The sequence below is a fragment of the Passer domesticus genome, chromosome 9, assembly GCF_036417665.1.
Source record: "Passer domesticus isolate bPasDom1 chromosome 9, bPasDom1.hap1, whole genome shotgun sequence".
NCBI lineage: Eukaryota > Metazoa > Chordata > Aves > Passeriformes > Passeridae > Passer > Passer domesticus.
Window position 1 is genome coordinate 6,692,538 of NC_087482.1, and position 60,948 is coordinate 6,753,485.

At 46.5% G+C, this 60,948-nt stretch overlaps 1 protein-coding gene and 3 long non-coding RNA genes across 4 annotated transcripts; 2 read left to right on the forward strand and 2 right to left on the reverse strand.

The window, feature by feature from the left end:
* Window positions 1-30,145: 30,145 nt before the first annotated feature.
* Window positions 30,146-33,173, reverse strand: LOC135307086 (uncharacterized). Its single transcript, XR_010367819.1, has 4 exons — window positions 32,876-33,173; window positions 31,694-31,807; window positions 30,951-31,121; window positions 30,146-30,421 (listed from the first exon to the last, which is right to left on the reverse strand). It is a non-coding gene; the product is annotated as an uncharacterized LOC135307086 (long non-coding RNA).
* A 354-nt stretch (window positions 33,174-33,527) lies between these two features.
* On the forward strand, window positions 33,528-37,475 carry LOC135307087 (uncharacterized). The gene is made up of 3 exons (XR_010367820.1): window positions 33,528-33,930; window positions 36,505-36,670; window positions 37,203-37,475. It is a non-coding gene; the product is annotated as an uncharacterized LOC135307087 (long non-coding RNA).
* A 1,730-nt stretch (window positions 37,476-39,205) lies between these two features.
* On the reverse strand, window positions 39,206-53,583 carry LOC135308314 (complex I assembly factor ACAD9, mitochondrial-like). Its single transcript, XM_064433255.1, has 17 exons — window positions 53,432-53,583; window positions 53,172-53,181; window positions 51,875-51,968; window positions 50,437-50,538; window positions 50,162-50,268; window positions 49,349-49,449; window positions 48,610-48,688; window positions 47,529-47,703; window positions 46,857-46,930; window positions 45,560-45,635; window positions 44,800-44,870; window positions 44,350-44,469; window positions 43,596-43,724; window positions 42,763-42,842; window positions 41,366-42,273; window positions 39,937-40,879; window positions 39,206-39,488 (listed from the first exon to the last, which is right to left on the reverse strand). The coding sequence occupies exons 1-15, from the start codon at window positions 53,581-53,583 to the stop codon at window positions 42,054-42,056; spliced, it is 1,590 nt and encodes a 529-aa protein (XP_064289325.1). The 3' UTR covers window positions 39,206-39,488; window positions 39,937-40,879; window positions 41,366-42,053.
* A 648-nt stretch (window positions 53,584-54,231) lies between these two features.
* Window positions 54,232-56,199, forward strand: LOC135307088 (uncharacterized). The gene is made up of 2 exons (XR_010367821.1): window positions 54,232-55,160; window positions 55,929-56,199. It is a non-coding gene; the product is annotated as an uncharacterized LOC135307088 (long non-coding RNA).
* The last annotated feature ends 4,749 nt before the right edge of the window (window positions 56,200-60,948 follow it).

Below are 60,948 nucleotides of genomic sequence, written 5' to 3' on the forward strand. Positions count from 1 at the left end.
TGGTGGAGCGGGATAGCCTGGGAAAGTGGTGATAGTTATACCAAAAACAGTGCGTAGTTAGCTGATAGCTAGTTAGCCAATGGTGAGCTGGGATTTTGCACTATGCATGAGCTAATTAAAGGGTGTATAATAATCGGTGATTCGGGAATAAAGATGAGACTTGTCGATCATCATATGGTGAGCGAGTCTTCCTTCTCCATCACCAAGTCACCAGTCAGAGGTCCCAGGAACAATGAAAACGACAAAGAGGAGAGCTCCAGAACACTCCCAGCTGCTCCCTGCTCCTTTCTCATGAACACAACTTCATTGGAAATATCTTTTTCAGAAGACTACTTAACTCCTGATTAGAGACCACAGTAATGACATTAAAGCTATACAGAAACTTGTGCAATAACATGATAGTGTGTAGTTTGAAAATTAAATGCATAGCTAGGTATTAAAAAATACTTTCCAGAGATTGTTTTCTTGTCTCTGTATCTGGCAGAGGTCAAGTAGCTTTAGTTGCTGATCAACTCTATGTGATTAAAAAAAAAGAAAACTAAAAAAAAAACAAAAACAAAAACAAAGCACAGTCCAGCCACTTTCAGTCTTCAGTAAACCCCATCAATTTCTCCCTGCTTTGTGCTCCTGGTCATTACAGGTGGGACTGCGGAAGAGCCGTGCCAGCCATAGAGAAGAAGGATCCTGCTTCACAGGGAGGAAGAGAGCGTTAACACAGAAGCACTCCCAGTCCAAGTATCTCCAAAGTGTCCTGGAGGAGATGGAGCTCATCCGGAGCTCCGGGGATGGGGAGGTTGAAGAAGCCATCCTGTTCAGTCAGGAGCTGGAGAAGGAGCTGGAGAGCTCTCAGGAAGCTCTGGTCAGCCTGGAAGATTGCAACCGTCACCTGAAGAGGGAGCAGGCAGAGATGAGGAGGAAGGTGGAAGAGGCCAGACAGGCTGTCCTGAACAGTCTTGTCAAAGTGAAGGAGCTGGAAGTGAGAGCTAACGAGGTGCCACATCTGCAAATACACATCCAGCAGCTGGAATCACAACTGCAGCACTACAGGTAGGTTGGAGTCTGACAAAAAGTGCCTATAAAATCACTGGCTTGGGGCACAAGTGAGTTTGAGAATCTCTGGCTGGGGCTTATTAGATGTCTCCAAAACACCTTGTGAAATCTGGCCAGAGGGAAATGAGAAGCTGCTCATGCATTTTCTTGGTAGGGGTCTTTAGGAGATGTGGGAGCCTTCCAGGCGAAAGTCAGGGTGCAGATCTACAGAGAGCTGAAGTTACTCTTCAGACACACAATGACAGAACTCAGCATGGTAATGCTTCAAGAAAGCCTCAAAACAAATTGCTTACAGTCCTTCAGAAACCATTTCCAGCACACTTACTTTTTTTGCTGCCTTTCCTGGTCCTTAGGTCCCATCCCAAGCCAGCTGTGATCAGATGGCTGAGTCTCCATTTCATATAAAAGCTCTTCAGCTTGTCCTAGGAATTGGGGAAAAGCACACAAGGACAACTTCTGGCCAGTGGTTTGAAACTTGCTGTGACTTCATTGCTTCTTCACTGACAGAACAGGTGATAGAGGAGAGAAGCTGAAACGTTCCTAAACCCACAAGAAAATAGAGTGGGAATCTGAAACAAAAACCACTAGCCAACTAAACCCCACTTTTGCCACAGCATAAATAAATGCTTGCAGAAGTCAGAAAGTTGGTCACAAATGTAATAGTCCACTGCTCTTGTTGCTTTTGTTGAGGGGAAGAGATGGGTTGGCTGAGGCGGGGAGAGGGAGGGACAGCTGGGAACACACAGGGTTCTGTCACTTGGCAAGAGTGTCACTTGTCCTGTTGCTTAAGTCTGGCTGGGTTTCAGTTGCTGTTACCCGCCCTGTTGAAGTCTGGCTGCGTTTCAGTCACCACTCCAGTGAACAGTTTTCCCCCTTGCCAGGTGCCACACAGAGTTTGTGAGCAGGGTCTGGATTTGGCCAGAACTAATGCTGCAAGGTAGGGCTGGAGAGGAATGGGGGGGGATTTGGGTGTTCTGCAGGAAGCACTGCCAATTGGAGATATCTCTCCTGAGAATTCACCTTAACTGGCTTGGTGAGCCACAGGTTTCCTCCAGCTAAAGTCCACTTTCTTCCAGAGAGGATCATATTCAAGAAAGAGTCCAACCTGTAAGCTTTACACACTGCTCATGTTTATAGTTTCATATTTATCAAGGAAATGCTTTCTCCTTTTAGGCTCAGATTTTAAAAGCTCTTTTAGCATCTAAATCCCTCTTCTAGACCTTCATCTGAGACCTACTTGCTATCACTTAGATCTGAAATCCCAGCCATGACCTGAAGTTATAATCCCTAATGCAGGAAACAAGAGTTTGCATTTAGTCAAGTGTTTAAGTACCTGCAAGTGATTAAATGTTGTCCTGAATTGGAGTGTGTAATTATAATCACCTATTCCTGATTTCATATTCCAGACTCATATTCCTGCAATCTGTATGACTTAAACATGAACTTCTTCTGAGAGCACAAGTTCCTGTGCCAGGGTTTGAACTGCCCCTGTCATGTCACTGGGTTCCTAAACCAGCCTAGTTGACCAAATAGTTCATAGTTCTTTTCTTCAGGTGCCCATCCTGATCTTCCTACTCTGATGAGTGTGCCAGGTTTGTGTCTGGACTATCTTTCAGCTTTTACTTTTTAATCCCTGTCAAGTTAGTGAGTCAGCTCAACTTTAAAGGTACATTTCAATAAATTCCTTCCTGAAAAGCTTGAGTTCAATTCATTTCAGTGCAAAAGACATCACAAGAAATTGTATACTTACCATTGGTGTTGTATCAAGAGTGTGTAGTTGCCAGTGCCTGATGACAGGAGAGTTTAGGAAGTCAGGCAAGTCCCATTTTTATGCAGTGCCCAGGGATTTATTCTCACAGGACAAATCATTGGTCACTATTCCCTAAACTCCCTTTTTCCCCCCCTCTAAGTTCTGCTGCAGCACAAGGTGACATCTTCCATGTTCTAATGGAATCCTATGATTTTTAAGTGTTGTTTCTAAAAATACCACACATTAAAATATTACTACAGTACAAATGTCACATCTACTGCTTCTTTCACCCATTGAGCCATTTGCCCTGTCAGAAAAGGAAACTGGATTGGTTTGACATGAATTGTTCTTGCCAAATATGAGTTGGCTTTGTTTTCTGTACTAGATTGGAGGTGGCTTAGAAATCAATTACTTAATAAAGTGTCCATATTCTTTTTCTCTGTAAGAGCATTGGAGGTGTCTTGGTGGGAAAAGACAGCTTTTGCTAAGGAAGGCAGGAGCCTTCCGTGAAATGGACAATGTCAACCCCCTCCCTTCAAATTGCTGTAATTTTGAAATTAAAAAGTTCTCAGTTAAAGATATGGGAATAGGAATAACAGTTCTTTACTAGGAAAACTGAAAATACAAATGCAACAGTACAAACAAAAAAAACCCAAAACCCACAGCCAGAGTCAGAGCAGGACCTGACACCCTGTGGGTCAGTGTAGCAGGCCCAGGGGCTGCAAGGCCTCCTTGGCGGTCAGAGGCCTGAGCTAGGAAATGCCAGGTCAGCATGACTGGACCCTAGCAGCCCCTCTCTTCCGCCTTTCCGACCCTGCTTATCTCTCTGTAAGCCCATAGGTCACTTTCCCCTGACCCTTTCTGTTGGACAGTTTTCAAAACCCCTGTAGGGTATAAAACCCCCCGATTCTGTCCGGTTCGGCAGAAGAGCTGTCACTGGGAACCTTCGTGGCACACCTGCATAAAGAATCCTGTGGAACCTCACACGGCCTTCTCCTCTCTCTCCCTGCGTCTGCTGCTGCAGCACCTAGCAAGCCATGAGCTGACATCACTGAGCTGATAATCACTAAGAGCTCCAATCACTATAGCTTGCCTAGGCTGCTTGAGCCTCCACTGAGTTATCCTGGCTCCAGCACCCTGCTGGGCATCAGCCTGGCGGGAAACTGCTGTGATAAACTGGCACCCGAACTGAGTGCTGGACCTGGCATTTCAGAGGAGCAGCATTTCTTCTTGAAATTGTCACTGCCTTTGCTCACCAGACGTCCTGGAAGAAGAAGCCCTCCGTTTTAGCAGGACTCTTCTGAAAGGCTGTCAGTCGACCCACAAACCGCTGACATCTGGGCACAAAAAGTGCTCGAGGAGACTGATTCAGCAGACTACCTGCTGGCAGACCTTTGACCCACATCTGGCTGAAGAAGTGTAAGTTTTGAAACAGCCTTTCTTGCACGCAAAAAACTTTTTCCTTGGGTCCTTTTTTTGTTTTTTTTTTTTTTTCTCTTTTTTTCTGCTGGCAGGGAACGGGAACATGGGATCGAAGCTCAGTATGTTAAAACAATCCCAGAACGAGAGAGATTTATACTTACTAATCCTAGAAATCCTATCTTCTAACAACTTTTCTTTTTCTAAAGGTAACCTTTCAAAAACTAACCTGAAAAAATTTATAAAATGGATTCTTTCCCACTTTCCAGATACTAACACACACACTAGCACTTTAGACTCCTTTTGGGATACAATTGGGACCACGATATATAAGTTTCAAACTAACCAAGATTTTTCTGTAACTCAGTTTATCCCTATATTTCACATTATAACCAAAGCCATAGAAACAACTAACAAAAAACCTGTAACTTCAGTGCGAGCCTTTTATGAACAAAGTGCTAACTTATCTGTTTCACCAGAACCCTTTCCATCAAATGCTAATCGTGCTGATAACATTCCTTCACTCTCCACTCTTCCCCTGGTTCCTAGTGTCCTGCCGTCCCCCGCTCCCCTTGTGCCACCTCCCCCACCCCTGCCGTGCCCGAGGCTCCTGCCTGTGTCCCCCCCTCCCCCTTGGACGTGAATTCCACTGTGCAGCCCGCGGCATCCTGCGAGCGACCTTGCTCTGTGTTATCTCCGAGTGCAACTGCGCCTGTTTCCGTTTTGGCTCAGAGAATTACTGCCTTTCCAGTAGATTATAAAAAGGAAAAAAGGGGCGGTGCTACTACTAGAAAGACATGGGAACCTATTACAAATAAAGAACTTGTACAAAAGAACATGGCAGAAGTTCACATAGTTTTAGAAATTCCCTAGAATCTACATTCTCAGCACATGTTCTGGTACCCCGCGATATTAAAAATATTGCCCAGTGCCTCCTTTCTCCCGCCGAGTACATGCTTTGGGAAAGGCATTGGAAAAAGCAATTAAAAACATTATCAGATAACTATGCTGCTGATGCTGATAAGTCAAACCTTACACTCGAACAGCTGGCTGGTGAAGGGGATTTGCAGAAACCCTCTCACCAAGCTGATACCTTACCTAAGACAACACTACAAGACATGGTTATTGCAGCAGAAACCTCCTTACTTCCTACCCCTGATGACTCTATCTCTACCCAACACTTTTCTAGTATTAAACAAGGAATAGATGAAAGCTTTATCAAATTTGTGGATAGAATTAAGGATGCTCTGGAAAAACAGATAGAGAGCACAGAGGCAAGAAAAGAACTGTTGTGCAAGCTTCCCATGAGTAACTCAAATGAAAAATGTAAAGCAATTCTGAGAGCCTTACCCTTAGACACAGAACCTGCCATAGAGCAAATGCTGGAAAGCTGCACACGCCACCTGTCCACTGAAGACACAGTGGCCCAAGCAGTTACTAAGGGTGTTGCAGAAGGAGTTTCTGGTGCATATGCAGCAATAGCTTCTAAAGACCAGGTCCGCTGCTACCACTGCAGAGACTTTGGACATTTTATAAAGGACTGTCCAGAGAGGTCACCTACCAGGTACCCTCGCAATTTCTACCAAAGGTCCCAGAATCAGCAGTACTATCAGCCGCATCCGGGAAACTTCCAGTGGAGCGTGGTGGGGCCCCAGGCAAGGACACCAAATCAAAGGCCATCCAGAGCCAGTCATGCAACATCCCAGGAGATTCCAGACCACATGAGGAGGACCCAACACACAGAGCAATACCGAAGGGAACCCGCCAGCTACTGGTAACTGCACTGTCCATTGACTTTAAAAATGACAATGTTTATCGTGTTCCCACAGGCAAACATGGGCCAAAAGGTGGTCCTTCTAACATCCTAATTATAGGTGATACTCTCCGTAGCCCAAAGGAAATATTTGTTGTTCCAGAAGTGCAAACAGTGTACTCGGGCCAAGAAATCTCTGTCCAGATGTACTGCACAGACTTACCATTTTTTCTTCCAAAGGGTACTCCGTTTGCACAAGCCTTTCTACTCCCTAAGAATCACAGGGAACAGCTTCCTCTAAACCCCACAGCAATGTGGACACAAGCTGTGGGACCGACTAAGCCTGTCATCGAGGGCAGTCTTACCTGCAGAGGAGAAAAGATCCACCTACCAGGGTGCTGGACACCGATGCAGACGTGACCATCATCGCTCGCTCAGAATGGCCAGCACACTGGGAACTACAACCTGTGGCAGGCATGATTACAGGGATCGCTGGAGCTACAGTTTCCATGCGGAGCAAGAACAACATCCTCATTGAAGGGCCTGAAGGCAAGTTGGCAACCATCCGCCCGTTCATGGTAAGGGCCCCCATCATCCTCTATGGCAGGCACATTTTATTCCAGTGGGGTGCTTCCCTACGTATATTCCCAGTCCGGAATTCTAATTGGGGCCACTGAGGAGCGCACTGCCAGACACTCCTCGTCTCACCTGGAAATGCCATAACCCGATCTGGATCGAGCAGTGGCCCCTCTCTAAAGTCAAACTGCGCGCACTGCATGCCCTTGTGGATGAACAGCTCGCCAAAGGCCACATTGTAGAGACCACCAGCCCTTGGAACTCTCCAGTCTTCGTACTGCAAAAGCCTGGAATGGACAGGTGGAGACTCCTCCACGATCTTCGCAAAATCAACGAGGTCATCGAGGATATGGGTCCCCTCCAGCCTGGCCTGCCCTCACCATCGATGCTGCCTAGAGACTGGACACTTGCTATCATTGATATTAAAGACTGCTTCTTCAGGATCCCGCTGCATCCCCAGGACGCCCCACGGTTTGCCTTCTCCGTCCCCTCTCTTAACAGAGAGGCTCCACTCAAAAGATATCATTGGCTGTATCTTCCTCAGGGACTTAAATGCAGTCATGCTCTATGCCAGTGGTATGTTGCTCACATCCAGTCTCCTGTTCGGAACCTATTCCCAGATGCAATCATCCATCACTATATGCACGATATCCTAGTCTGTGCATCAGAAAAAGCTTACTTGGACAAAGCAGTTAAAAAGACTATTGAAACCATAGAAAAGGCAAGATTTGAGATCCGTGAGGACAAAATACAGTACACCAATTCATGGACTTACCTTGGACTCCAGATCCGGGAAAGGACCATCGGACTCCAGCAGCTCACCATCCAAGACAACCCAAAAACTCTGAGAGACTTACACAGTCTGTGCGGATCCATCAGCTGGGTACGTCCACTGCTAGGAATTACAACAGAGGACCTCGCTCCTCTGTTCAACCTTCTTTGGGGCAAGGAGGATCTGGACTCTCCATGCACTCTTACAGCAGAAGCCCGAGATGCCATCACCAAGGTCCAAGAAGCCCTGTCTTCACTCAAAACCCATCGCTTTGAGCCCAGCCTGCCTTTCCAGTTCATCATTCTGGGAAAAGCACCTTGGTTCTATGGACTGATCTTCCAATGGGACACTTAACTTTGAGACCCTTTACTAATACTGGAATGGATCTTTACAAATAACCAACCCATAAAAACAATTACCACCTTCCAAGAAATTATGGCACATTTAACAAAAAACCTACAATTTGCCTCCGCTCCCCTGCAGGGTGTGAGTTCACATGCATATATTTGCCAGTGACCACTGGGGACGTGGAACATTTGCTCCAGACCAATGAAAATCTCCAGTATGCCTTAGACAGCTATACAGGCCAAATTTCAGTACATATCCCAAAACATAAGCTTTTTAATCGTGATGTAACCTTTCATCTGACCCCAAAATTAATTCAAAGGAGAACACCTCTCAAAGCTCTAACCATCTTTACAGATGGCTCAGGGTCATCCCACAAGTCGGTAAGGACCGGGAAAGACCCTAAGACCCAAAACTGGGAATCTGACATAGAAATAGTGGAGGGATCTTCAGAGATTGCAGAGTTAGCAGCTGTTGTCAGAGCCTTTGAGAAATTCAAAAATGAACCTTTTAATCTGGTCACGTAAGATTCAGCTTATGTTGCTGGCATAGCTATGAGAGCAGAACATGCTCTTCTCAAAGAGGTTTCCAATCCAAATTTATACCAATTGATTTCTACATTAACACGCTTAATTTCCCACAGAAAACAACCTTACCATATAATGCATGTGAGGTCACACACTGACCTCCCAGGTTTCATTGCAGAAGGGAACAGGAAAGCAGACACCTTAGCCATGGCAATAGAGACTGCTAATGTCCCTAACACCTTTGCCCAGGCAAAGTTGTCACACTCATTTTTTCATCAAAATGTGCCTGCCCTTATCAGAATGTTCAAGCATTCAAAAGATCAAGCAGAAGCTATTGTTGCCACATGCCCAAACCGTCAAAACTACCAGATACCATCTATGGGGACAGGAGTTTAAACAAGTTTAAACAGCTGCCAGCTGTGGCAGATAGATGTAACCCACTTTGCACCTTTTGGAAGGTCAAAATATGTGCATGTATTGGTCGATATATTTTCAGGAGCAGTATTTGCATCAACACATCCAGGAAAAACTGCGCAGCACACCATAAAACATTTTTTCCTGGCCTTTGCTACCCTGGGAGTACCAAAGGAGATCAAAACAGACAATGGACCTGCCTATACCTCTCACAAGTTGAAAGAGTTCTTCAGTGAGTGGGGAATACAACACAAGACAGGTATACCTGCAAACCCCACAGGACAATCCATCGTAGAAAGGATGTATCAAACCCTCAAAAGAGTCCTCAATCAGCAATAGAGAGAAACAAAAATCATTTCTCCAGTTGCAAGACTTTGCAAGGCTCTCTATGTCATCAGCTTCTTGAACTGTACAACATCAGAGCCTGATCCACCAATAATTCACCACTTTGCACATGCCACCCAAGCAAAGCTCACTGAGAAACCACCTGTGCTCCTGAGTGGGAGGCAGAGCTGAGGGAGTGCCTTGGAGGGCACCAGTCACCCAGATGCCCTCACTGCCACTCAGGCCTGAAGGAGAAATTGAATCACTTTCCATTAAGGTTCTCCTAGATGGAAGAACCAAGACACAGGAGACAGCAAGTCTCTGGAGGCAGCCAAATCTCTGCACAAGATGCTGAGTGATCTGGAGAGGTGCCGTGGTGAGTGCATTTCCCTCATGCTTCCCCTGGGACTCAGCAGCTGGGGGCTTTGGCTGCACATCTGGACACGCCGTGCCCGGCACAGCGGGAAGGGATCCATGACAGCCTCGCTGCCCCGCTGCTGCTGCTGCTGCTTTCACGCCCTGCAGGGCTGTTTCCCAGCCTGGCCTGGCTGCAGCTTCTACCCAGCCTCTGCAGGAAGGCATTTGGCATCAGCTGCCAGGGAGCCCAAACTGCACCATGGGCCATGCCCACCCTGAGATCCCCTGCAATTTCCCAGTCTCCAGGCAGACCACAAGAGGTGGTGGTTTGGAGAAGGGAGGGGCCTGTCCAATCCCAAAAGCTCATCTGATTTCCTGATCATTGTCCGTGACTTTCACCAGTATTAGCTTCTGAAGACGATATCTCCCTAATGGGGAACTGTCCCATCTGATCCATCTGTCCCTTTTATTTCTCAAGCGATGACCCAAAATCTGGCACAGAAGGTGGCTGTTCCAGGAAGAAGCAGTGGCTCAGTGGCAGCCTCTTCTGCAGGAGAACAGGCGGTTCCAGGCACTGGCACAGCAGGTGATTGCTCCAGTGTCTCTTGAGAGGGCCTGACTGTCCCCTGGGTCTGGGGGAGCTGTGACGGGACAGGGAGGGCCAGGGGTGGCAGTGGCTACTCAGGGATGGCTTTGGCCCGTGTCCCTGGCAGCAGCCACTGCCCAAGCAGCTGCGCTGCCCCTGGGCTCTCCTCCCGGCCTGCTGGGCTTTGTTGGCTGGCACAGCCTGTGCCAAGGGCCGGCAAGGTGCCTGCAGGCCCCAGCTCTGGGGGAAACAGAGAACGTCCTGCCCGTATCCACCGTGCTGCCAGCTCAGCAGTGCAGCACAGCACCGGCTCACGCTCCCCATTGCTCCCACAGACGTTATCAATGAAACAGGAATATATGCCCCGGATCCAGTGCACTTCCCAAGAATTGTCTGCCTCCAGGATGTGCGCAGGACCTGCATGATAGGCACGGTGGTGACAGTGTTCACTGTGCCACTTGTGCTGATCGGCTGCTATTTTGGCATTCACAAGCTGTACGAGAACAGATGGTCAGTTGTTGATTTTTCTCCACAGTTTTCTTATAACTCTGCTCCTGCATAGGTAGCCTGACTGGGAGTCATGCTGCTGTGGAGTTGTGGCCAGTCCATGGTTGTCCAAATAACTCTGCTGAGGCTTCTGCTGCTGCCCAGTGCTTCCATTGGCCTCTCAATTGCTGGGCCTTGTCCTGGGGGCCCCACTGGGACAGCAGCCAGTGCTGGCTCCCACTGAGGCTGCCTGGCCAAGAGCAGCCCCAGGGGCACAGGACAGAGGCAGAGCAAGTTCTCAACAGCATTTGGGCAGCACAGCTCAGGACAGGAAAGGACAGTGCTTATTTAGTAGCTCATGTAAAGTTTTACAGTAAGAGTGTTGTTGCAGGTCAAGCAAATTTGCTCCAGATCAGTGTGAAAACAAATCCAACGTGATGAAGGTTTGGCTTTGGCCTTGAGACTTTGCTCTTTGTGTGAGCCTTGCTCTGGATTGATTCCCAATCAGTCTTGGAGTAGCTTTTGGGCGAAGGCTCATCCCAGCCCTGAGCCTTGGCAGTTCTCTGGCCTCAAAGGGACAGCTGAGGCTGCACTGCACATGACTGGGGCTCAGGGCTCCATTATCAAAGAGATTTGAGATGTTTAAATTACTGTATTCTTACTACATGGTTTTTGTTATGAAATTCATTCATTAGTTTTTAAAACTTAGTTGTAAAAAAACTTCTTTTTCAGTGCTTTTTCCCGTTTTTTGATATAGTCAGTGATGGCCAAAGTATCCCATGGCTGAATTAGAAGACTGTAAGTATTATAAAATGAAATAATGTTGACACTCTTATGTTTTTCACAGACTCCTGAAACTTATGTTGGTTTGATGTGACCAACAGAAGAGTTTGGGTCTGCTTTTAATTTAGACAAGCAGAAGAGCTGGAACCTGTTGAAAAGAGTCTCTTCACAGCTAAAGCAAACTGCCAGGGTTCTTTTATTCCAGCTCTGGGCAGGACGATAAAAATCTCTCAGCAGTTAATACTCCTGACCAGTAACTGATATAAACTAGGCATTTGGGCTGTTTGCTGCCTCACCCCGGAGTTCCTCAGAGCTGCAGCTCCCTGTTCTCTTGGCAGACAGGGGCTGGCTATGGATGACAGTCACGTCTCTGGCCTGGTGCACACCAGGTCCACACATGAGCTGTGGGATCGTCCTTGCACACCCCATCCTGGAAGAACCCAGGTCATTGATGAGTCTGACACAATTTGGTGCATGGCAGCAAAAGAAGGCAAAATAAGGGCTGGAATTGGTACCATTCTGTAATATGTGATATAGGTAATTTGTGCTTATGTAGAATATGAGATGAAGATATGTTATAATGTTTAAAAGAAATACACAAAAGCATTTTCAAATCCACATGGAATTGCTTCATGCTTAGAGACTGCTGCATGTCATTACAAAACTGCAGACAGCAGGAAGGAGGGGGTCTAATTTGCAATTAAAAGAGCCTAGCTGGGGAAGGAGATGGATCATTTCTCAAAGGCCACCTGGGCGGTCAACGCTCATCAAGCACTGAGATTGAGATAGCAGATGTTATCAGGGAACTTGCATCCCAATACCAGGTTCCCCCTACTCTCAGCATTCACAGCTTGCCAGGAACCACCTTGTCTAGTGCAACTTGGAGAAAGAGGACATCATGAATGTGTTTGACTATGAAAAGAACAAGAGAGACACTGCCTCGAGCAACAGAAAGGGTATAAAACCTGACTGTACCAGACTGCCTTAGTGAACAGAGCGGGTCTGATGCGATAGAGGTCGGATCAGTGTTCACCCAGTGTCCATCCAGGCTCAACGCTGTCCCTTTGATTGTGGATCTCAAAACTGTATATCAGTCGCACAATAAATTATATACATATATTTATTATTATTAAATTGGTTTGATCAATTTTTATCTACAACAATCTTGGTGACCCCTACATGATCTGATTCAGAGGTTCGGGGGACCCTCTTCCTCTGGTCAGGAGGTTCCCTTGTCATTTCAGTGGCCCAACAAGGTTGGGAAGCCCTGTAGGACCAATCAGACAAACCAAAAGCTAAAAGACACAATCTGGGACAAGATTTAAAAAAAAAAAAAGGGGGCCCAAAAATAGCTCTCAGGTATTTGGAGGTGGGTCTCCGAGGCTGCGGCAACATTTTTTCACTCATAGAAGTCTACATGCACGAAGAATCCACACGGAAAAAAGAATCATATCATGTGGTTGAGTGAGGTGTGGTTGAGCGCGTGTGTGAGACATGATACTATCACAAAGCGAGTGCAAACTCCAAGATCCCAGCTCCCCTCTCCCTCGAGGGAAGGGGTCGGTCAAGGGGGAAGCAGAGGAGCTCATTTCACACGTAAAGCCTGTAACTCCGGGGAAGGGAGTTCAGGGGTTTGATCACGGGCAGACCAGAAAGGGAGGGTATGTTCCCAGGTGTTCGGAAGCTGGTAAATTTTTTTGGTCCAGGACTTCAGTAAGTCCAGGAAAGAGAGCTTTCTACCAGTCGGCAAACCAACACTGTCAGCCTACCAGGCTGGTAATGTTGAATTAGGATTAAAAACAGGTACGGTACTGATTCAGGGAAAAATTTAGAACTCATATCGAAATACAACGCAGGAACATGATATGGAGAGACTAAAAGAAATAGACTCGAGGAAGATGGGGCAGAAAAAGAGTAAGATGCAGGGAAAAACTCAGGGTAAATCAAAAAAGGAACAGGAGAACGGTTTACCTGAAATTCCAAGAAACAGTCCGTTGGGGTGGATGTTAGAACACTGGGAGGACTGCCTCAAGAGAAGTATGAGATCCAAGGAACAAATGATACATTATTGCATAGAGGTATGGGGAGGAAAAGAGATTAAAAGACACCTAACGTGGCTGATGTTTGGCACTTTCGAAAGGTGGACTTGCCGAGCTTTGCACGACTACGTGTACGATGAGTACCTGCCAGAAAGTGAGGAGATGAGCTATGCCAAACTATGGGAATATGCTAGCACAGTATAGTTCCTGGTTAAAACTTACAGGAGTGCCATGATTCAGGGAGAAATGTGGGAGCCCTTAGATAACCTTCCGCCTCCATATCCTCTGCAGGCTCAGGTTCCTTTGCCCACATCCTTGGGTCCTTCACACCCACCCACACAGGCACAGGCACCTCCGCTCCCAGTGCAGCAGCCGGAAGTCCTGCTCCCACAGGGACAGGCTTTGGCTCCATAGTATCCACAAGATAGTGCTCAGCCCCCTCCCCTACTGCCGCCAGTGGAAAGCAAGTGGCAAGCCTGTCATACTGGGGAAACCAGTTCTCCTCCAGCCAGCCGAATACGGCACAAGACAAGGAGGGTGGCCAATGATGATAGTGAGAGCGAGGAGGACAAACAGAATCTCTTTAAGAGAAATGCCCATTGCCCCAGGAATAATTTGGTACGTAAATGCGTAAATGTACCAATTAATACTGAGGATGTAAGGGCTTTCAAGAAAGAGATGGGGAGTTTGATGGACAATCCGATAGGAGTAGCAGAAAGCTAGATGAATTCCTGGGGACAAGCGTATACACTTACGATGATATAACGGCATACGAAGGTCATTGTCTTATCATAAGGGATATGATAAGACAAGTGGCGATATGAGACTGGGATCACAGGAATCCCCAAGGGACATGGGGGAACCAGAAGTGGCCAGATCAGAGGCTATCATGGAATGCTCAGAATGAGGAGGACTGAACAAAAATGATAGAACTGAGAAATATGGTAATACAGGGTATAGGGAAAGCAGTGCCAAAAGAACAAAATATCAGTAAGGTATTCCGGGAATGCCAATGAAAAGATGAGACACCCACAGAATGGCTAGAGAGACTAAGGAAAGGACTTTGAATGCATTCGGGGACAGATCCGGACTCCCCTGTCAGGGAGGTTATGCTAAAAACACAATTCGTTGCGAAATCATGGGAGGATATATAGAGAAAACTAGAGAAAATAGAAGGCTGGCAGGAAAAAGAATTACAGAAATTACTAAGGAAGGCTCTAAAGGTTTATATGAGAAGAGACGAGGAACAACAAAAAGCACAGGCAAAGGTACTGGTGGCCGCCGTCAGGGAAGCCCAAAAGCAGGAACGGACTCAAGACTCTATGAAACCAACACAGAGTCATCCGCCTCCGAGAAAGCCAAACCTTCCTCAGAGAAGGCACTCGAACAGTAACAAGTACAACCCCGAGTGCTTTTACTGCAAGCCCAGGGAGCACCTTCGGAGGGAATGCAAGAAAAGAGTGAAGGATGAGAAAATCTTTCAGGAAGATTAGAGGTGTCAGGGGCTTTTTAATTTGGGGTCCAGAACATCCAACGAGCCCTTAATAAAATTAAAGACAAGACCCCGAAACAGGAATTAACTTTTCTAGTAGATTCAGGAGCAGAGCAGAGCACCATTCAGCGGCTGCCACCAGGATGTATAAGAAGCAAAGACACCATGGTGGTGATCGGATTGAAGGGAGACCTTTTTAAGGTACCTGTGATTAAAAATGTTAAGATAGAATCAAAGTTTTGCTTCGGGAATATGTTACTGGTGGAAGAGGCAGATTATAACCTACTAGGAAGGGATCTGATGGTAGCCCTGGGGATAAGTATAATTGCACAGGAGTCTCAACTCATGCTAAGTTTATATAAACTAACCACTGAGGACAAAAGCAAAATAAATTCAAAGGTTCGGCATACACAAGGAGAGGCTGGGAGGCTGCATATGGAGCCAATTTGTATTGAAATCGTAAGACCAGAGGATCCAGTTAGAATTAGAAATACCCTATACCTATGGAAGGTAGAAAAGGGCTGAAAGCAATAATAGAGGAATTCATCAGAAAAGGAACACTAGAACCGTGCATGTCTAGACATAATACTCCTATTCTGGCAGTATGGAAACCAGTTGGAAATTACAGATTAGTACAGGATTTGAGGGCTGTGAATGGGAGGACAAAAATGCTATTCCCCACAGTTTCCAATCCTTACACTCTGCTAAATAATATTTCTCCTGAGGGTACATAGTATAGCATAATAGATTTAGAAGATGCTTTTTGGACCCGTCCTTTAGCTAAAGAAAGTAGGGACTATTTTGCATTTCAATGGGAGGATCCAGAGACGAATAGGAAGCAACAGCTCAGATGGACATCTGCCTCAGAGGTTCGTGGATTCACCAAACTCATTTGGACAGGCTCTTGAGCAATTTCTAAGCCAATTTGTACCGCCAGAGGGTATCAAGCTACTGCCGTATGCAGATGACTTACTGGTAGCAGGTCCTAAGGAGGAAGATGTAAGGGCCAGCACAATTTCATTGTTTCTTAGGAGACAAAGGATTAAAGGTCTCAAACTCCAAGCTACAGTTTACTGAGCCCGAGGTAAGATACTTGGGACGCTGGTTGTCCTGAAAGAGTGGCACGAATTGTTGCTTTACCCTCCCTGTGGACGAAGAGAGAAATCAGACAACTGTTGGGACTTTTAGGATATTGCAGGCAGTGGATCGAGGGATATAGTGAGAAGGTGAAGTTTTTCTATGAGAAATGGACCACTGATAGACTGAAATGGACACAGCAGGATGAGGAAGGATTTAAGCAGATAAAAGAGACCCTGACGGCAGCTCCGGTGTTGAGTTTGCCTGATATAAAAAGACAATTTCAGTTGTTTGTGGACATGAGTAGCCATACTGCTCACGGGGTACTAATGCAGGATTGGGCAGGGGATAAGAAACCAGTAGGATATGTATCTAAGCCTTTAGACCCGGTGGTAGCCCACCTGTCTGCAAGCTATTGTAGCTGTGGCATTATTAGTGGAGGAAGCGAAAAAGGTAACTTTTGGAGCCCCACTAGTGGTATACACTCCTCATAGTGTGAGGAACATATTGCAACAAAAGGTCGAGAAATGGCTCACTGATGCCAGGCTTTTGAAATATGAAGCCATATTAATCCACTCCCGTGATCTTGAACTACAACTGACTACTGCAAAAAATCTGGCACAATCTTGTTCAGGGAAGCCTCAGGGGAACCAGCGTATGATTGCGTCGAGGTGGTGGAATTGCAGACCAAGATAAGACCTGACCTAGAGGAAGAGGACTTAGACGAGGGAGAGAAATGGTTTGTAGACGGCTCAGCCAGAGTCATAGAGGGGAATAGGAAATCTGGATATGCTGTAGTGGATGGTAAGATCAGAGAAGTAATAGAATCAGGACCCCTGAGTGTTAGCTGGTCAGCAGAAGCATGTGAATTATATGCAGTAATTAGAGCCCTATGGAAATTAAAAGGCAAAAAGGGAACGGTTTTCATAGATTCTAAGCACTCGTTTGGGATAGTCCATACCTTCGGAAAAATTTGGGAGGAGCGAGGATTACTTAACACCAAGGGACGAGAACTAGTGCATGGAGAATTAATAAAGCAAATCTTAGAAGCCATCAGGGAGCCAGAGGCAATATCAATAGTCCATGTGAAAGGGCACCAAGCAGGAATGCAGTTCTGGACCCGAGGGAATAATCTAGCAGGGAAGCGAAAAACACTGCTCTATTGCAGGTAAGTACCCCAGAGATCAAAGAAAGCGGTACCCAGGAATATCCTCTGTATCCTTCTCCCAAAGAAATTGAAGGGTATGAGAAAATAGGGGGAAGATTAGAAGAAGGTAAGTGGAAATTACCAGATGGGAGAGAATTACTGTCTAAAGACTATACCAGAAGGATATTGAAAAGATTAAACCAGCAGACGCTTTGGGGCTCTCAGGCCCTTGCAGAACAGTTTCTAAAATTTTTCGGATGTAAGAGGATTTATGAATTAGCCAAAATGGTTTGCCAGAAAGTTAATTGAGCCAGGGCACAACAGGTAGCATTGGGAAGGCGTCCAACAGCATACTGTCCTTTGGAGAGGATTCAGGTGGATTTTACAGAACTGCCTAAGGAAGGAAGATGCAAATTTTTACTAGTACTAGTGGACAAAATGACCCATTGGGTAAAGGCCTTTCCAAGCTCTAGGGCTATGACTCAGGCAGTATCAATATTTTTACTAGAAGAAATCATATCTCGATATGGGTTGGTGAAATATACAGATTCAGATCAAAATATATAGATTCAGATCAAATTCTAAAATCATTAAGCAACTAGCAGGAGCCTTGGGGATCAGGTGGGAACACCATACTCCATGGCACCCACAGAGTTTGGGACAGGTTGAAAGGATGAACCAGATGCTGAAGGCTCAATTATCAAAGCTGATACTTGAAACCAAGATGTCCTGGTCAAAGTGCCTCCCCTTAGCTTTGCTAAACATCAGGACCATGCCCCATTCAGAGACAGGGCTGTCACCTTTTGAAATGTAATATGGGATGCTGGTAGGACACCCAAGAAAAGAGGATGGCCAGATACAGCCATACCTGATAGAGATAAGAATCTGCAGGAATTACGAAAGCAGGATATAATAACTCAGGGCACCCCCTTGGGGTTTGCTGTACATAGGCTACAGCCCAGGGATTGAGTGCTCACAAAAACATGGAGAGAGGTCCCTCTCTCCTCACTGGGAAGGCCCTTTTCTCATCCTATTGACCACAGACACCGCCGTCGGGACAGCAGAGAAAGGCTGGACCCACGCGTCTCGAGTAAAAAAGATTGAGCACCGGGAGGAGATGCCTGAGTGGAAGGCTACCACCTCCCCTGGAGACCTAAAGATAACTTTATGTCGGCCAAGTAAATGACCAAACGGGATCAGATAAGTTGTGCAACTCCTAGGTGTAGATGTTATCCATTTGTGCATTTTAAGTGTGAATATTGTAACAAGGTGTGGGTGGTACATTGTAGAAGGGGATATCGACCAAAGGGCTTGTGTGATAAGTGCCTAGAGGACAAACTGTACCTGACTAGCCGTGTCTTAGAGCTCGCTACTGCTTTGGGTATAATAGAATTAGATTCCTGGGAATGGTTTCACCTGTTTCAAAACAGGGTGGGAGGAAAATTAAACTCCAGAGCTCAAATTATAACGGTTGAGTGCCAGAGGTTAAAAAAAAGTTCCCTGCAGCGCTGATGCCATTAAACTTGTGAGGTGGGGCTCCTTTAAGAGGATGTATGCAGTTCGGTCCAGGACCCTGGAAGAATATTCCTGCTGCTGAAAAGATGGCTTATCTCGCTGTTGGTGGCAACCCAGTGGGTGCAGGCAGAGGCAGAGGGATACAAATATGGGGAGCTCTGATGAGCCTGAGTCTAGTCACGTGCCACTTGATTAGCCTGCACCAAGAGAATTCACCCAGCCAGAAAGGGTCAAGTCTCGATAACGGGTGCGGGCAGTGTGTGGAAATTGTCCGGGGGAGGACAAGGAGAAGCGGAGACTCTGGCATACCCAGCCCCAGGAAATTGCAACATGAATAAGCAAAGCAGGTTCTGCTTTATAAATGGCACTCAATATGTGAGTTGAATGGAAAGATGATATGTTATTCACAAAAGGCAATCTAAGGACAGGCAGTCAGAACATAGACTACATAAACAGAATGTTGAACAGATGTCTATTCCTATCTGTAACAAATGCAATCACACGGTATGGGTAGGAGGAAAATCAGAGTCAGGATTTGTAGCTTACTTTCAGGTTAACAAACTATGTTATGATAATAGCCAACTGGAGATGTGTGCAATGGGAGGAAAACATATTGGATTGGAAAGAACTTGAAATATGAAGGCAGGGTATCCCTCAGAAATGAACTGGTCTTTCTTGACCTCCTTAAGGAACATGATGACAGAGCCTGTCTACAGTTTGACAAAACATTCTGCCTTTCAAAGAATAAGGATGGTATAGACCCAGAGGGGAAAATGAAACAGGTAGCCCAAGAATTGAAAAGACAGGAATCAGAAATGAGGAAAAAGAGAATAGAGCAAGAAAGGCTAAGAACTCTAAGTGAACAATACAACCAATTGGAAAAGCAGTATACTGGCTGGGGGCTGCCTGCTTCCGAGAGAAATTTATTTATAGATCTAATGCAAGAAATTGCTACTGACTAGGTTTATCAAATTGCTGGATTTGCAGAGGGCTTAAATCAGCGGACAAATGGCCTTGGAAAGGTGAGAGCTTAACTCCAGAGCAGCTGCTAAAATGGGATAACACTGAGATTTCAAGAACAATACAGAGGCCCCAGAGGTGGGTCTTGGACCAGTGGGGAATTGGGATGGTTTGTATCAGCCAAGAAGGGAGAGAATATAACAAGGTAGTGGGATATACCTTATTTATCTCTACCTTATCAGTAAATTCAACTAATAAAAGCAGGACCTGGCAACCAGAACCTCCTGCTGGATATTGGAGCCGGGAAAAAGGGACCACTTGTGAGTGGAACGAAATAATTGCGCTCTGCTGGAACAAAGGCTCTGGAGTTAATCCTTACCAATCCTTGGGAGACCTAAAGGGATACTGGAACTCCCCAAAGGGAGCCAGAAAATACCGAGGGGAATTGGAAAAACCCCAAATGGTATATATTGGATCTGTGGGAGAAAAGCATACAAAAAATTACCCCTGAAATGGAAAGGGTCGTGCACCCTAGGAAAAATCAGGTTTTGTTCACACTCCCTATGCCAGAAAGTAGCTCATTGGGAGCACCCTTATATGAAACTTTAAGTAGGGGAAAAAGAGAAATAAAGAAGAAATTCCATGTGGTGGACGGTAGCCAGACATGGGGAGAGGAAGAGTGGCCTGCTGAGGGAATAATAGAATATTATGGCCCTGCCACGTAAGCCCCAGATGGAAGCTGGGGGTACAGAACCCTGATTTTTCTGTTGAACAGGCTAATATGACTTCAGGCTGTAGTTGAGATAATTTCAAAACATACATCAGATGCCCTCGAATTGTTATCTAGACAGCATTCCCAAATGCGGGTTTTTGTATATCAAAATCAGATAGCCCTGGATTATTTGTTAGCTGAAGAAGGGGGCATCTGTGGAAAATTTAACAAATCAGAATGTTGCATAGAAATTGGCCATTATGGGGAAACCATCTGAGGTCTGGCAGCAGAAATTAAGAGGGTAGCACATGTACCAGTTCAGAAATGGAATTCCATTCTCTAAGCATCCTGGTGGGATCACTTATTCAAAGGAGCCTGGTGGAAGAAAGTAGTATTCTTTATACTATGTTCAGTAGCCAGGGTTATATTCCTACCCTGTTTTAATACCTTGTTTTATTAGACTGCTGTACTCAGTTGTGTAAGGTATGTAAGTAGCAGCCATGCCCATAGACCTAGAATGTGCTGCAGGAAAAGTAAGTCAAGTGTCTAAAATAATGAAATTAGAGGAAAAAGATAATAAAGCAGCTGAGGCCCTGGCAACATTTGAAAAACAAGTGAAGGGAGACAGGGCTGTCTGTAAAGTATATCAGGAGATATCCCAGGACAAATAGGAAAAAGACAGAGAGGCTGGGGAAAATTAAAAAGGTAACTATATTTCCTAAAAACACAAAATAGCTAACACACATAGATATTAAAGAAGTTACATGGGCTAAGGGAAAATTCACTAAATGAATTAAAGGATATTAGGACTCTAGCATGAATTAATGTGTTTATATAGAAGGGGAGGGATTGTAATATGTGATACAGGTAATTTGTGCTTATGTAGAATATGAGAGGAAGATACGTTATAATGTTGAAAAGAAATACTCAAAAGCATTTTCAGCGGAAGCCAAGGAATTGCTTCATGTTTAGAGACTGCCACATGCCATTGCAAAACTGCATACAGCAGTGAGGAGGGGTCTAACTTGCAATTAAAAGAGCCTATCTGGGGAAGGAGATGGATCCTCACTCAAATGCCACCTGGGCGGTCAACGCTCCTCAAGCTCTGAGATCAAGATAGCAGAAGTTATCAGGGAACTTGTATCCCAATACCAGGTTCCCCCTACCATCAGCATTCACAGCTTGCCAGGAACCACATTGTCCAGTGCAACTTGGAGAAAGAGGACATCATGAATGTGTTTGACTATGAAAAGAACAAGAGAGACGCTGCCTCGAGCGACAGAAAGGGTATAAAACCTGACTGTACCAGACTGCCTTAGTGAACAGAGCGGGCCTGATGCGATAGAGGTCAGATCAGTGTTCACCCAGTGTCCATCCAGGCTCAACGCTGTCCCTTTGATTGTGGATCTCAAGACTGTATATCAGTCATGCAATACATTCCATTCTTTTCTTTTTTAATTCTTATTAAATTGGCTTGATCAATTTCTATCTATAACAATTCCAACCACTTGACATTCAGCTGTGTGTAATGGAGATAGGTACTACAAGTATCCTATTCATACACAATTTGCTGTCTGAGAGCACTCAGTTCTCAAAGTCACAGGAGCTTGCAGGTCTGTGTCTGAGATGACTTTAAAAACAAAAACAACCTTAATGTGCTACACCTGTATATCAAAACTTCATAATAGAAATCACAAGCTGATTCTGCTGTTGAGTGGATTAAAAAAAACCCACAAAAAACTATAGCAAAACTGTGACCAAATAACATAGGTAAACAAAACAACCACCAAGAAAAAGCCAAAACCAACAGAAAAATCCCCACAAATCCAGAAAAAGGTAAAAATCAGGTGAAGGAGGCAGAGATCCAAGAGCAACAAATGGGCAGAGCAACTACAGAAGTGCAGAAAGGAAAGATAATAAGAAAGGAGAGATAATAAGTGGGTATGACACCAAACTAGCCAGGGGATCTGAGATACTGTTCTCACCCTTCTGGAAACAATCTGACATCAAAATACACTGATAATCAATGATGGTGATTGTGATAATGGGAATCTCTACGTTTAGCTTTCATATATGCATTGTGTGTGAGTTCTGTTTTCCTGTGAAGTCGCATCATCTGGCAAGGGGGCTTTTCTGTCCAAAGAAAAACACTGCAGCGGAAATGGAGGCCAGTTTGGAAAAGATTAAAAATAAGAGGTAAAAATAAAGTAATTTTTAAAAATATGTTGTTTGGTTGGTTTGCTGTTTGTTCATGGGTTTTTTGCCTGTCTTTGAAAGCAGCCCCTCAGATGTTAATGCACACAGCAAGTCCTTTGTAACGGGCTGTCTTTGCAAAAAAATTGCCAATTTTGTTATGCAAGACAGAAACAGCTTCCCTTGGGCTACAGCTGGAAGGCTTAGAAATGTGTTCCAGAAACTCAGGATAGGGCAGAGTCTGAGTAAACACAATTTAATGTCGTGGAGTGCAAGATGCAAGTTACCCAATGAAGTAATCAGAGCTTGTAAATGCCAAGCAGCGGGCAAGGGCTGTGCATTGGAATGTCAGGGAGCAGCCACAGAGGCAGGATGGACAAGTTTCCCAGCCAAACCAGACCAGAAGTGTTATGAATAAAAAGTTATCTATGTTTTTAAGGTTGCAGAGTTAAAACAAGTTGGACCAGTTGCTGTTCAGTTAGCTTCATTGTTAAGAGTTCTTCTTCAATTACCTGTTAATGGTTGGCGATTAACCATTGTCCCCATGAGGCTTGCCAGGGAGTGACACAGGGTCCCTGCAGGTACCAGGAGAATGGGAGTGGCATCAGAGCTGGTATGCAGATGAGAAATGCATTGCACCAAATTTTGCAGTTTTCCAGGAAAACCCCTAAAAACAAGGAGCCAACATAGAACTAGGGGACCTAGGTGATGTCTAAGGATGGGAGCGTAGTCCAGTGCCTGCTTGGATCCTTTTTGTTTTTCACCCTAACCCGAAAAGATGTTGATTAAAGAGAAGCCCCGGGGTGTTAGACAAAAAAGATAGGAATCTCCTAATCTCTGGTGAGGACGGAATCCCCAGCTCTGCCTGCAGACCAGCGGACACAGCTGCATCATCCTCCTCCTCCGTGCCACGCCTGGGAGCACCGGCGGCGTGGGCGCGACCTTTTGATTTCTCCCCACCTGAGCTGATTCTTTTTAATAAAGGCATTAAAAAGGAGAAAGATCTCCTGCCCCATTTATTTCAAGAAGCACTGGGAGCACAAAGGGACACAGCCAGGAGGCCCAGCAGCTCCTTGCTGAGGACCCACTTCATGCAAGAGCTCACACTCAGAATATTAAATGAATTTAAAATAAAAGTGTGATGGGAATATGACCTTTTTGTTCACTGAAAACAGGAGAAAACATAAGGTTGTGATGGGAATGTGACCTTGTTGTTCACTAAAAGCAGGAGGAAATATAATGTAAATAAGTAACTGCCAACTGCCATGCGATAATATATGAGACAAAACATTGCTGAGCTAATCAAAATACAAGTTGTTCCCAGCCCAGATTCCCAGAGAGGGGGGGCGCCGAGGAAAAGTACCAGAAGCCCTATTCAACGACCACCAGGAGGCAGAAGGAGACCTTCTAACAACCTGGTGGACATGCGCGGAGGAGCACCGGAAATGCGACGGGGCTGGGAGCGCGGGAGGGTACAAAAAGGAGAACGGAACAGTTTTCGGTGCGGTAGTTGGCGGAGCAAGGACTCCCCCACCGCCCAGCGCTGCGATTTTGCTTTCTCTTTTCTGTATTATTAAATTGGCTATATAATTGACCCGACTGGCCCATTGTGCTCATTTATAACAAAAAGGGTGGGGGGAGGCAGCAGGGAGGTGTCCTCAGAGGTTCAACTCTGCACTCTGCTTTTTCCAGCAACATTATCCAAGTTCCTGTGCTTGTTTTCCTGAAGAATTTGCACTCAACAGAGCTTCAGTGCCTTTGATCAAATCAGTCTTAAGAGCAGCTTGGGGCTGGTCAGTCATTTAGATGTGAGCAGTGAAATAAATGGACAGGAGATCTTTCTACTTTTAATGCCTTTATTAAGAAGAATCAGCTCAGGTGGGGAGAAATCGACGGGTTGCGCCCACGCCGCCGTTGCTCCCAGGCATGGCACGGAGAAGGAGGGTGATGCAGCTTTGTCCACTGGTCTGTAGACAGAGCTGGGGATTCCATCCTCACGGGAGATTAGCAGATTCCTGGCTTTTTTGTCTAATACCCCGGGGCTTCTCTTTAATCAACATCTTTTCAGGATAGGGTGAGAAGCAAAAAGGATCCAAGCAGGTCCGGGACAATGCTCCTATCCTTAGACTTCACTTAGGTCACTTGTTGGCTCGTAATGTTAGGGGGTTTTCCTGTAAAAACTGTAAAACTGTAAAAATTTGGGGCGCAATGCATTTCTCATCTGCATACTGGCTCTGATGTCACTCCTATTCTCTTCATACTTGGAGGGTCTGTCCCTGAGTCCGTCCCTGGCAAGCAGCCAGCATCAGGGGAACAATGGTTAATCACCGGACATTAACAGGTAATTGAAGAGCTTTTCTTTGGCAGTGAAACTAAAGAGGTCTGATGGTCTGACTTGTTGTTAACTCTGAAACTTAAAAAAAATACAAGTTTCTAATCATAACAAGCACTGACTGGGGTACAGGCAACAAAACAACATTAGCTGCAGGCTACCCATACAGCTTTTCATCTTAATGAGCACAAAGCCTTTATTTTTGCGAAGGGATGGATATTGGGAGAATTTTTGCACCATCAGGCCGAGACAGAAGGCTCTGGATCTACACAGCACTTTGGTAAGGAGGGGAACACAGGTGGGGGCAATCCAGGCTGTTAGCAGTGCCCCCACCCCCTGATTAGGGACAGCACAATTGCTTTTAGAGCTCATTAACCAGATGGTGAAACACTGATCTTCTTTTCCTGCTCCTTGCATACTGACAGGCAAGTTGAACAGAAAATCTGCCTCTTCCTCCATGATCTTTGAGCACCAAAGCAAAGAACCAAGGAAAAAAAAAAAAACAACAAAAAAACCCAAAAACACCCCAAGCAACTAAAACGCAAATATTATTTGCTCGGGCTAGGTTTTTTTAAGAGGCTTATAAGACTGACTAAGCCAGTGCTGATTTAAGAGTGGCACATGTTATGTGCCTTCCACAAAGTGTGGGACAGCTGCTGCAATGCAAAGTGGGTGCAGAGTCAGACCCTTTACTTCAGACCCAGCCCTGCCTTCCTGAGGGATAGAAATTCATCTGTTAGAATCCCTTGGAGCTTATGGAGCTGCTCTTGGCCGTCCTGTGATAACGGGACTACTGTGGAGCACTGGAGAACTTTCAGCTTGGTACCTGTTATATATATTATGGTAATTCGTGCTGATAGAATATATATATATATAGCTAGATAGATAGATACATAGATATATATATAATGGTAATTCATACTCATACTATATATATATATGTATATATATATATATGTATAAGAATAAAATATAAAACTTGAAATCACAGTAGCAAGGGAAGAGGGGATTGCTTCACAGGGTGAGGAAACCGCAGCTGGCAGTCGGGTAGGAGGAGTGTCATTAACATAGGAAGTGAACCCAGCCGGCACAGGAGATTGTCGTTCTCACTGGTGTGAACAGGAGGAGGCCCAGCGATGATGGCCCATGGAGATGTTCATCTTAGACAGAGGGGACCATCAAGGACATACATCTGCATACAGGATTCCGGTAACTAAAGAGTTGATACACATCAGTTCCTGCACAAGGTTTTGTCCAGCACAGGACGGAGAATAGAGGCATCATGAATGTGAAGAACCCTGAGGAAAGACAAAGGGACTCTGCCATGGGCTAGAAAAAGAGTATAAGAAGGGACTCTGCCAAGCGGCATTGGTGAACAGGGGGGGTTGGGTGCGATAGAAGGCGGATCTGTGTTCACCCAGCTTCCATCCCGGGGTCGGTGCTGTCCTTGATTGTTGGCTGTCGTGGCTGCATATCGGTTGTGAATAAATTTATATTTTATTTTTATTAAATTGGCTGGATCGATTTTTACCTATAACAGTATCCATGTATGGGGGCCTGCAGAATCTAAGCAGCATCTTCCTTGGCCAACAACAGACTGGAAAGGGAAAACCAGCATCAGAAACCTGTGAGATGGAAAACTTTGGGCTGTTTGAGATCAAAAATGTCACCTAAAAATCTCAATGGCGAAGAACAACCTTTCTGACAAGGATTCCAGTAGAATAAATGACACAGGTGTTGGAATAACAGCCAGTGCCCACAGCAATGACAATTCCTTGGTGAGGAGGGTCCCACGGAGAGTCGGCTGTGTAATGACACTCACAGCCAATGTGGCTACATGTCGTTCTCCTTTATTAAGCAACTTTGACATAGTTATCCTCCTCTATACACTGTCTCCTGCCACTAATGCTTAATGCTCATTGGTTAAGTAGCTATATTCACACATACATCTTAATTACTGATTGGTTGTCACACTATAAGCATCTTTAGCTAAGGTGTGCCAAATTAGGAGCTCCCACAACGTGCTTGGCCCATTTGGTTTCATCCTGGCACAATGCTCATTCTTCCTTGTTGTATTTGAGGACAGCACATGGTCTATCTTGTTCCTGTTTGAGGACGATACATGGTTTTCAGAGTAACTCTGTAATCTGCAGACCAGGGCTGTCCAATTCCCACAGGGGAATATCATGGCATTGTTCAGCCAAGAATCCTTCTACACCTTGGAATAAAAGGCAGTGCCCACTGCAAAGACATTTCCCTGTCCTGTGGGCTCCACAAACCACACATGAACATGGCACTTTACCTGAGTGCTTCCCAAAGCTTCTCTGCAAGAAGCACTGGGGAAGTGCATGGGGTAAGAGTTCTGCAAGTGCCAGGCTCTTGTGCAGCAGAAAAGTCATAAAATATGAAAGATTCTAGCAACCCAAATAAATCCATCATTTATGGCTTGTAAATATTCCGGTGAATCTCAGTTACTTCAGGGCAAAAACAAACACAGGGCAAACTTGCCCAAGTATGATTTCATGACAAGATTCCCATTTGTCTGCTCCTTTCTGTGGGAGAAGACGAGATTACAAGCTGTCCAGCTGAAGAAGGAAAGGAGGATCTACACTTCCCTGTCATATTTTCCTACTGACTAAGGAATTAAGACCAAGAATTTGGGTAATGGAGGGATAAGACTGGAGTATGGATTAGGGTTTACATCCTAAGATACTTCATTTGCTGAAATAGAAGCACTTTTATTGTACATGGATCTCCTTGCTAAACCTCTTTGTCTACAAACTCCCTTCCTCCATGGCAGAACTGAACAAGCAACATAAGTCAGAGCCTCAAGTTAAAAGCTCTGTGATGAGTTAGTTTTAATGGATCCATTACCATTCTGTGGGGTTGCTGTCATGTGGAGCTCAGGTGGCTTTTTGTTGAGATCAAAATCAATGAGCCATTTGTCCCAGCTCCACCTCTCCTGAGGCAGCACTGGCTCCACTGTGCCATTTCTAAATGAAAATTGAATCTCCTAAAGAAGCCAGGCCAAAATCACGAGGGAGTAGTCACAAAAAATAACTTAGGTCGTTTGCTGGGTATTCATCTAACAGATACCACCTTCCCAAAGTCCAGGCTACACTAAACAAGGCTCTTTGCTCTGTAATCAACCTTTCAATTGGTAGTGTTTCATACCCATGCAGAAGAACAAAAAGCCACTTCCACTGTAGAAACATGAGCTGCAGCTATGCAGTAAGTTGTGCTCAGTAGCTGACCTGCTGCTTTAGCTGTGAGGCAGGAGATACTGCCATAAAATTTCACAAGAAAATTTTCAAGTATCTAAAATATGCCGTGTTATGTTATTTTCTACCTCCAATATTGCCTGCACATAGCTTAAGGAAGAAAGGTATTTACCAGCCACCATAGATGAAAAAAATTAAAATGAAAAAAGGGCTTTTAAGGATATCAGAGTGATGGCCACCAGTCATTTTCCAGCTTTGTAGGATTTCAGCTGAAAGTCAATCTAAACAAGCCAGCATATGTCTAGCAAGAAGGAAATCACAGATCATCTCTGCTCCTACACCCAAGCTTTTCTATATCAAAGATGGATGGTATTCTTTTCCAGCTCTCAAGAGATGTGTCATAATTTACGAATAAACAAAATATCATGCATAGAAATATTTCATGGATTGTAGCAGTTCCTTTGAGGGGAGCTCCCCAGGGAGTCCCCGGAGGGCCCCCTGGGCTGTGAGTTCGCTGGCAGCAGCAGGCACGCAAGGAGACTCCACAGGGCTTCTGAGGGTGCTGATTAGATGAGGGTTTATTGGGTGTCCCAGCCCCGGGAGTAACATGGTTTCAGAGGGAGAAGGGGGAAAGGGAAAGAGAGGGGGAGAGAGGGCGAGCCTAGGGGAGAGATGGGCCATGAGAGAAACTGGTCTTCCTCGCACAGCTTAAGAGGGAAATTCAAAGTAGGTGCGAAATAAGGTTTGGGCAAATGGGATTGTAGATTCATGGGACTTCAGGGGAGGAACACAGCTTGGAATAAACCATATATTTTCAAGAGCTACATTTTTGAGACAGAGCATACCATTTGAATAAAATGCAACACCACAATAGATTATTAAGATAGATAGTTGATAGATAGATAGATAGATGATAGATAGACAGATAGATAGATAGATAGATAGATAGATAGATAGATAGATAGATAGATAGATAGACAAGGCAGATAGAGATAGATGAATGCACTTCCCGGTATCACTTTGTATAGAAAGGGATGGGGAAGTGACTGGTTATTCTTTTCCACACATGGGAAACTATCTTTTTCCCAGAAAATTCAGCTTCCTTCTTCAGTGACCACCATGGTATCTGAAGACCCCACCAAGAAGGCCCTGTGATGCCAATGGCCTGTGCATCCAGCAAGTCAAGAAAGTAAGGCCTGCCTCTTAATACTACAGTGGTATTAAAGAGGTTTATTCTTGGTTTTTGGTACAAAGAGGAACAAACTGAAGCCACTTACTGTAAAATGCCTGCATAAGCACCAGTGCAAATCACAGCCAAAGGAAGGATGAAGCCAAGGTGTCCCACAACCACAGCCCAAGTGGCCAGAGATCCTCCTTCAACCCTGGCTGCATTGAAACCCCACTGACTGCCAAGAAGAAAAGCGCCCTACTGAGAGCAAGCAAACTTAACCCTATGGCAGGACACAAATTTAGAGGGAAAAAAATGTTAAAACCCCCGCACCACCAGACACACTTCCCAGTGAGAAGGGTTGGAACTCTCTGCCCCCCAGCACTTGCCCAGCAGGCAGGTTCCCAAAGGTGCTGGGAGCTAAGCTGTGCCCTCCGACGGAACAGAGCCAGCCTCCCTTCAGTGGCAGAAGGCGCGGCCTCAGCTGTAGCCCCGGGTGCCTGCGGTGGCCCAGGGCACGGCCATGGCTGTCAATGTGTTGGGCTGCAGCACAGGGCAGGCCGGAGCTCAGCAGCCTCAGCAGAGCCCAGGGCCGCGGCCCTTCCCTGCCGGGGCCCGAGCCTGGCCCGGCCCGGCCCGGCCTGAGCGGCCCGGACTGGCCCAGGGGATGGGCTGCGCCCGCCCGCTGTGCCCACAGGCTGGGCCCAAGCCTTTGCAAGAGGCTTTCTCCCAGCTTGGCAAAACCTCGGCCAAGTGTCCCTGTGCTGTGCTGAGAAGAGTAAAAAACCCCCTCAAATTTAACCCTGCTGCCCACCGCATGAGGGATCCCTGCACCCCTTAGGAGAGGCCATCAATACTCCTTTGTGCCTCATGAGGGATCCCTGCACCCCTCAGCAGGGACCCCAAAATATCCCTGTGTGCCTCTTCAGGTCCAGGCCCAGATGATCCCACAGAAGGAAATGTGCCCTCAGCCCAGGGACGCCCAGCATGGGCTCCCCCTTCCCCTCGGGGCCCCGCCGCTGGGCACAGCAGCCCCTGCCTGGCTCCTGCCTGCCCACACCGTGGCCATCCATGGCTGCTCCTGGGCATGGAGCTCAGCCAGTGCTGGTGCCGGGTGGGCTTTGCTGCTGTTACCACACGGACATAATTGTGAAAACTTTATTCTTTTATTTGAATATGAAATATGGGCCAAGCCCTGCCCTGGCAGACAGGGGATGCCCACCTTCATTCCTGGCCGGGGAACAGGACCAGGAGGCTGAGGGGCAGAGGGTCTTGTTGTGGAGGGGTGGGTTTTGGGACGGCCTCCTGACGCTGCTGCAGCCATGGCAGGGCAGATAGGGGCAGAAGTGGAGAGCTGGGATAAACTGTCAACCTCCCGCTGCCTGTGTTCTTAGGCTCATCTGCTGACGATGCACAGGAGCATCTGTGAAGAGAGGAGGTGGCTGAGGCCCCAGCTGCCAGTGGCACACAGGGAGCCTCGTGCACAGCAGGGCCCAGAGCTGGCAAGGCTCCCCAGCACGGCTGGAGCTGCTGGCACAGCTGGGCCCAGCTGGACAGCTGCCCCTCAAGGCCCCGGCCAGCAGGGACGGCTCTGGGCAGGGTCCCTGGCCAGGAGTGGGTGCCAGAGCACTTCTGCCTTTCAAGGGCAACCTCGGCCCTGCTCTTTCTCTTCCCCACCTCCCTCTGCCTCTGCCCTGTGCCCCTGGGGCTGCTCTTGGCCAGGCAGCCCCAGTGGGAGCCAGCTCTGGCTGCAGCCCCAGCGGGGCCCCCAGGACAAGGCCCAGCAATTGAGAGGCCAATGGAAGCACTGGTCAGCAGCAGAACACTCAGCAGAGTTATTTGGACAATCATGGACTGGCCACAACCCCACTGCAGTCTCAATGGGAATGTTCCCTGACCACGTTAGACTTTCAAAAGAAGCTGTTGGAGGGGGAGAGCAACAAAACACTCACTGTTTTCTCTTCCCGATTCCAAATACCGGATTCCAAACAAGCACAACACGAAGACAAGCTCCAAACAAAGCAGAAATGCCAGTATTGCTAGCCAGTAGCCTGTTTCCTGATAGAAACCCCTTCCGAGGCCATCCTGGGCATTGGGAATACGTGTTGTGGTGCCGGCTGCATCTGTGGGAGCAATGGGGAGTGTGAGCCCGTGCTGTGCTGCACTGCTGAGCTGGCAGCACGCTGGATACGGGCAGGACGTTCTCTGTTTCCCCCAGAGCTGGGGCCTGCAGGCACCTTGCCGGCCCTTGGCACAGGCTGTGCCAGCCAACAAAGCCCAGCAGGCCGGGAGGAGAGCCCGGGGGCAGCGCAGCTGCTTGGGCAGTGGCTGCTGCCAGGGACAAGGGCCAAAGCCATCCCTGAGCAGCCACTGCCAGCCCTGGCCCTCCCTGCCCCGTCACAGCTCCCCCAGCCCCAGGGGACAGGCTCAGGCCCTGTCAGGACCCAGCGCAGCCCCTGCCCAGTCGGGAGCCAGGGCTGGCTCTGGCCCTGGCTGGGGCTGCTCCTGTGCCTTGGGCCTCTGGGCACTCAGGGCCAGCTCTGCAGCAGCTGCAGCGGGAGGGACGTTGCTGCACCAGTCCCGTTTCCCTGGGGCTCTGAACGAGCTCCAGAGGCCTGGAAGCCAAGGGCAGGCCGTGGGGGAAGAGCTGCTGCCACACAGCCCTGCCCAGGGCTGAGCCCAGCACGGCAATTACCTCCTATGCCTTTGCTCATGTCTGGCAACTCCTCCTTTCCTCCATCAGAATCTGACACAGAGCCATTGCTTCCAGTATGATATGGCGCCATCTGCATGGACTTTTGCTCCATTGCTGTGGAAAGGAAAAAGTACAGCTTGACCAGATGGAACCATTCAGCATTGTGGAGGGTTGCATCATCAGGAATCAGTATGTGTGAAGTCATGGATAATGCTCAGGAAGATGGCCAGGTTGTTAGGTCTGGGCCAGGGTCCTCCCTCCTCCATGGAGCTGCCCCTCCACATGTGCTCAGAGACTGGGAAATTGCAAGGGATCTCAGGGTGGGCATGGCCCATGGTGCAGTTTGGGTTGCCTGGCAGCACATGCCAAATGCCTTCCTGCAGGGGCTGGGCAGAAGCTGCAGTCAAGCCAGGCTGGGAAACAGCCCTGCAGGGTGCGAAAGCAGCAGCGGGGCAGTGAGGCTGCCATGGATCCCTTCCCGCTGTGTTGCCAAAGCCCCCGGCTGCTGCGACACAGGGGTAGGTTGAGGGAAATGCACCCACCACGGCCTGCCATCTCTTCCTTCTTCATTGTAGGAGGACCTTAATGGAAAATTGCTCCATTTCTCTTTCAGGCCTGAGTGGCAGTGAGGGCACCTGGGTGATTGATGCCCTCCAAGGTACTCCCTCAGCTCTGCCTTCCACTCAGGAGCAGGGGCAGGGGGAACATGTGCCTGCAGTGGCCCCACACTGGGATGGAAGCAGCCCCTTGCCGGGCATTCGGGGCAGAAAGGACTCCCTGGAGCTGCCAGCAGCTCTAAACCGAGCCACAGGCAGGGCCAGGGCTTGGCAGTGGCAGCAGGAGCAGCTCAGGATCCCCGGGGCTGGCAAAGGAGCTGCCAAAGGCTCAGCTCCGGGGCTCAGCCCTGGGCCCGGCCCCTTCCCTCTCTGCTCTTCTGCCGGGCTGCACAGAGCACACGGAAGGACACACTGACATGGCACATGGGAGGAAGATGGACAGCTAAATGCTCCTTCCTCCCACAGATTGCAATCCTGTGAGATCATTCATGGTTCGAGAAAGGAGCATAGCCAGATTTCCAGATACTTTAAATCAAGAGATTATGTTAAGGGAAATAGCACATGAGGGAGCTCTTGCCACTTGGACACCAATTATTTTGTCAGGAAAGACACATGAAGAACTTGCCTCCACCATGCTTTGGAGTCTTCCAACTGTTATGCACTAGCTTTTCCATATAAGCCATATCACGATCCCAATCTAGAAGGGAGCAAAGATCAGAAAATTTCCATGGTGTGCTGGGATTCCCCTCTCCCTTAGAGAACTGGGCACTGCAAGGGGGTCGGGTAAGGCCTTGGCTGCCAGATGTCAGTGGACAAGGCCAAAGCTGCACAGGGGCCTGGGGAGCTCTGGACTGGCTCTGGTCACTCTCCACCCTCTTTGCAGGCCCTGTGCAACACCCCTGGGGTGGTGGCTGGAGCAGCCCCAGGCCCATGGCAGCTCTGTCCCTGCCACAGAGGAAATCCTCTTTAAAGCCCTGGGCAAAACCATCCCCAGCGCTTCCCAGGGAGCAGGGAGCGCTGTGCCGGGAAAGGGCAGCCAGGCAGCCGGCTCACCTGCTCGCCGCACTTGGAGTGGAGCCGCCTGTGCAGCCCTGGCAGGCAAGGCCACGGCCAGGAGGAGCAGGAGTAGGAGGCGCAGAGCAAGGGCCATGCTGCCTTGCCCTCTGCCAGTCCCGCAGCTCTTGCTGCCACCGCTGTCCTGACTCCGCTGTCCCAATGTCAGCACCGCTGCTGCCACCGCTGCTGCTGCCGCCGCAACAGTTGTGCTCAGGGACTGACTGCTGGCTCCTTGTGCTGCTGTGCAACCGCGGGGCTCTGGGACCTCTGTGATCTCAGAGCCTGCTTGTGACCTCATGGCCAGGGTGGAGTTGTGTGGAGTGGGTTCTGCTTTCTTTGGAAGGGAGCTCATCCTGCTCAGCTGCTCTGCCTAAGGGCTGTGACACAGTCCCAGCTCAGCTGATCTCACAGGTTGGGACATGAAGGGATGGAGAGCAGCTCTGCCGAGAAGGACTTGGGGGTACTGCTAGATGAGAGGTTGGACATGAGCCAGCCATGTGCATCCAAAGGAGAGTGCCCAGCAGGTTGAAGGAGGTGACTCCCCCCCTCTGCTCTGGTGGGACCCTACTGGGAGTACTGTGGAAGACGTTTTACAGTGACCTCTGTGAACCATCGAGAAGTTAGGTAGGAGGATCCATGTTTACAACTAAAAGAATTTTCTAGTAATTTTCTATGTCATTGATCATAGAAACCAAGAAAGAAAGAAGGATAAATAAGAGAAACCTGCAACTCCCTATTCCAATGAGCATTTTGCTTGTCTCTTGTGACCAATGAATAAAGTGTAAACATAACAGCTTTGTAAGAATGCAGAAAAAGCATGCAGGCTAGAATAAAAACAGGGTTTGAAGCCTTCTGGAAATGGACTGTGTTGCTTTGTAGTGTCTCGGTCTCTACCATGACAGAGTACTGCATCCTGCTCTGGGTCCCCAAGGCAGGAAGGACACGGTCCTGTTGGATCTAGTCCAGAGGAGGGACTAAATGCTCTGAGGGCTGGAGCCCTTCTGCTTTGGAGACAGGCTGGGAGAGCTGGCAGTGTTCAGCCTGGAAGAGAGAAGACTCCAGGGACACCTGATTGCTGCCTTTCAGGGCCTTCTGGGGGCTTGTAAAGAGATGGGGACAGAATTTTTAGTAGAGCCTTTCATGACCAGACCGAGGGGGAATGGTTTTAATCTAAAAAATGGTCAATTCAGACTAGATGAAAGAAACACATATTTTACACTATTGCTGATGAAACCTTGGCAGAGGTTGCCCAGACAGGTGGACATCCATACCTGCAGACATTCAAGCTCCTGCTCTGAGCAACCTGACCTAGTTCAAGGTGTCCCTGCTCACTGCAGGCCATTGGGACAAGATGGCCTTTAAATGTCCCTTCCAAGCCAAGCCATTCTGTGCTCCTGTGCACCATCAAAGCAGTGCTGCATTAGTGCTGGGCTGATTATGCTGGCACCTGTATTTTGGTACTTGTGCCATTTAGCAATTGACCACAAGAGGATTGATGGGCTGGACAGTGAAGTCTGCAAATAACACACAGTGTGCTCAAGGAGAAACAGGAGAGGAACATGGCTTCCAGTTCAGATAAATGCCAGCATTTTGCTGCCCATTCCTGGTTAGAGAAATAAAGGAATGTCCTGAAGATCCCTTCATGTGGGTGCATTACTTGCCATATCAGTACTTGTGTTCTGTAAAACAGGTTAAGTTGTTACAGCTTCTTGCCACATTTATCCCTGGATAAACCCAAATACTGCGTTGCTCCTTGTCTATTTTCTTCCAAGTCAGGGCAAATTTTGTTCATTACTGAGTGGGACATATTCATCTGTTCACAAGCAAATTCCTCTTGCCACTCTCACAATGGCAAGACTGCTTTGTTGATTTGCTCAAATCAGACTGTAATTAAGGCTACCTCTCACTAGAATTAAAGCTGATGCATTGGGAGGCAAAGTGTTGAGTCATTTCTCCTGGAGTCTGACACTGTAGAGAGTTGTTCTGTAAGTAAATGACATCTGAAGACAGGTGTAGTCTACCATACTTCTGGCATACTAGAAGTGAGAAAAAACCCTTTGAATCAGGATTTTATCCTTTCTTCCTCCACCTCCTCCTCCCAGGAATTTTAATCGCTGAGGTCTAAGCTCTTCAGCTGCCTCACAAACATTGTTTTAATTCAGACAAGCATCCATGCAGTGAGCCACAAATCAGGACCGTGGTGTGAACCTGGAAGCAATGTAGGTTTATAGCACTGAAAATAATAATCCAATACCCAGGTTAAGCCAAGCATTTCTCAAATAACTCCACATGTCCTCAGAGATGTTTCAAAAATGATCATTTAATAAGCTGGGAGTGGGGAGAGAGAATGTCCTCAAAATCAAAAATACAGCTTTTTGAGGTCTTTATATTCCTATAAAAAGAGAGTCCAAGTTGTTAATCTATGGAACATTAACTAAGAAGTGAATGACAGATTGTCAAAATAATTGCTTAGGGAGCAAATGACCATAAATAAAAACAAGTTTAAATGTAGATAATAAGTAAACCATCACACTAAGGAAAAAGCCCGACCTGCCAAAACTAAAACAAATAAAGCTGTTTCAAATGTCTCATAAAAGAAAAAAAAAAAAAGAAAATAATCAGAGATCCTCAAGGGCATTATTATCTATAGAAACTTTTGGGTATTGGGAAAAAAGGAAGGAAACTGTAGCATGCAATTCACAGATGTAACCTGGAATTTATTGGTGGATTTGTTGCAGAATTTCTGAGAGCAGAGTGGAGAAGGATAGGGGCTGATCAGACCATGTGTGGGCATTTACAGCAGTCTGAGGGATGTTTTTGGGACCAGCTGCAGAGAGGAAAAGCAGCACACAATTCCTGGGACAATCTCTTTGCTGGCTGTGGACTTTTTGACAGTCTGTCCCCTGGGGCTGGGGGAGCTGTCACGGGGCAGGGAGGGCCAGGGCTGGCAGTGGCTGCTCAGGGATGGCTTTGGCCCATGTCCCTGGCAGCAGCCACTGCCCAAGCAGCTGCGCTGCCCCCGGGCTCTCCTCCCGGCCTGCTGGGCTTTGTTGGCTGGCACAGCCTGTGCCAAGGGCCGGCAAGGTGCCTGCAGGCCCCAGCTCTGGGGGAAACAAAGAACGTCGTGCCCGTATCCACCGTGCTGCCAGCTCAGCAGTGCAGCTCAGCACGGGCTCACGCTCCCCATTGCTCCCACAGATGCAGCCGACACCTCAACACATTCTGACATCATCTGGAAAAGCATGAGAAGAGCTTTCTGCTGGGGAACAGCTTGTTTGATGAACTTGATGGCCATTGTGGCTGGTGTGGCACTGTGCCTGATGATGTTCTGTGCTGGAATCTGGTATTGCTGGAAGATAAAACGGTGAGTGTTTTACAACTCTCTGCCTCAAACTCTCTTCTTTAAAGGCTGCTCATAGTCAGGGAACATTCCCAGAGAGCCTGCAGTGGAGCTGTGGCCAGTCCATGGTTTTCTCCTAATAACTCTGCTGAGGGTTCTGCTGCTGCCCAGTGCTTCCATTGGCCTCTTAATTGCTGGGCCTTGTCCTGGGGGCCCCGCTGGGGCTGCAGCCAGAGCTGGATCCCACTGAGGCTGCCTGGCCAAGAGCAGCCCCAGGGGCACAGGGCAGAGGCAGAGCAAGGTGGGGAGGAGAAAGAGCAGGGCCGAGGTTGCCCTTGAAAGGCAGAGGCGCTCTGGGGCCTGCTCCTGGCCAGGGACCCTGCCCAGAGCCGTGCCCTGCTGGCCGGGGCCTTGAGGGGCAGCTGTCCAGCTGGGCCCAGCTGTGCCAGCAGCTCCAGCCGTGCTGGGGAGCCTTGCCAGCTCTGGGCCCTGCTGTGCACGAGGGTCCCTGTGTGCCACTGGCAGCTGGGGCCTCAGCCACCTCCTCTCTTAACAGGTGCTCCTATGCATCTTCAGACGACGAACCTAAAAACAGAGGCAATGAAATCCTGGCAGTTTATCCCAGCTCTTCCCTTCTGCCCCTATCTGCCCCGCCATGGCTGCATCACCGTCATGAGGCCGTCCCAAAACCCACCCCTCCACAACAAGACCCTCTGCCCCTCAGCCCCCTGGTCCTGTTCCCCGGCCAGGACTGAAGGTGGGCAGCCCTTGTCTGCCAGGGCAAAGCTTGGCCCACATTTTATGTTGAAATAAAGAAATAGAGTTTTCACAGCTATGTCCATGTGGTAGCACCAGCAAAGCCCACCCGGCACCAGCACTGACTGAGCTCCATGCCCAGGAGCAGCCGTGGATGGCCACGGTGTGGGCAGGCAGGAGCCAGGCAGGGGCTGCTGTGCCCAGCGGCGGGGCCCCGAGGGGAAGGGGGAGCCCATGCTGAGCGTCCCTGGGCTGAGGGCACATTTCCTTCTGTGGCATCATCTGGGCCTGGACCTGAAGAGGCACAAAGGGATATTTTGGGGTCCCTGCTGAGGGGTGCAGAGATCCCTCATGAGGCACAAAGGAGTATTGATGGCCTCTCCTAAGGTGTGCAGGGATCCCTCATGCGGTGGGCAGCAGGGTTAAATTTGAGGGGTTTTTTACTCTTCTCAGCACAGCACAGGGTCACTTGGCCGAGGTTTTGCCAAGCTGGGAGAAAGCCTCTTGCAAAGGCTTGGGCCCAGCCTGTGGGCACAGCGGGCGGGCGCAGCCCATCCCCTGGGCCAGTCCGGGCTGCTCAGGCCGGGCCGGGCCAGGCTCGGGCCCCGGCAGGGAAGGGCCGCGGCCCTGGGCTCTGCTGAGGCTGCTGAGCTCCGGCCTGCCCTGTGCTGCAGCCCGACACATTGACAGCCATGGCCGTGCCCTGGGCCACCGCAGGCACCCGGGGCTACAGCTGAGGCCGCGCCTTCTCCCACTGAAGGGAGGCTGGCTCTGTTCCCTCGCAGGGCACAGCTTAGCTCCCAGCACCTTTGGGAACCTGCCTGCCGAGCAAGTGCTGGGAGCCAGAGAGTTCCAACCCTTCTCACTGGGAAGTGTGGCTGGTGGTGTAGGGATTTTAAATTTTTTTCCCTCTAAATTTGTGTCCTGGCAGACGGTTAAGTTTGCTTGCTCTCAGTAGGGCGCTTTTCTTCTTGGCAGTCAGTGGGGTTTCAATGCAGCCAGGGTTGAAGGAGGATCTCTGGCCGCTTGGGCTGTGGTTGTGGGACTGGCTTCATCCTTCCTTTGGCTGTTATTTGCACTGTTGCTTGTGCAGGCATTTTACAGTAACTGGCTTCAGTTCTTTCCTCTTGCCCCCAAAAACCGAGAATAAACCTGTTTAGCACCAATGTTTGGGCTCCCAAACAGAACTGTTCTCATTCTACGAGTGTCACAGACATATTTTATGAAAAATCCTTTTTCCAGGGTCTTTTCTCCTGTGAAGCTGGGAAGCTTCAGCTTCTCCACGTTTTGTTGCTTTGGAATGTGATTTGGAGAATTGTTACCCAGCATGTGAAATTGTTTTTACTTGATGAGCAATGACAGCCACCTGTGTTAAAGCTGTGAACAGTCACAAGATTTGTTATTCATTCCTTTGCTTTCCCTTCCAGCTTTTTGATGAATTCTTTCTCCCTATTTAGTATAGTTGTAGTGTAGTACTTTAATTTAATATAATATCCGCATACATCAGCCTTCTGAAACATGGAGTCAAGATTCTCATCTCTTCCCTCATCCTGGAATCCTCAAACACAGGTATACCCAAGTCTTTCAGGCTTGCTCAGTGAATGAGCAGCTGATTGAAGTACAAAAATACTGAGAAACCCCACAGTCCCTTCCTAGGAAGAAACATCTCCCCATCTAAACCTCACCTGTCTTTATCCAGTTACAGGGGAAACAGACATATATATATATATATATATATATATATATATATATATATATATATATATATATATATATGTATGTCTGTAATAAAATAACTTCAGCTTTAAATGAAATCTCTGTATTTATCCTTTTCCTATGAAATTTTGGTTAGAAAGAAGTTTTATTTTACACAGTTACATTTAGTAAAGACATTAAATAACAGATGCTTTTAAGATGCCAAATACTGGAACTGCAGCAAATTCCTCCCTGACTGACATTCATGAGTGCCTGCTCTCAGGGAGGAATCAGAAGGTCCTGTCCAGAGGGTGAGAGCAGATGTATGCCCTCTTCTCCAGGATCTGCTTTGCAGCTTTTTTAATGGAATCATCCAGGTTTTCATCAGCATCTGTGGAGAAAGAGAGAAAAGTCAACTAAGGGACCACAAAGAGCTGTTGTAAATTTCTTTCAAGAAGTGTTTTTGAACACAAATGCAAGAGTGTGAGGGCCAGGAAGAAACTGAACATTCTCTATTGAAAAAGATTGGTTATTACAGACTGAGCTTCAGAGACCCAATGCCCAGCTGGTCAGTACTTCCCAAAGAGTCCAAATCCCTCATTTCTATCAGCTACTTGTCAGAAGTATATACATGAAATGTAGATATTATATTCCTCAATAAGGAACTCTTGCAGTTGGCTTTAGCTATGAAGTGAAGACTCTTTTCAACAGGTTCCAGCTCTGCTGCTTGTTTCAATTAAAAGCGGAGCCAAACTCTTCTGTTGGTCACATCAAACTCACCTTTTTTTGATTACAGTCTGAAAGACAGAAGAGCGTAAGAACTATTTTATAGTACTTACATTTTTCTAATTGAGCCATGGCATAATTATTCTTGAAATAGGCTTCTGTGCAGAAGATATTTGTAGGAAGCACCTGGAAAAGGAGTAAAACTGAGTTTAAAAATAGTGAATGAATTTCATAACAAAAACCATGTAGTAAGAATACAGTAATTGAAACATCTCAAAGCTCTTTGATGATGGTGCCCTGAACCCCAGTCATGTGCAGTGCAGCCTCAGCTGTCCCTTTGAGGCCAGAGAACTGCCAAGGCTCAGGGCTGGGATGAGCCTTCGCCCAAAAGCTACTCCAAGACTGATTGGGAATCAATCCAGAGCAGGGCTCACACAAAGAGCAAAGTCTCAAGGCCAAAGCCAAACCTTCATCACGTTGGATTTGTTTTCACACTGATCTGGAGCAAATTTTTCTTGTGCTGCAACACCACTGTTACCATGAAACTTTACATGAGCTACTAAATAAGCACTGTCCTTTCCTGTCCTGAGCTGTGCTGCCCAAATACTGTTGTGCTTATGTGTTTTTATTAATGATTATATGGAAAGAGCTTGGGAAGAACTGCATGGTGTTAACAGATTTGAGAGAACGTGCAGAGTTGTGGTGAGGTTCTAAATGTCTGTGTATGTGTTAAAGAAGTATTTTAAACATGTTGAAAGTGTGCAGCTCAACAAGCAGAGCCCCTGAGAGGCTCCTGCACTCTGGCAGGTTTAGCCACGTTCTGCTGCACTTTTATGGGAGAGTTTGCTGTAATTCCCCAGAGATGCAGCCTGCCTGCTGCCAGGAGCACAGCCTGAGTGGGAATGGTTGGTGCTGAGGGACACTCACCTCGTGGTCATGGTTCCTGAGCCCGATGCTGATGGAGCGGCTGGCCCGGGAGATGGCTGCAGTCATTGCATACAAATTAATCACCACATCTGCCACTCTCTTCAGCACCAGCTGCTCATCCACTATTGTCTGGGAGAGAGAAAATCATTATCTGCTTGTGGTTTGCCAATTTAAAACTTTAACCAAATATCACTGTCCATACTTCATGTTTAGGTCCAGCTTTATTTCGCATAAACCGGTTCTAGCCTAGGTCAGAAATTATCATTGTTAGTTTTGGGTTTACTAAGCTGCACCTTTTAAATTCTACTTGTAAAATTGTAATATTGATGTGTGCCTTAAACCACTTTGTTAAATGCCTGTAGCAGCAGGATTTGTGCTTACACAAGAAGAAAACAACCAATTCACTGAGGGTGCTGGTACTTTGGTTTTGGTTCTAACAATGTAACTTGCCCATTACACTGAGTACCTAATGTCAGTGTGTTTTCTCACACCCAGTGAGAAGGTGTCATGTGAAGGAAGTGCTGGTCCTGCCACACTCAGTCCCCTGCAGGTTCCAGTGGGGCCCTGAGGATAAACTATTCAGTAACAAAGACAACAGACAAAATAAATAGTTACCTTGCCAAACCTACTTAGCAGGCCCCTGACTGTAGTTCCAAAATAATAAACGTTTTCTTCAAGTTTCTTGGCATTCTCCTATAAAACAAAACACAAAATAGAACAATTTGAGTAGTCTTATAACAGAAAAGCAACATACCCCCACCCCCTTTAAAGAGGATACTGGATTTTCTCTTTTTTAACATTCATCCACCTTGCTGCTAAAAGCCAGACAGGCACATTTCTTTCTCTCAAAGATCCATTACAATTTTCTGGAGTTTACTCTCAGTAACTTTTAGTATAGGCTTATGATAACAAAAGTAACTAACAGAACGCCCCATGAAAAATATACCTTATCTTTTTCCTATTAACAGAACATTCATTTTTGGTCATAAAAACCTTTTCCTAAGTGATTAAGCAAGTATGTGTATGTGTAATTCACAGTCATTCTGACCTGAAACTCTGTTCCAATTAAACAGGAAAAACTCCTGTTTTGTAACTAACCTTATAACAAAGGGCAGCTATTAAAAACGCTTTCATATGGTGAAGGCTCAATTTATACAAATTATCCAAATGGATCTAAAACTGGATTTGGTATAAACACAGGCTTAGAGCAGCCTTCATCCTCCCTTGATACCTGGACAATAACTGTAACTTCTTACCCTGTCATGGTGCCAATATCTGCTTACCCTGGAAAATCTCACTGCCCCTAGGTATACATTTTGGTTTGCAAAAACAGGAGATGAAATTGTGGCAAGCAGCAAAGGGAACAAACACAAGAGCTCAGCAGAGAGGCCCTTACCTGGAGGCTGGGATGCACCACCCCACTGTCACCTACAAGCCCCAGATCCACCTTCCTGCCCAGGGTGTCCTGTAACCTGGTCAGGAACTCCCCCAGCGCCACTCCCACGTTTCCTTTCTTGATTGCTCTGAAATGTTGGGGAAAGAATGGCTGTTAAAAAAAATTCCAAGAGGTTCAGACACAACCAGTTGGAATTCCAAATACTTTAGCACCAAGTCCTGATCCACTGCTGTGAAGTCTGGAGAACAACTGTGGAGCCTTAAGAGTCATCAGCTGCTCTCCAAGACACCCACAAGGAATTCCAGAGACCAGTACTCAATATGCACAATGCAGCTGTTGTGTCAATACAACTTCATTCAGATACAAAATATTAATTACTGGTCTTGAAAGAAATAATTACAGCTTGTGTAAAAGTCCAAGATAAAATGCATTAAATGCTACAATTCCTAAATCTATGAACCATCCCATTAAAAACACAGAGTCCCTGTAACAGTGAACTTTTACAGACAATAAATAGAAATACTGCAGGTATTCCCTGCAGTTTGTCCTCTTATCTATAAAGTTATCTGATTCTGTTTAGTTTATTTAAAACTATTAAGAATAAATAAGAACATACTTAATTTTGTCAGTTAAGATCTTCCCTGCATGCTGCATCCCTGTCAGTGCAATGTACATTCTCAGGATTTCATTGGTGCCCTGGAAAAAGCAGAAGAGAAAGTGAGAAGGTGGGTAACCAGAGTTTACAATAGTGTTTTCCAAGCAGGTCTGTTGTGCCCCTGTGCTCTTCCCACTGCTCCAGTATCACATGATGACTCTCCCCACACATAAACTGCCGCCTTTTGCTTTATCTCAGTTTTAATTCTGATTTCATGGGGCATTGCAGAAGTTGAGCCCCTCATCATTAAACACACAAATATACCCCAATGTAAAAGAAAACAGACAAAATGCATTTTGATTAAAAATGCTCTGCACTGTTCCAGTGAAGGAACATTTGAACAGTTGTAGAACTGCTCAAAATGAGCTGAGTTAAAATCAAGTCTGACAGTGACTCTGATGTGCACATGATGGGTCACTGACAATCCAGCTTGGAAAGAGAACAAGCTTCAGAACCAACCTTTCTTTTAATTTAAATAGCCATCAATAAGTTAATTAAATGTCTAAGTTGATCTTTTATGAGTTTCTCTGCTTCTCTTGTGAGAAGCACACAAGAGGAAAGGTTACTGCTGTAACTCACACTGTGGTCAGTCTGTAAAAGCCATCATAGCTTATTTTATTATAGGGAACTACTATTGATATTCCAAAGAAAACAAGGTTAGTCCTGCAGTTTTACTGTTAGAGACTTTGCAGCTGAAGGAACAAGATCCTGGTCAATCAAACCTTCAGGTTTCTACTCCCCTTTATAGGAGGTGTGAACTGCAGTTTGCAGAAAAAGGGGATCCTGGTACTTGCCTCAAAGATGAGCGGGATCCTGGTGTCTCTGAGGTAGCGTTCATAAGGATAATCCTTCATGTAGCCAAGGCCTCCAAGGATCTGCAGAGCCTCACTCACACATGCCCAGGCACCTTCAGAGCTGAACACCTGCCATGGAACAGGGTTTGATCAGCAGAGAGTAGATAATAAATCAGCAATAAACACAGGATGCCCTGCTCTGGGGTTGTATCCACAGGACACTGCTGCAGCGTTTTCTGTGTGTTACACCGGTCCTGGAGCAGTATCCCTGTGGCTCAGGGGTTTGTCAAATTTAGTGATGCAATGCACAGGGCACTCTCCACATTCCAGGGACAGGGGCAGCCCCACACAGGGAGAGCAGCTGCAGCTGCTTGGCTGGAGCCCAGAGCAGGACTTTTCTGCAGTGACCATGAGGGACACCCTGACAGCCACAGCCTGGATATTCCACAGGGTTTGTTGTGCCATCAGCTCCCTGGGAAAGCTGGCACAGCAGCAGCTTGGCCAGGATGGCAGCTGGAGTGTGACTGAGTGTCCCAGTGCTCATGTGAGGCCTCCTCAGACGCCAGCTCAGCGGCTGTGACATTCTCAACCTGTTCCCTGCTGGTTTTATTTTGCACGAGTCTGAGCTTGTGGGGTACAGACAGAACAGTATCTGTCATTCCACCTGGCTGCAGTGCTTCTCTCCTCTAAATGCAGCCCTGAGTTCTCAGCCCTCTGCAGGCTGAACACTGAGCCTTTTCCCAGCCCTGGTTACCTTGACCATGGCAGCCTCGACGGAGCAGTCAGGGAAGCCTGGCCTGTCCATCATCCCTGCAGTCAGGTAAGCCATGCTCTCCATCACGTAGGCTTTCACAGCCATCAAACAAAACTTCTCCTGCCACACAGCAACAGGAGGAATCGTACAGAAATTCAGATGCAAAAGTCCACAATCAACCCTCAAACTTAAAAAGACCTGCAGTTCTTATATGTTTTACATCATCAAATTAATCAATCAATAAAAAGTACCACTTTGAAACAACAATAAATAAAAAATACTTTTATACATTTATCATTCTGGACATTTAAAAGATCAGTGTACAGAAGTCAGCACCAGGTTCACACAAATTTCTAGCAAATCCTTTAAACCAGTACAGCCAAAATACACCCAATGCAATCTATGTCCTGGCACTTCGCACAGAGATTTAGGTGTTTCATGTTTTGTTACCTGAATTAATCCAAACTGGCTGAGTTTCTTATTGAATTGTTTCCTGGTGCAAGCATACTCTGATGTCAGTTCTTCAAAGAAAGAAAAACAAGTCATTCTCAGAAGGGCTGTGACAGACCATTCCAGCAGCTGGTGTCCTTCCCTGGGCGGTGACATTCCAGTCTGTGCCCAGGAGCCCCCTGGCTGTTCCAGAAGCAGCACTTTGTGAAAATCACCCTCACACTGATGTTGTTGACCAAGTGTGGGACCAGCCTGTCAAAGGCTTTTGAACCAGAGGTATGAACCTGTACTCTTAAGAGAAGTGATCAGGTTTGGTGCTAACTGGTTAGAGAGACTTCTGTTACTGTTTTGGCTAATAATTGGCAGAAAGCAGTTTTAGCCCTAGTTACTGTGTGCAGCTTTGAGCCAGTTATTCAGGTGGGAGGTTCCAGGGGAGATTACACCTTCTAAAATCAATAGTACAGAGGTTTTTTTGTTGGGAATAACATTTTACCTCAGGGAAGTCCAACAGAGGCAATAACCTCCCACTCTATGAACTGAATCTACACTGTACAAAAGGAAAAAGACCTTTATTTCAAAACCTCTGCAAGCAGGCTTTTAATTTAATTTTTCAAAACCATATTTTCGTGTTTTAAAGATATCAAAGCCTGTTATGACAAGGTCAAGACTCCTGCTCCCACTCTGAATGTCTTGCATGATCTGCCTCAGGCAGAGCAGTTTCTGCTGGCACCCAGCCATGCAGAGCTCCCAATTCACCCACCTATCAACTTCTTAATCATTCCAGCAGATGCACTGCCCATGCTAAATCTTCCACTGTTGAGGATATTCATGGCAACCTGTGAAGAAACAGATGGGGTTTAGGCCACATTCTCCTTAGGTCACTGCTTCCTGCTTCTGTGTTCCCTGGATTTCACTCCTCACTGGGACACACTGCCAGTCCTGGAGAGTGCCCTCACATCAGCCACCACAGCTCTCAGCATCCCAAGGAAAATGCTTCAAAACTGGGCTTTTCCTGCCACCCATTACATCCAATTTTGTATCTGAAGTAGATGATCCGGTGACTTGGAAATAATCTCTAATTAGATGAAGGTAAAATGTAGATAAAAATGCATTTATCTGCAGCTGGTAAACAACATTCCAGCTGGACAGCACGGCTCCAGTTTATCAGATGAAGAAAACCACAGTATTTCTCCTTGCAGCTGACCTGTGATGGCTGCTCTCTGCCTCAGGTGGCTTTCAGCAACACATCACAGAAGGGATAAGAAAGGAGGTATAGAAATGAAATACAGACCAATAACGTAAAAAAAATAGATTTTGGAGTCTGGTGTCTGTAGTGTTGTTTCTCAACATGGGTGACTCATGTCAAAGCCTGTTAGGAAAGAAGTCACTGTCCTACATTTTAACTTGTCAGGAAGGCACCATAACAATCTTCTTTTAATCTCTACTACATTAAGGAAAATAATTTCTTTTAGCACTTAGGCCTGGACTTGCCTGCTACAGCAGGAATAAGAAATGGAGAAGGAGTAAGAGCAGGTTAGCAACTCCCCAGGTCACACTCTCAGAGAAAGGTTACACAGCAAGGCCACCTGTGGTTTTCTCTCCTGGGGTCCTGCCAGCATTTCCCTGTGCAACAGGGCAGCCCTGGAGAAGCACCTGACAGCCAGGGCACCTTGGAGCTGGGCATGCCTCCAGCACTCCCTGTGACATCCACACAGCCTGTGCCAGGGTGTCTCCCTTCCCACATTCTGCTCTGGAACCAGCAGAGGACATGTCCTCCATTCAGGGCAGAAGGGCAGCTGAAGTCACTCCCTCTTCTGAGGGGACACCACAACAAACAACCAAAAGCCCAACAAGAAGAGAAGAAACACAGAAATCTGAGATGATGGCACACTGTGCACTGTCCAGTGACACCAATTTACAGATCAATGGGGGAATCTCTCCTCCTGTACCCTAGAGTGTGGCAGTGCTCTCACCACCAACAAGGAAACTTCAGCACGGGGGGAAACAGCCTCCTTCAGACTTCTATAAATCACCAGTAGTTATTCTCCACTGCTTACCTTAAATCCCCCTCCAACTTCTCCAATTACATTCTCTATAGGCACTTTGGTGTTTTCAAAATGTACTTCACAGGCTGAAACACAGAATTAACACTTGATCAAATATGACACAGAAATACTTAAAAGACATTCAGGAACTTAAGTCACTATTTGTAGCAGGAAATGAAGTCTTCCTAATGCATTGTTTATGACAGAATTATACATGCTTCACCAAAGAAGTGAGAATTTGGGAAAAGGCTGTAGCTGACATCAGTTATTGATGTAAAATATTTAAAATATTATGAATATACACTGTGTAAACAGAGAACTACAGTTTGGTCTTTATTTCTAGTTCTAAGGAACTGACTGAACAGTCACCAAGATGGTGAAAAGATGCAATCATTACAAAGCTTAGAAGAGCTGAAGAACGTGGACTTCTAGATTAAACCTACTGGCCACTGAGTCTCCTGAATGATTTCTTTCACTGCACAGTGAATGAACTCCACAAATTGGATTTCTTATTTCAGACCCTGCGTCAGGAAGGGCTCCTGGGAAAAGCCAGCTAAAGAAACATGAAACTTATACTGTAACATGGAATACGTATTGATTTGCCCCTGAATTCAGATGATCCAACCAAAATAAAACCTTAAACTATGAAAACAAGTTCTGCTAACAGTTTTAGGTGGCTCTTACTGTTGGAGCCTCGAATGCCCAGTTTATCCTCGGGTTTCCCGTGGGTGACGCCCCCGAAGTCCCGCTCCACGATGAAAGCAGTGATTTTATCCTTCACCTGCCCGTCCTTGTCCACAATCTCTGTCCTGGCAAACACTGTGAAAATACTGGCCAGGCCACCATTGGAGATCCAGACCTGTTTTGAGAGAGGGAAGATGTGTAAGAAAGGTAAATGTGCTGATTTTGTGGGCACAGCCCTCCAGGGTTTTGTAACAGGCTGGGAAAAGAACAGAGTGCTGAAAAATTGCTGTTCCTTCCCTTCAGTTCTAATGAGGGTCTGCTCCCAGGGTGAGCACATTTCTGAGGAGAGCTGACCACATGTGCTCAGTTTAGAGCAACTTTAAAACCAAAATGTAGTATCAATATGCATTAAATTAAAATCCACAGTGCATTTCCACAAAAGCTGGTCCATCCTGCTGCTGCTGGCACCTGAGAGATACAGGGGCAATGCAGACTGGACAAACCCTGTGGCCAAAAATTAACTCTGATGAGAAATTCTCTGATCAGCCTCTCCCCCAGGGTGGGTCTCTTCACACCACAAATGGATCAACAACTACAGACCAAGTCTGCAACGCATCCAATACTGCTGAAACCAGGACATCTCTGATTTCTTCAAGACTGGCTTTTGTCACGGTTTCTTTTAACAGAAAGGTTCCAGGCAGACCTATTTCTAATTAAATATCAAGTTGTATTTTAAAATCTAGCCTGCAGAATGAAGAGATGTCAAATACAGGTTCAGGTTTCCTTTTACCTAAGCTGTCATGGAAGGGGCTGATTTACTAAGAAACCAACCCGCCCTGAAGCTGAACACACAAATGGCCAACAGAGAAAGAACCCAGGGTAGTTTTCCATTTTCCTTACCAGGAGTTTAATGCAGTAATTCTCTAACAATAATTTTCTAGTCCCTTTGTGCCTAATCTTTTTGACAGGGTCATTCTCCTCTAGCTTGGAAACCTCCCAGTTCCAGACTGATGCAAAAGACAAGAACACTTCCTACATTTGTAAGAAACCCCTTTCCTGTTCCCAGTCTGTGAGTAGGTACCTTGGAGCCATTTAACAGGAAGTGTTTCCCATCTTCACTCAGGGTTGCCCTTGTCTGGATGGATGCAGCATCACTCCCACTAGAAAACAAACAAGTTACTAATGTTTAAAGAAGTAAACACGCTTTAAAAAAACAAAACTGCATATTCCCCCTCTTCCTATTCTGTAAAAAGGAGGGGGTCTCAAATAGCAGTATATAAATTTTAGCTTTTAACTAACAAGGAAGCTCACTAGATTGAACAGTTCTAAAAGTTACCTGAGGGGACATTTCTTCTCATTACCATGTTATCAGGATTATAACCTGACCAGAATGTGTAGAATGCCACAAAAGCAACATTTTGGAGCTACACTTTGAGCTATGTGAACACACAATGAGCCTCTCACTTAAGTGACAACAAAAATTCTTCCTTTTAGTTTTGGTAGCTCCTTCAAAACAGGCTTTTATATTTTGAATAAGAACTGAAAGCATCCCAGAACAGTCACAGCACATTATTTCTGACGTAGCACAAAGCATCCTTTCAAGTAAATGAATTCCTGGGATGAGAACAAGAATCAAGGATTTCATGGACACTGCCAAAAGCAGCATGTTGGGGAAAGAGTAATTGGAGTGTTCCTTGAAATACCAAAACTAAGCCACAGATGTATATACTGAAGCCATGGGCCCCAGATAAAGAAGCCTGAAGGTATGAAGCAATGCAGCTAAGGCAGTGAGCCCCTGTGGGGCTGTGGGGCAGCAGCACCTGCCGGGCTCGGTGAGGCAGAAGGCAGCAATGTGCTCCCCCGAGGCCAGGCGGGGCAGGTACTTGGCCTTCTGCTCCTCGGTGCCAGCAATGAGGATCCCCTGCAGAAACAAGCACAGGAAACTTTGCAGCATCACCCTGTGGGAAAAGAGAGGGAGCTGACAAGCTCCAGCATGTTTAGAAAGCTTCATCTGCAAGTTTTATGGCATAGCAAGAGACAGTTTAATCAACAAGACTGTATTATTTGTCAGTCATTAAAATATTTTTTCATTAGCATTCTCTGCTCAATTCGACAAGGAATCTTCTCTTGCTATAACAAACTGAGTGTGGTTTCAAGCTTCTTTCTGCCATCCACCCAGCACTAAAAAGGTAAATACCTATGGCTATATTCAAGTTCAAAACTGACACACTTTCTCTCAGATGAGTTATCTCCTCTAGGCCCCCCAACATGCAGCCCCAGCCAGCCAAAGTTCCTCTTTTCTGAATTCTTTCCTTCCTCATCACCTGAGCCCCCCTGATACTGTTTCAATTCTATTTATTCTAGGTACTTTAGACAAGTTTAGCCAATTTAAAAAAAACCAACTTGGACTCATTCACCTAAGAACAATTATCCTAATAGTAACTTCCTTGTGTACTTCCTATGCAGCCTTTCTGTCTCACACTGAACCAGTGGCAGAGGCTGCTGCAGACACCAACAACCTGATTTATGCTTTGCCAGTAATTCTGATTTGCTCCCCCTAAGCCCCACATTTTTCACTTCACCTTTTCCATGCAATCTGTGCAGAAGCCCTGGCCCCAGAGCAGCAGCATTACCTTCAGCCCAATGGCCTGGTGAGCTGCCAGGGTCACTGCAATGGAGCCATCCAGGGAGCTGATTTCTCCCAGACGTGCATACATGGTGTTTGACAGGCCCAGCCCACCTGGAACAGGCACCAGGTTTTATTTCAGTACATTTTTTGTGCCACTTCCCCACTCCCCCAAAAATCCATTTCAAGTACAGAAATACAGGAATGTAGCAGCTTTAACTGGAGAGGTACAAAAGCGGCACAAAATGCACCCCTAGATGTTCTTCTGTGGCATTTACTCACCATATTCCTCTGGAATCTGCATGCCAAAGAGACCCAGGTCCTTCAGTCCTTGTAAGGTTTCGGGTGGGATTTTTGCATCTTGATCGATTTTCTTCGAGTCCACTACAAATAGAGAATTTTTTCTCATTTAACACTGTGTTTCTCAGTGCCCAGAGCAGCTGGGAGGCTACAGGATTCCCCCACCAGGGCCACAGTCACTCATGACCCTTCTCATTCCCAGCTTCACAAGAATTTCTTCTTTCTAGCTGCAGCCTGACCATCCTGTTTGTCCTCACCACATATTCAGGAAAAAGACTTGGAAATGGGAAAAATGCAGCATTTATTTCATTTTCTCAAACATTTCTACTGGTTCTGCATGCCAGCAGATTCCAAGACTGGAATAAGCAAAGTATTTTCAGGATTTTCTATCTGAACTAAGTCTAGGTCGTGAATACAAGAAAAAAAAAAGTGCATAAATGAGGAAATTAGAAAATCTTGTTCTTAGGAGATTTTAAGATTCTTGGGGGATTAAGAGAGCTGTTCTGTACCATGGCAGTGAAAACAAACAGGAATCATACTTTCTCCAGACTCCATAATTTGACCCTTTTATTCCTTCCCTAAACATCAGGCTGTTTACTCCATGAACCATGTTCCCCCCCACAGAGCAAAGAGTTAAAAAATGTAATTTGAATAAATCCTTTATTTACTGTCAGTGAGCAACACTACAATTTTACAGTTAAAATCACCTGGATCTTGCCAATTGTGATGTGTGACAATCACTGGCTTCTCCAAACTCCTACAGAGTTTGGAAAACCTCTGTCAATGGGAAGGCTGAGACAGTGCTGTTTAACTGCCCCAGAAATTGCTGTCTGTGCAAACCACTATTCTGCAATTGCTCTGGAATTGGCTTATCCAAGGCAGCACGAATGGAAGAACACCCTGCAATGCTCTCTGGAATGCAGACGGGTAATAAGGCCTTTCCCAAATGGAATTATTACTCTAATACTGAAAAAACAGAAATGCTTTTGATTTTTCATAACTCCTCAACGAGCCAGCATTTCTGAGTATCTCTGCTGCATTTTGCCACGGTCAGTTTTAGCAGAGTAGGACAGCTATAAAGTTCTAGGAACTAGAACTAGGAAAAAAAAAATCACAATGTATGAAGTAGTTAGAAGCACAATTCAGCTGAGCTAAAACCAATTTCAAATCCTATCTTTATCCCAGAATTCTTTTACATCCTTGGTTTTTCCCCTGTTTTGGAGATTTAATTCTTCTGATCAGCACCCAAATACTTCCCAAAAAAGCCACAAATGGACATGCTACAGAATCAGCATCACTGTGTGAGCAGCAATAAATGCATAAACTAAATTAAATGTTTGAAACACCTTATGGAACTGCTATAGTGAAATAATTTTGTAATCACTAAATCACTTGCATGGATAAAAACACAATAATATACCTTCTTCATTGAAGAACTTTTCAACAGGTCCCACAAACTGGTTGATTTCTGCCAGTTCTTCATTGCTAATTTCTGGGTAAGGAAAAACTTCTTCCTAAAATAGGAGAATAGGAGAATTATTTAATAATTTTTAATACACGAACCATGCAGTTAAAATAAAAATCATGGGAGATATGCCTTGCAAAGACTCTAAAACACTGTGCAAATTAAGAATTGTGGAAAATGTCCCGAAACAGAAATAGGGCTCCACAGGACCCAACTTTATTTCACATCAAAACCAGACCAGAGGGTGTTAACTGAACAACAGAAACATGAGGGAGAAATCAAGAGATCTTTTAAGAACCACGAGGATGCAAAAGTTCTTCATCACCCATGAGTTTTAACCCTATTCAGGGACTGATAAAAATGAGTTTGATGTTTCCAAAGCTCAGCCCATGAGCACTGTCCCTTGCGAACACCCAGCACATTTCACCTGCTAATGCCTCGAGGACAAAGGTGAGTGAGCCCCACCACTCCTTATCATCCCCAGGGTGTTCTGGCCATGAACTGGAAGCAGCACAGCCTGACAGGTTGGAATTGGTAAAAAATACAAACAAGGAACACAAGGAGTGGGAGGCTACGTGAGAAGAACACTTCTGATTTTTACTGCCTTTCCCCTTTTAAACAGAAGAATTTATCTCTGTCCACACAAATCTGTTCATGGTACTCTGAGCAATATATCAGCATCAAAAATTCAGGACCTGTGAAATGTTAGAGGTTTTCAGAAAGCTGCTGTGTTGAAACTTGAGGGAAGAAACACCCGAGACACATCTGTAGAGGGGTTTAACACAGTGGAGCCTGAGTGCTGCCTGTTTTAACACCTTATCTGACAAGCTCCATTGCAGGAGACTTTATTGCTCAACTTATTTCAGTGGATTTGAGTTATTCCTTCTTTCCGTTTACTTCACCCTGCAATCTCTGATAAATGCACACTCTAAGCCCTGCAGTAACAAACTCTGCTTAATACAGCGTTCCATCTCAGATTTTAACTTCTTTGTCCAGTGGCATCTCAAGGCACCACAAGAACACCAATCTTTCCTACCAAAACTGTAGGCAGAGATTTACATGAAGCCTCCATCCTTGAAGAACAACCAGAGGACGAAGCGATCCAAGTTCAGCGGCATGCCCAGAGGGGGAGCACGGCGACAGGCAGCGCCCAGGGGACCCGCGGGGCTGGCAGGCACAGGGGCTCTCGGCGTTGTTTGGGTCACTCTGAGCCCCATCGCCTGTTCTGTGTGCAAAGGCTCCCTTCAGTTACCCGGCTGCAGCTGAGGGACACACAGAGCCAGGGCAGGGAGCTCCGCAGGGCTGGACCCGGGGGCTGCGGGGCAGCCGGGCCGGGCCGGGCCCTGCCGAGGGCTCACAGCAACGCCCGCAGCCCGGGCTGGGATGAGCAGCTGGGAAAGGCCCTGGCGCTGCTGCGGACGAGCCCCCGGTGCGTGCCAGCCCCGCTGTCCGCCGGTGAAAGGGCAGCGACCCCCGGGCGCGGCCGGCCCCCACCGCCCCCCGCGGACCCACCTTGCGCAGCGTGCCGAGGAACAGCTCCTTGGCGAAGGCGCGGCGGGGCGCGGCCGTGCGCAGGCCGCGGGGCCGGCCCGGGGCTGGGGCTGGAGCTGGGGCCGGGGCCGGGCGGAGCGCAGGGCCCGCAGCAGCAGCAGCACCGCGCTCATGGCCGCGCTCGGCGCTCCGCTGACGGCACCGCCGAGCGCCCGGCCCCGCCGGGGCGGGGCACGGCCCGCAGCCCCACAGCCCCGCGGCCTCACCGCCTCACGGGGCGGCGCTTCGCTCGCAGGAGCCGCGGGGATGTGCTCCATCCGGGTGACCTGCGGCGGGCACGGCCCCACAGCCCCGCGGCCTCACCGCCTCACGGGGCGGCGCTTCGCTCGCAGGGCCCGCAGTAACGCCGCTCACGGCTTCCTCACGGCTTCCTCACGGCTTCCTCACGGCTTCCTCACGGCTTCCCTGGTGCCCTCCCCTCCCCGGCCCGGCAGCTCTTGCCCGAGCCGCACGGTCCCGCCGAGAAGCAGCTCTTGGTGCAGCCTTTGAATCGCCCTCATGAAGCGAAAGCAGCGGCGCAGGCCAGCCCGCGAGCAGCACCGCAGGCAGGGATCGCTGCTTCCCCTCCTGGAGCTGCGGGACACGCTGGGCTGCAGCGTGGAAATCGCCCCCGAATCTCCTAAATCCAAGCCTGACTCCCCCTCCTCCGTGTGTCGGGAGCCGTGGCAGGATGGTGTGGGCAGCTCCAACCTCCCCTGAGCGGCCCCGCACTCCTGCAGCCCTTCCCGCACATAAATAAGTGTCAAAGACCTGTCTGCTCGCTGTGCCCTGCGAGAGCGCTGCCCTGCACCGAGCATCCCCCTCCTCCTTCACTTCCCCTGCCATCCCTCTGGCAGCGGGTTTTGTCTTTTTTTAAAAACCCAGGTGCCAAACCTGTGTGAAATTACTGATATTCACTGAAATCTGGCTGAGAAGCACTCAGTACGGGAGGTCACGGTCAGTTTTGTGGCACCATCACCCCACAGCCGCTGCCTCACCTGCAGGTGGCTGGGGCTGCTCACCGACACAGAAGGGCTGTTAAAGGCGTGTTGAGCTTCATTTACTCAAGGGTAGAATTAATTTGTTTGAACTGTTTCTTTCAGATAAAATAAGCCCTTTAAAGGCTGCCGCTACTCTGTCATTTTAGGCATGTCCATGTCCACCTGCCTTGACTTTGCTTTGGTCTGTGTGGAACTGCAGAATGTGACAAAGTGGCATTTGGAAAAAGAACAAGTAAACACAGGCTTAATGAACTCACTTATTTTGCTTCCTGTACTTATGACTCATAAAATGAAAATCCTTTAATGTTGTAACCCAAATAAATTGCCATGTTGGTTGCCTCTCGACTGTACTGCAAGTAGGGAACAAGAAGGGCTGAGAGTGAGGGATCAGGAAAAGGTAAGGATGTGCTCAGCTCTGATTAAGTAACATTATCCTGCTTCTTTTGGTTTTGAAAGGTGGAAGAGCAAGAGGTGATGTCTAATGCTCCCGGGCAGCAAACAATGGGTGGGGAACGCTGAGCTGGGTGCAGCACTTGGCAGTCTTTGGGGTGCAGTGATGAGGTGCCAGTGCTTGATGGTATGGATAGAAGGGAACACGCCTCAGCCTTGTGACACGTGGGGTTAATGGGGCAGAGCCACACCATGTCCCTCTGAGGGGACCTGGGTGGCACTGCCACAGCAGTGTCACATCCCAGCTCTGGGCAGGAGAGGTAAAAAATGATTAAAAAATTAGTTTTTTATCTTCCTGGGCAGGAGAGGTGCAGGTCCCACAACACCTGCCAGACTGAGTATCAGGAATGAAAGGGTTAAACTGAGGCCACCCTCTCCTGAGACAAGTCAGGCAGGTTCTGGTGATGTAGGGGTGATGTGGCAGCTTGAAAGAAAGGATAAACAGAGCGTGGTACAAACTGCTTGAAGAAAATGATCCAAAGAGTGAAAACAAGGCTGGGCAGTTGGGAAGCACAGGGAAAAGATGCCTCATCATGAAGTCCACAAGAACTGAGGCAGCAGCCAGCACACCCCACCCTGTGTGTTCACTCAGCAAGCATGAGGATGGCATTGTGGGGATATCCTGAATAAATAAACACCTGGGGTTTTCCAGTCACAGGGGGTGATATCACACCCACAGCACGAAACTGCAGGTGGACCATCACTGGCACAGAGAATGCTCTGTCCCTGCGCTGGCACCAGTGGTGCCACACCACAGATCTTCTCCCATCCAGTGCTGTGTGTAACCACAGCTGAAATCACACTGCTGGCAGCTGCAGTTCTCTGCAGAATCCCTCCACCCTGACCTGACACATCTTCAAACTGCCTTGCACAGAAGTGCACCATCTACTAAAAAAAAAGTTAAAACAGTATTTTTCTCTTTTGCTTCAGCAATATGCCCAACCTTTTCCTTTCCCCACTTTTATTTATGACTCCTCTCTGCTGTCTCTGCCACTGAGATATTCATCCACGTGTTCCCATCATTTCAGGTTCCCTTCCTGGGCCATCCAATCCCTCAGCTGTTACAGCTCCTCATAACCCACATTTTGTGAACAACCACAACTCCCACAGTGATGTCCATTTCAGCCCATTCCACACAGAAGCGGAAAAATTTCTTCCTGAGAAGGAATTAATGCAAGAGAAGTGGAGATCAGTAAATGACTACAATAAAAATACCCTTCAGCTTTCCTTTTTATTCTTCCATATTTTTCCAGCAGCTGCTTAAAAACTGGTATTCAGCAATAAAATGACCTGATAACATTTAGGTCTTTGAGACATAGATATTTTATTTACTGAAAAAGTGTTACTAAACCACTTTACAAAAACATTCACCAGGCTTTGCAGCATTTCCAGGAAAATGCATACAATTCCTCCTCTCTTTATGCAATCATTGTTTGCTCCTGTTCAAGCTGACAGATGGTATGAAAGTTTTGCACTTGACATCCATAATTGTCTTTCCCACAGGCGTGTGCTCATCGATGATGTGCTCATTGCATCACCTCCTGACTTGGAACATTTTTTTAAAAAGCTGTTTCACATATGAAATCCTGGGAAAGGTGAGGGCAGGAACGGGTATTTCCACTTTTGCTCCTGGTTGTGGGCTGTGCAAGTGATGTGATGTGTTTGAAACCCAGATGTTAACATGGTCACTGTATAAATACATCAATAAATTCGTCCAGGCTCTTGTCCATTCACACTGACTGGACTGTGGCCATCTAAGAAACCACCTGAAAAATAAAGACACATTCTGTTAGTCAAAGGGACTCTCACAACGTCAGGTGGCACTTGCAGGGAAATTGTCCATCAGCTCTGCCATGTTAGATTAAAAGGAAGCACTAAATTGCCTCATGTTTTGAAGTATTTTATATTTTATTTCACGCTATAATTTTTTTTAACAGCCAAATAAGATTTAGTTTCTCAAGCAAGGGAAAATGTGCCAGAGAGTGTATTGAAATCAAGTTTCTGGCTCAGCGAGGGGAGGTGACCTGAGCTCAGTGCAGGAAAGAAGCTGTTGCTGTGGGACTGCACCCAAGGAGCTGTGGGCCAGCCTGGAGAGTGCTGCCTTTATGTCACACCCAGGGGACAGTGATGAGTGAGAGGCCAAGGCTGGCTATAAAAAGACCTTGCAGCAACTGGATAAAGCACATCTTGGCACTATTAATGGATACAGAAGGGACATGGGTCAAGAAGCTCTTTGCCAAAATAACCTTCATTGCACTGTAATGTCAGAGACAAGGGAAGAGCTCCATGAACTCAAGAACATTTCATTAATAATTATTAGTACAATATTAATAAACTATTATTTACATTATTTATATCAAATAATTTAAGTATTTCTATTAAATAATTTATTTATATATTTATGTTAAATATTTCTATTATTAATTTAATTTATTATTTATTTATTAGTTCAATGAGGCATCTGTTTCTCCCTTTTCTCATCTGGGAAGAGAAACAGATGACCCAAAATGCCAGTGCTTTTTCACCAGCTTTTTTTCAAAGGCATTTCAAATTCCTGCAGTCAGAGGAATTGCTGAGGACATGTCCCCTGTGGTTCACTACTAATATATAGACAGGTTGGGTTTGTGGGGTTTTTTTGTTTTTGTTTTTGGTTTTTTTTTGTTTTTGTTTTTTTTTTGTGTTTTTTTTTTTTCTTTGTTTTTTTTTGTTTTGTTTTGTATGTTTTTTGTTGTTGTTGTTGTTATTGTTTGTTTGGGGTTTTTGTGGGTTTTTTTGCATGAAGCTATGCTGGCAGTCTGGAAATTTGTGAGGAGGGTAATGGAATATTGCAACAGCCCAGGAAACTGCATATTGTACTAGTAGAAAAAAAATAGGAAGAGCAGAAACAAAGTTTCCTCCTCCTTTAGGCACAAAATACACAAACAAAAGATTTTGAAAATGTACAGATTGGCATAGCAGAGGAGTTAGCACATAATCAAGGACATTTTTAAAACCTGCTGAAATGCCATGAAAATTCAGGGCTATAAACACGTGGGATGCTCCAAGTCTGAATTGGAATATTCAGCACATTCGTCACTGGGCTGGAAAATGTTGCTGCTCTTCCAATTTCAGGGGTTGAAGGACAACAGAAGCATCTCAAACTCTGCTGATTGCAGGGGTGTGTTTGGTTGGTTGGTTTTTTGGGGTTTGGTTGGGGTTTTTTTGGATGTTATTTTTAATTACAGCAGAGTCATTTTTTGGAGCCTGGTGTAAGGGCTGAGGCAGAATCAGAGACACGAGACTACCAGAAAGATGGCAAGGACAATATACAGGATGAATCATTAAATAAAAATGTTCTTCCTTGTTGGAGATGGGCATAAAGAAATATTAGCCAGCAAGTGAAGGAATATCAGCCAAGAGAACACAGGGAGCTGGTGGAGGGGGAAGATGCTCAGGGGGTGGGCACCTCCCTTCAGGGCCCCACACTCAGCTGAGCTCTGCTCCTATAAAAAATCACTACAAAGTCAGACTGGCAATGGTTAAATGAACTAATTTCCAGCCTTGGTTCACTCTGATCCCACTGCTGAGTCACAGAACTCCTGCACCGTCCCTGCTTCTCCCACTTCCCTGGACACTCACCCAGGGCCCATCTCCTCATCAGAAACCAGGCACTGTGCTGTGGCAGAGCTGAGAAACTGCAGAGAAAAGACATTTCCATCATGCCCTCCTAATATTTCATTTGCCTTGGAATGAATTTCCTCTGCTCATCTTGTTAAAGACAGATTATTTTTGCTTTGCTCATTACACAGACCTGTCTAAAGCACTGTGTCCAAGGATGAAAAATAAATGAAAGCTCCAGTGGTGCCGTTACCCAGCAGAGCTGATGGATTGAACTCTCCTGTGGCTGCTTTCAGCTGCTGTGTCTCGTGAACCATGCTGCTAATTTCACATCTCAGTTACTGCAAAAATGCTAAATAAAGGTTTTGTTGTTGTTTTTTTTTCCATTTTATCCCTAAAAATGTGTGATTATTCACATGGCAAAAATGATAAATCTAAAGATTTGAAAAAGTGAAGAAGTGATGGCTTCAAGTCAGCATCATGCACACACAACTTTCATTTAAGTCTTGCTTAGCTGAGGAAGTACTTCCAGCAGAAATATTAATTTAAGATTTTCCTAACTTTCATGACCAGCCTCATCCTGAAGTTGATTTACTTTTGCTGAGTAATACAGGATTTGTCTTTAATTCTTGAAATAATAGGAAACAGAAAGAAGGCTTACTTAAAAAAACTACACCTAAAATGAATTTTTTGTGTGGTTCAGATATTTCTATTAAATTGGTTGTGCTATGTTCCCTTCCAGGAATTTTACATCAACAAAATATGGCACCAAAATCACTAAGCAGGGTAAAAATCCAGAAAGATTCCTTTGGAAAAGGTATATTTAATGCAGCTGTAACACAGGGTGGAGATGAATAAAACACTACACAACTATTAAAATAAATATATGCTAAAATACCATACCTGTTTTTATGAAACTCTGAATCAAAATCAATCATTAAGGCCAACTGGAAAAAAACAAAGTTAAATAGAATTCATTGATTGTTAAGTCAACAAAAATCTGAAGAAAGATACAGATAAAACATTTGAAGATCTTTATTTTGTTTTTCTGTCCTTTTAATCTTGCATTTCTTTATTTCAACAACAAAAAAAAAAAAGGCAAAAATTCTTGGGAAAGAACCTGTTTTTAAAAAGTTGCTATCTAGAAGAGCTTGAGAAGTTGTTTATTGGATGACGACTCATTCCCACAATCTGTGAGTGCACTGCCACGTGCAAACCTCTTGTCTTCTCAAAATCTGCTAAAGTTCTACAAATCCTAATTTCTAAACCAGGAATAGAAGCATCAGTGAAGAACAGCTCTACAAATTCTTCTACTTCCACTAGAGGATGTTTCACTGGTCACCTTCAAAGGGCTCCCACAGCTCAGAGTGGCACAGAGGATGATGGTAAGTGGGTACTTACCTACCAAAAAAAAAAATTGGTGAAGATGCGCATCCTGAAATTACAGCCCTCCAGAAAGAGGTCATAGTTGACTATTCCCACAAAATAATTCAAGAATGTCCTAAAATTTGTAGAAAACAGAAGCAAACATAGTGTTTAGTTTAACTGACAGCTGAGCATTAGCTTGGCCAGGCTTTCCAGAACACACTACAATCTCCTGGAAAGGCTGGAAATGCACCAAGTTCAGGGCACAATGGAATATCCACAGGTGATTGTCAAAATGTAACTGCAATTCAAACTCTGGGAAGGTCACGTGTGGCAAAGGATCCTTCAGGGCTGGAAACTGAGACACACAAACAGAGGACAAGGAGTAACTGGGCAGTACTTACTCGGTGCTGGGCTGAGGGGTCCGGGGCTCCCTGCCCGTGGCCACGAGGCACTGCCAGCTCCTGGGGGTTCCACGGAGCAGCCCAGGACTTGACCCTGGAAAGGACAAACGGGGCCCTGCCCAGGCAGGGCACAAGTGCCCTGGACAGGAGCTCCTGAGGCTGCCTGGGGTCAGCTGGACACACAGCCCCTGGGACCGAAGGTCTCAAAGCTGCCAGCACTCTCCGGGGCTCGAGGGGTTTAGGAATTGTCCACCAGGACCTCTGCCGTGCTTCCCTGTCTGCACATCTGGGTGCTGGAGTCACTCTCTCCCTGGCTGCACATCTGGCTGTTGGATTCATTGCTCTTTAGTGACTCTAGAACTCAATTTATTTCAGCACTACCCCACCAAGCTGAGTGAGGACGGGTCACAGACTCCACTCACCACCTCCTCCACCTGATCCTCAGTTCCTGGCCCCTCTGAAGTGAGCAGCACAAATCCCACTGCCTCAGCAGGGCCAGGATACCATTGGAAGGAATTTCCTTCATTTCAAATATGAAGAGTTGAAGCTCTTGGATTGCATTAAATGAGAAACAAAGAGTTTTAAATGATTTATTTGATTTCTCCACATGATCACAGTTATAGTTTTACATCAATAGGGTCTGTTACTACTTACAAACAGAATGCATATTAAAATGAAAGCA

Bases quoted from the DNA above. Each gene is read 5' to 3' on its own strand.
- LOC135308314 (XM_064433255.1), bottom strand. From the start codon at position 53,583: ATGAGCGCGGTGCTGCTGCTGCTGCGGGCCCTGCGCTCCGCCCGGCCC. The intron at 44,470-44,799 runs GTAACAAAACAT...GCTGTGTGGCAG, and splicing joins GCCAGTTTGGATTAATTCAG to GAGAAGTTTTGTTTGATGGC. The intron at 42,843-43,595 runs GCAAGTACCAGG...TGCTTTTTCCAG, and splicing joins GGATCCCGCTCATCTTTGAG to GGCACCAATGAAATCCTGAG.